At 38.8% G+C, this 54,131-nt stretch overlaps 4 protein-coding genes across 4 annotated transcripts; 2 read left to right on the top strand and 2 right to left on the bottom strand.

The window, feature by feature from the left end:
- Positions 1–13,789: 13,789 nt before the first annotated feature.
- Positions 13,790–23,109, bottom strand: LOC140239430 (large ribosomal subunit protein eL19-like). The gene is made up of 6 exons (XM_072319269.1): positions 23,058–23,109; positions 18,068–18,174; positions 17,161–17,283; positions 15,893–16,013; positions 15,157–15,267; positions 13,790–14,294 (listed from the first exon to the last, which is right to left on the bottom strand). The coding sequence occupies exons 1-6, from the start codon at positions 23,060–23,062 to the stop codon at positions 14,165–14,167; spliced, it is 597 nt and encodes a 198-aa protein (XP_072175370.1). The 5' UTR covers positions 23,063–23,109; the 3' UTR covers positions 13,790–14,164.
- Positions 23,110–23,464: 355 nt separating this feature from the next.
- Positions 23,465–30,948, top strand: LOC140239431 (coiled-coil domain-containing protein 43-like). Its single transcript, XM_072319270.1, has 5 exons — positions 23,465–23,638; positions 25,372–25,459; positions 27,482–27,635; positions 28,416–28,489; positions 30,689–30,948. The coding sequence occupies exons 1-5, from the start codon at positions 23,465–23,467 to the stop codon at positions 30,871–30,873; spliced, it is 675 nt and encodes a 224-aa protein (XP_072175371.1). The 3' UTR covers positions 30,874–30,948.
- Positions 30,949–39,239: 8,291 nt separating this feature from the next.
- LOC140239513 (centromere protein O-like) lies at positions 39,240–49,094 on the bottom strand. Its single transcript, XM_072319344.1, has 6 exons — positions 48,790–49,094; positions 47,880–48,049; positions 46,511–46,679; positions 43,872–44,140; positions 43,237–43,405; positions 39,240–42,352 (listed from the first exon to the last, which is right to left on the bottom strand). Exons 1-6 carry the CDS (start codon positions 48,818–48,820, stop codon positions 42,261–42,263), a joined length of 900 nt encoding a protein of 299 aa, XP_072175445.1. The 5' UTR covers positions 48,821–49,094; the 3' UTR covers positions 39,240–42,260.
- Positions 49,095–49,302: 208 nt separating this feature from the next.
- On the top strand, positions 49,303–53,840 carry LOC140239908 (putative peptidyl-tRNA hydrolase PTRHD1). The gene is made up of 3 exons (XM_072319724.1): positions 49,303–49,389; positions 51,235–51,336; positions 52,055–53,840. Exons 1-3 carry the CDS (start codon positions 49,303–49,305, stop codon positions 52,223–52,225), a joined length of 360 nt encoding a protein of 119 aa, XP_072175825.1. The 3' UTR covers positions 52,226–53,840.
- Positions 53,841–54,131: the final 291 nt, after the last annotated feature.

Below are 54,131 nucleotides of genomic sequence, written 5' to 3'. Positions count from 1 at the left end.
GTATGGGACTGTGCTCTGCATATATTTGCAGTGTGGGAGAAGCATATTTGTCTCTCAATTCGCTTATCTCAACTAGACTGTCATATTACTCACTACGTGGCTAACCAGCAGGTAATTCATCATAACTGTGTCAAATATGGCAATTTTTTCAGGTGACGTTAGCAGCTGACTGGTAAAGTATAGAAGGGTAGATCATTACAAATTCATTAGAAAACAAACACCAAAATGAACCTGGCTACTGCATGTTTTGTACGAGTGTTCCCCATTACTTTTAAATATGTTTCTCCTAGCTGTATGTAACAATATTCGGTGATAAAGAATGTACTGGTAGTCCCTTTTTGTCATATTGAATTTCAGATAAAATCAGAAATTACTTCCAACATCAGGATACTTCTTACATGCATTGTAAAGTCTAGGTGCTTTTTTTTTCTTTCAATAGTATCTGCTTGTTTATTTTTAGCGAGATATGTGTCAAATTAAAATTGCCAGCCCTGTTTTAAATTGTTTTTTTTTTAATGGTTCGTAGGATGCTGTTTCTGAGCATGCATATCGCTGAATAGCAGGAATATTATTTTTGCTCTGGTGTTCCAGGAAATATGGTTCCAAGGCTGTCTGATATGGTATTAAGTGTGAGCAAAGCAATTTTTGTCTAGTTTAGCTCCATTTCCCCCTTGTAACAATGTTTGCCCAATACCTGTTTACCAGACACAGTGTGTGCTAGATACAGCGTGTACAACATGACAGTTTAAACCAAGCAGAGTGTGTTTGCTGTACACAGTGTTTGCTTGGCACAGTGCGTGTTATAGTGTTTACCAGACACAATGTATGTGGCAGGTACATGGTTTCCTAGATCCATTGTGTGTCTACTAGGCAGTGCTTATAATTGCAAGGACACAGTGTGGGTACCAGACAGTGTTTGCTAGATCTACGATGTAGCGTTTGTGCCAAACACGGTGTTAATCTTCACACTTTGGGTGTCAGACACCGTGTGTGCAAGACACAGTGTTTATGCCAGATGAGGCACGTGTGAGAGACAGTGTGTGCACCAGACACACAGGTGTATATGGTAAGCATTTGTGAATACTGGGACTATGAAGTGTGGCTCTTTCCATTATAGTGATTCGCACAAAATTGACTCTCAAACTAAAACCTTCTTGGCTTTTGATCTTCCACACATATTCCAGAGTGCTTTGAATTTTTCATCTGATATAATTTCTTGTCAAGTGTATGTATGTGTGTGTGTGTGTGTGTGTGTGTGTGTGGATGCTTTTTGTTCTCCAGTGATTCATACCAAAATGATTTTGAATCGTGATTGACAATTTAACCACCCTTCTCTTTTGCAAGTTGTTTATTTTGGGACTGAGTGTATAGTGAAGAGCTGTTGGCACTAGAGGGAAATGGAAAATTGAACATCTTTTGATGAATTGTGTGATATAACTTGATTTCTTATACATTTGCAAGGCCCGTCTCTCATATGATTACATTGTATCCTGATGCATTTGTGAGCCATGTGTAGTCTCCACTCTTATGAATGGTATTTATCAACTACATGTATGTTGGAATATGCTGCAATTGCGCAAAATCTTGAAACCTGTTAAACTCCAACATTTATCTGTAGGTGCGTATGTACAGTGCATGCTGCTGTCGGAATGGATTTGCTCAAAGAAGTACCATATCTACCATCCGCGAACTAGCTTGGGTTACTACTAGCTAAACGTATAAAGTACCAAAGGGCTTGAATGTTAGCAACACAAATGGGATTTTTATATTGTCATCTTTTGGTCTTCATTCCATATATAACTTTTATCTGATTGAGTTTTTTTTCCCCCCATTGTAGATGCCATGATTATGCGCTTTTATGTGATTTGAAATGGAGCACAAACATTTATATGCTTGATGTACTATATATTTTTCATATTCCCCCCCCCCCCTCAACTTTATGATGTATTTATATATACTTTCTCCAGAAAGCAATTCTGTGTACAGAGCATGACTCATTAAAAGACTATTGGGTGTACTCTCTGAAATGTGTCACTTAGTTCAACGTGATATGCCGACCATCGCTGAATCACCAAGCTTTCTTCTCACTGTGAGATGTCTGTCTGCATTAGTTTCAATGATTTTGTTGCAAGAAGTCAAATTGTTGGAAATTTCCCTCTATCCTATTAGACATTTTATCCTCACTCACAATTCACCGCATCCTGGTACAATGTATATGCAAACACTCTGCGACTACTTCAGATCCCCGTAAGTTTAAGAGTGCTAGGCAAGTTTCAGTAATTTCAAAGAACATTTTTCCCTCTTGCAATAATTAAAAAGGCTTCATTGTAAACAATTTGTATGAAAATAGTGCAACCTCTTGTCATTCATCTACATCAACTGCTGCAAATCTGTTAACGCGATGTGTTACAGTGATTTTGTGTCAAAACATTTGCTAGAAGAAATAATGGATAAGAGCATAGTTTCTGTTCAAATCACACCTTGACTACCCGGAAGGAGGAAAAACAAAACAAGGAAAGGAGATGAGTGACTGAGCACTTGGGACTGTCGTGCAAAAAGTTACTAGCTTGTCTTATTTTGGCTGATGTTCTTCAGTGGACTATACAAAATGATTAGTCTAACACCCAGGATACTACTTGTCAGAGTGCGGGCATCACAGTGTAACAAACACACCCGTTGTGATTAAAATGTACTAGTAATTGCAACGACTGCAGCAATAACTATTAGATTTCTCAAGGATGATTGAATGTCGTCCAGGTGCCTCTGGTGGTTACAACTACGGTAAATTGCATTTGTTTTTGACAAGTCTTTAGAAAAAGGGGCACAAGTGGAACCCTCGTTTCTACGTAGACACATTTGAGTCGTTCATCTTATCTCCATTAAAGATTTTTCATTTTGTCGGGTGAGGGCATGTGCAGTGAATGATGTTTTGCTTAGTGATTCTACAACACGAAATTTGTTCGCTGTAGCAAAGTCGGAGACAAGCGGAATATGAGCACAAAAGCAGAGAGCGCCCCCGTAGTCTGCACGTGAGTCATGATTAGTAGCTGGAGTTGAGTATTGTCGGCGAAAACGCCATTAAGGGTATTTTCTTATTGTGCAAGTATTAAAGATAATGTGTGTGACATTTTGTGTATTTCCCTTGATTTCCATTGCTGTGAATGTTTAATTGTTTGCAGTGTGGTAGAGTCGACACTGCCTCTGGACAACTTTTGGTAGGTGAACCAGATGTAAAGCCATGCTGATATACATGTAAGGCGTCTTTTGTGTTATTAGTGGAGGTGTGTACTGTTAAAAAGCCCAAAGAAAAGCTATTTGAGTCGTCGTTACTTTGTCAGTATTTCAGTGTAATTTTTGTAAAGAGCACTTCATGTGTGAAAAGTGTGGTGTGCATTGAGACCTCACCGTTATGTAGGAGTTACACGAATAGTAACTTATTTGGCATCCGTTACCATGGCAATGGATGGGATTGGTACAAGATGATTAGCCATTGCTGCGGTCCCGTTCATGCGAGTACACGACATAATATATGCATTGTTATCCACCTTGTTTTTTGCTTCTTTCAGTGTTATTCAGACTGAAGTATCGGTCACGGCGCATGGCATGCAGAAAGTAGATTTGTGTATATCAAATTTAATCAGCCGACTTTCAGTAGCTAGCACAAACATGTTGCAGTATACGTATATGCCAGACCCAGAAATGCTGTCATGATGTTGTTTAGTTAGATCATGGTTGTGATCTTTGTTTGAATCATCGGTTCAATAAGTATTTATATTTTAGCTTTGTTCTTTCTTTGTTTTTTCTTTTTTGGTTGTTGGCTGCAATACCAAATCCGACAGAATTCTGAGTAGCATCACCTTTGTCAGAGAGTGGTTCCCTAGTCACCAAAGTTAGATCACAGAATTTCTAAACTGAAAATGCCACAGCTCACCTCAGAAAAAAACAAAACAAACTCACCAAAGTAGTGAAAAACTCTTGTAAATTAGCTTGTGTGAATTGATAGATTATGTGTATAGTTGTTTTTTTTTTTAATCACCTGTAAACTGCTTTGAGTGTCTGAGTGAAAAGTTTGTAGGACAGATACGGAGCACTCTTAACCTCAGTAGAGGGCGCTTTTCTTATTTGAGGAGGATGTTGTAACAATAAAGTGAGGCAAACTGAAATATTGTACATCCTAGACTGTAGGAAAGCTGCCTGGTGTGTGTGTTATACACAGTGACAATTAATACTGGTAGCCATTTCTAACTGCACAAATTGTACACATGTAATCTAACGTGTCTCTTCTTGGATGTATGTGATTCGTTTCCAGCTGCCTGGTTATGCTGTTGTATATAGTATCTTTTTTTTTCTAATGAAATAAAAACAATCAAGAGCTCTGGAATTTTTGTGAATACCATGATATGCCTACTTTTAGTCACGTGTGGCACATAAACAGAAAATGAAATCAGTGTATGACAAAAATAAGATTAAATGTAGCAGTTCTGATTGTATATTTTGATTGGTGAGCAGGAGTATCTTTCAAACGAAAACACCAAACAGCCAAAACATCTTTTACCCGTTTGTTCGTTCTTACTACTTCGTCACTGTTTTTGCTAGAGAACCCCTACTGAACACCTAATGGCCTAGTGGTTGTTGAGCTTGCAAGGTGTAGTGAAGGAGCTAGGGTTCAATTCTTGTCTCGGCAGAGTCATGTTCAGTATGAGGAGCATAATGGTCAGTACGCTTATTGGTAAAATCTTCTCAGAAATTGTGATGCTATGACAAGTGTGCTGTAGAAATGAAACTTTGGGTAGAGAGGCGTTCTACGTGTGCCGAACAAAGTGTGGAATTCACAGAGCAATCAAGACTTCCAGTGGTTCCTTCTTCATCTTCATAGAATTGCAATGAAGAAACTCATGAGCTCTTTATTGTGTCGCTGCTTACAAGAACTCGTAGCTGAGGAAAGCTTTGCCAAGTGCTGCCAAACCTCCCTCTGAATTTTCTGTGTTCTTCACAACAACAAAAAAGAAGAAGAAATGAGAACAATCTCTGAGAAATCCAGACAACATCTGAAAGAAAAAGCTGTCCTAGATCTTCCTAAATGAAAAGTATGATTCTGCCTCGGAATAAAGATACCTCATTTACCATATCAGATTGCCAACAAGTGCACTGATCGCGAGATTCGTTTCTTTTCTACTTTGCCAGTTTGTAGCTATTCGCAGGCATTTGCATTTCAAAGTTGTATTTTACTTCATTTTGTTTCACAGCGCTGCTCAACACATGGAACCCAATAATATGATATGTGAGGAAAATGACAACAAGCATGTTGGAATAAGATATTAGATTAAACGAAAAGAAAGAAGAAATCTCCAAAATTTGATGAGAGCGGAATAAATGAAGAGCAACATGATCTTCCAAGGCAGGATTAATGACACTGAAGTCACGAATCCTCTTGTTACCGTTGGCAACTTCTTTTGTATACTATGACCAGGGCATCTTGAGTTGATGGTCACTGTATGGTATTAAGAAAGATGGTATGACTTTGTCACATGTATTTTTATCCACCATGCAGCATTGACTCAAAAGAACTTAATTGTCTCTTTCTCTCATTGCAAATTATGCCAAGGTAGCGTCCTTTGTTTCACCTTGCCATCATTTATGACTAGAAGCGAGATGAAATGCGAGCTGGAATGCTGAAAAGAAGGAAGCTTATGAGGAGTGCGTTTAAAACATCACTCATCCCATAGTCTGTCTTGAGTTTCGGAGCCTTGAGTAGCTTCACCTTTTTGTCTCCATTCGCCAGAGATGGACATATCTGGGATATGAACCCAAATAAGGGAGGGATACTTCTGTACGTGCAACCATTACATAGCCCTGGTGTGTTGCATGTGCTGAAATGGTTTTGATGGGGCATTGGTCGTTGCAGTCAGAGGCCTCGAAACGACTCTGTGCGGTGCAATATCTGTGCGCTGTGGGGGGCATGGTGCACTTGTGCGCCCCTGTGCAGGAAATGGGCCGCCATGGTGCTTGAATGTGAAATTACCGAAATGAAGCGACCACTAGTGGATGCCTGTAGCAAGTCGGCCAGACAGATGCTACGCTGCAGACCGCTGATGAATTTGTTCGTTTCCGTAGGCACGAATGCTCTCCCAAAACTGCTGTTTAAACACAGTGCTTTTTCTCTTCTCTTTTGTCACTCCTGCTCACCAGGCTGTAGATAGAGGGGTAGGTAGGAGGTGCAGAGTAGTGAATATTTTGATATGTACCAAAGAGTTATGTAATCAATCACACGGTCTTTCTCACGCATAACCTTTGACCTTTGGAGGCATTCCATGAAACAGTTGAAAAATTAAGAAAAAAACGGGATATGGCTGTTTGCTTTTCATGAACAATCAAAAATGATGCCAGTATTTAAAAAATTTGCCGAGCTGTGGGTACGCTGCGTAATACTCATATTTAATGTGAAAGTGTGGTTGCCATGTTACGTAGTGCTAGTTGTAGCAACCTGGAGATATGTTGTACTCAATGTTCGCACTTTTGAAATAGATCATATTGATTGCACACAAGCATAAGAAATTGTATTTATGGTTATGTGTGTGAGAAAAAAAAAAGGAAAAACTAACACTAAAGAAAAAAAAATCCCTTGCTTTGTCATGTGAATTAAAGAAAATTCCATCACAACTATGGCATTTCTATGACATTGACCGATATCAGCACAAGGTTCATGAATGACTAAATCAAAAGGTGCTAAACAAAGAGAAATGCAATAACTAAATTATTGTAAAAAAAAAGAAGAAATATGTTCTTTGTGGACACACATTCCTTTGACGAGATAAGAAAAAAAAAAGTATAGAGAGAGAAGAAATATGTTCTAGTGTGCCTACATTTAACTGTGATGAGCTGATAAGTCAATCCGTAGACCCTAGGATTAGACATGGGCTAATTCGTTGATTGTTGATATTTTTCGTGTGATTACTTAAAGTTGTACATATTTTTATTTATCACTCATTTCCCTGACTCTTGACATTGTCTTGCTACACTATAATCTCATATATTGAAGGGAGAGGTAAAAAAAAAAACCCAAAAAAGAATGTGGAATATCAATGCTCGCTGGGGAAGCTGTATTCAAAATAGGCTGATTTGTGTTGCCAGATAAGAGTACCCCGTAACCATAGCAACTTAACTCAATTGTGCTTTAATGAACTACTGTAGATTGCGTAGTCGCAGCTTTGCTAATTGGTTGTGCATGCATCCTCCCTTTGTAAGCGATGTTTCAACCGTCGCGCATTACAGAGCATGCGACACGGGTGGACAACGTGTCCGGGTTACTTTGTGTGCTTGCGACTTTTAAAGGGATTGTCATTCAAAACTTTCATTTATATCTGCTGTGTTCGGTGAAGGGTCAAATGGGAACAGTGTGTCTGGGAGGAATGAAATTTCTGCTGTTTTTCTTACTATGTAAGACATGCACCCCCACTGTGGTTCATGAAATATTTTAGTGGACGTTGAGAACCCCCACCGTATGTTAACTCAAAGATATGATGGAATCAAAGTATTATTGAATGAGTACATGAAATAAGCTGTGGAAGTATAAACTTTCAAAAAAAGAATAATATTGTTCACAATCACATGTGCCAAGGTCGTACTACACAAAAACTATGCATAATTTACTTCCCAATAATTTCCAAAAGTTTGAGCACGTGATCACACTTCCGTCAAAACTACACATGGTTTGAGCGAAGTGGTCTCCAGTGCGCATGCTCCACACAGGCAAATGTCGTGTACCCTCCTTGAATATGGAAAATGCAAACAGGCAACAGCATGTGAAATAATGCGCAATGTGTGTCTAAAACAACATGAAGTGGATCTAATCACGAGACAAACTTCTCAAAATTTTAGCTGTGCGTGGCCATGCTGCACAAAACCATGCATAGTTCTGTATAGGGTGACTGCACGGCTAACCATGCATTGGGTAAGGTGATGATGTTATGACCCTTTAGCTCTAGTATAACCTGGAGGAATAGGTGTACACAGTGCATGGTTCAGTGCATGCACTTTCACCTCATTTATATGATGAAGACTGGACATGCATACATTTGTAATTTTTGTCCTGCAAAAAAAAAACAGAAGGAAGAAAAGGTAAACAAAACAACCCTATCCCCTCCCATGCACACACCAACACGCTTTCCTTCCAGTAATCAACAAAGAGTGTATACACTGCGTAGTTCAGTAAGCTTTCCGACAGGAAATTGATGAAATCCCTATATGAGCTGTAGTATAGCATATAATGACCTCGGTATATGTCAATTTGTGGTAGAACTCTTGCTAATGCGGTGTGTATATAAGCCTACCTTGGGGCGTACGGATGCTATGTGTATGCAATGTACTCAGAAATCACGGAGCAGCTATCAGGACCGTGCGTCAATGACTGAAATGCTGTTTGCTTCTCGTGCATACGTTCACGAGGTAGACCGAACTTTCTTCGCGAGAGTCCGGTCCCCTTTGATCTTTCACGGGGCGATGCTTTTTCGCTACAGTAGCAGGATCGAGTTTATTTCACTGCGTTGTGATTCTGTGCAGACTTCTCAGATTTCTTTTGCAAAGTCTAAATGTGTTGTGTTTGTTTTTTCTTTCTTTCTTTTTGAGCCATAGATGCAAAGGTACCGATTGTATGATAACAATGTAGCCTGCACCATTAATTTATAAGCTCACACCTGTATATATACGTTGTAGTCGTAGCACTTTGGTTTGTTTGTCTGCCAGTTGTGTAGACATCACGAGCTGCCTTAGCTATCAAATGCTTCTTTGAAATAATGTACTGGTAATGGGTGACATGGACCCCTGCATGCCCCTGTGTACTGCTTGATATGATATTCATGTATGAAATATTAAAACTACCACTTTCTTAGTCAAGGTCAGTAATCACTCTGGCATGGAGTGCCAAGTACCAAGATCTGATGTATTCTTTGTGAAATGCAGGCTGGCTTGGCAAATATGTATGTTCAAGAACGTTCTTAGCCTGGCCGTGTTTGACTGCAGATGAGATGCTGCCATCTTGCTCCTGCGGAGAAAATAAAGTGAAACAGCAATGATACCAAACAAACAAATAAACAGATGAAACAAAAAACAAAAACAGAGTAATCTTCCATGTCATCCAGAATTTGTGAGGAGTGTTTAGCAATAATGTTTGATGATTGTTCAATAAACCCCCCAAACTTAACCTGTTTCTCATTAGTGCATGGGTTTTATGCAGCATTTTTGACACAAGATTCCATTTGGTTTTCCCAGCAGGTTATTGTACACGCAGTTTTGGAGCCCATAAGGGCAGGGAGGTGAAGAAACTGGTATAGAAAAAGAAAACCAGGAGTTAAAAAGAGTTGCTACTTTTTATTCCTCCCACCTCCTCCCGATTTTCTGATCAACTTTACCAGGAGTACAGAGATAAAGAAGTTGCTCACACTAGTCTGTATATCAAAATTCAAGTGTCATCTTTCTGCAATAAACATGCTGTACTATGCATACAAATGGATGTCTACTGCCTGTTCATTGTACGAGTGTGATGCAAGTGTGAACGGTGAATGTGATGTGAGTGTGGGCGGAGAATAGTCCATTGAATTGTGAGTGATCCACCACACACAGAGCTAGCAGTAATAATCCCTTTGCATTTTTTTTTTTCCCACTCTGTGGATGGAAGACTTCATCAAAATCCTAGCATCTTACTTTGTATTCCTACAGTAGGTCCCAACGTACCAAGACAGACTGAATTTAAGCCATGGTTTTGAATTTCACTAGTGGTGGGGAATTCAGGCCTTAAAAGTGTACTAGAAATTTCCTCCCTACAGATCATTGTCTTTGGGATAAGAATGCATGTAGCTTCTTTGAAAGTGGTTAATGAGAACTACCCCCCCCCATTTCTATTTCAATTTTTATGGTGTTCATGCCAATATCTAGTTACATGTATATTGAATAATATGTTTTAATGGTAATGGAAGTGTGTCAGTAACCATGAAATTAAAACTTTTTGAACAAGGAAAAGTAGAAATTATGCGGTGCGTAATATATGTCCCCGCCGGAAGTAGCATTTTGTAGCAAAATGTGCAATATAGGTAAAAAATCAAGGTCAAAGGTCAAAGAAGTCAAAGGTCAAAATTCTGTGTAGAAGTTTTGAAGCCCTCACCTAGTGCCATCACATAAAGCAAACGGAATCGAAATCGGGTTAGAAATGGCGAAGGAGTAGCATTTTGTAGCCAATGTACAATACAGGTCAAAAATCAAGGTCAAAGGTCAAAGAAGGCAAAGGTCAAAATTCTGTGTAGAAGTTTTGAAGCCCTCACCTAGTGCCATCACATAAAGCAAACGGAATCGAAATCGGGTTAGAAATGGCGAAGGAGTAGCATTTTGTAGCAAAATGTACAATATAGGTCAAAAATCAAGGTCAAAGGTCAAAGAAGGCAAAGGTCAAAATTCTGTGTAGAAGTTTTGAAGCCCTCACCTAGTGCCATCACATAAAGCAAACAATCGAAATCGGGTTAGAAATGGCGAAGGAGTAGCATTTTGTAGCAAAATGTACAATATAGGTCAAAAATCAAGGTCAAAGGTCAAAGAAGTCAAAGGTCAAAGTTCTGTGTAGAAGTTTTGAAGCCCTCACCTAGTGCCATCACATAAAGCAAACGGAATCGAAATCAAGTTAGAAATGGCGAAGGAGTAGCATTTTGTAGCAAAATGTACAATATAGGTCAAAAATCAAGGTCAAAGGTCAAAGAAGTCATAGGTCAAAATTCTGTGTAGAAGTTTTGAAGCCCTTACCTAGTGTCATCACATAAAGCAAACGGAATCGAAATCGGGTTAGAAATGGCGAAGGAATAGCATTTTGTAGCAAAATGTACAATATAGGTCAAAGGTCAAGGTCAAAGGTCACAACTGAAATTCTGTGTTGAAGTTTCAAAGCTCCCATGTAGTGCTATCATATAAAGCAAACAGAATCAAAATTGGTTCATAAATGACAGAGAAGTAGCAAATTTAACATTTTGATCACACACGGACGGACTCACGGACGGACGGACGGACGGACGGACGGACGCACGGACGCACGGACACACGGACACACACACGTACGGAGCCTGTTTCATAGTCCCCTGCTCGAACTCGTACGGCGGGGACAATAAATATCAAATGTCATGACGGGTCCCCTTCTTGAGACTCCGTGCGGCACAAACTGCCAACCAAATCAATTCCCCAGCTCAGTGACTATTGCTATTATTTCCTCATACATGTACTGCACTAGATTCTCAATGAAACAGCCTCTTTTTGAGCTGCTTGACAGCATATTTCCTACAAATCTCTGTTCCTCATTGTATTTATACACATCTTTTACTGTCAGCCAGAGTTATTGGCTGCATGTGCACTGAGAATTAAAAAAGGGGGGAGGGCACTGGGATTATTTTTTTTTTGCGTAAAATGTCCGCTGCTACACAAACTAGTCACCTTGCTGTCAACACCAAATATTTGATACATGTGCATACAAATATTTTGAGCAACACTATTGGTAAGGAACCAAAGATACACACACACACACACACACACACGGAAACACTTGAGTGTTCAACCTTTGTTTTTTATTTTATAATTAATGGGTTATTTTGCTCTCAGTTTTTCTAATCTTGTTCAAAACAAACCAAATTTCTTCAGGTAAATCCCCATTTGCCTTGAAATGGGTAACCAGAGAAAATGAACATGCATGCCTTCGGTAGACAAACACACACTTTCATACACTTGTAGGTGACAGCATACATGGACCCCATATACTACTGATAGGTTCTCCAACACTTTCTTGTATATCCAAAATGAATGAATATGAATATAAATGGATTGTTGTGGTTCTTGCTCATAAATGGATATGTGAACACATTCACATTATGTGCCATTCTCCTTCACACCATTTAAACTTAACAAGTGTCCCATATAACACGACTGATTTGTCGGTTACCACACCTTTCAGCAACCTTCATGTGTGGTTGAAGTGTGAATTGACGAGCCATTTTCAGAGGCATTCAGACATAATCATACTGTGAAAAAAGCCTTGAAATATGAACCGGCTCATTGTGCAGGATATCTTAATGAATTCAAATGAAAACAAACTTTTTAAAGTTTCATTTGTATTCCTTGTAAGTGACTCTAGTTCAGGTGCTGGAATGGCATAACACAAGTTAATACATGAAAACAGTGTTACAACGAGCTCGTCGACGAGGTACCACTGTTAACAATGTGAATTTGGAGGTTTGATTTTGCATTACTATATTTAGCTGGTCTGTTCTTTAGTACAATTATGAGGTACATGTACAGTGCACTCCCGTTATAACGAACACGGTTATAACGAAATTCCGGTTACAACGAAATAAAATTTAGGGCCGCAACATTATCAACTCTATGTATTTTTATTGTTTATTCGTTCGGTTATAACGAAATTTCGTTATAATGAAAGAAAACTGCCGGTCCCGAGGACTTCGTTATAACGGGAGTCCACTGTACTGGTCATAGGGAGGCAAAATGGGCAGTCCCGGCGACCTTGTTCTAATGGGGTTTCTGTGTACCTCCGTTTCTCACTCATACTCTATCTTTGCATTAACCCTAATCAGGCTGGGGGGGGGGCAAAATCCCCCCCCCCTCGACGTTTCGCACAATATCTTCGCAACGCGATAAGCTCCCGCCGCGATGTTTCATGACTTTTTTCTTTCAAGTATCGCGCAACTTTTGAGACCCAAATTGTTGCGCCCGCGCGTACCGTTTTGACGCGACGCCCGTTCGAAAAAAATTTGTCAACCCCAACATTGCTCCAAAACGTGATTTTGTGTACAAATCCAATGCAAATTGTGTTTTTTCAATTAATTCGCATAAAAATTCATATCTTCACTTAGAATGGCCGAAATTAATTTATTTTAGCATAATAATGCTTCGAAAAATGTTTGTGACAAATTTTGTCCAAAAAACAAACAAAAACAAAAGGTCAAAAACAAAGAAATACATAAGAAATTCAAAAAACAATAAAATACATAAGAAATTAATTTCAATACAGATTTTTTTTTATCCTATGTCTCAGAAGAATGATACAAGAAACATTTTAAAAAAGAAATTAGCTTAATTGGAGCATTAATAAGTGATTTAGAGCCCAAAACTGATTTTATGCATAAATTACAATAATTAATTAATATAAAATATAAGAAAAATTTTTCGGAGAAAGCAACCATACATTTTGATAGAATACGTCGCGGGCGTCGCATGTGCCGATTTTCGGCGCAATCGCGCGTTCCATAGGCGAGATCTGAAGGGGGGGCGGAATCCGCCCCCCCCCCCCCCAGATATAGCATAGCCAAAAAAGCCCAGCCCAGAGATGCAACACTGGTAAATGAAAACTCTAAACGAGGTCGCCAAGACTGCTGATTTTATCTCCTTACAACTGGCATCTCCTTGTAAATGTACTAAAAATGAGAACAGCTAAATGCAGTAATTAGGGATGCCAATTTTCAGGCAAAGCCTAAATTCAGGCCCTGGTAGTATCAGAGTTCTCGCCGTTTCATGTACAAAGCATCTTTAGTAGATGTACTTAGGCCTTTCTTTCATTCTAACTGGTATCTCCGAGCAATGGAAAATCAGGACTGCCAAATTCACCTTGTTCAAGCGCTACCTCCATGTAAAAGAGCTTGTTATAATAGAGTTTCCCTGTATCTAAAGTTGCATTCACGACACATTAGCTTGCTCTTCTCGCAGACACATTCTTGGCTGTAACACATGGAATAACACACACATGACACGGTTATTTGGGTGCAAGAGGCAATGCGAGACTTTATTCCTAAATCACATCCAAAACAGAGGATAACCTGCGTCGGAATCAAATCACTCAAAAAATTTATGTACATATCACAACACAATATTGTGCCCTTGCTGATATATATTACTTGAGGTTTTGCTGTACACAGCTACATGTCTTCTTACTGGAGTCATACAAACCTAAAAGTCCTATGATGATGGTGTTACAATGAATGATTATTCAAATCAAAAGAGTACAGAGGGATCACTCTAGAGAAACATCTGGACAAAGACTAGGAATAATATGAACAGGCCTTGTCTCTCATCAGGATTTTTGTATTTTTTCCCACTATCATTGCTGATTTAAATGGCGTTTTGAGATCTACTTTGAAGGGGCATCGTCATCCTCTCTGATGTAGCTCTTGAGTAACTCCTGGCGTTTCTGGGCAAGGCGCTCCTCTCGGCGCTTGCGGGCCTCCTTGGTTCGGTTGCGCCTGGCCTCGGCTTGCTCGCTGTCGTGGGCAAGAAGATGGGACAAGGAATCAGAATAACAATCTGCTGCACATTCATCATAACTTTGATGAATGAATAGCTTTAAACCAGGCAAATGGAATAGTAAAAGTTTCATTACATTCAAAACTTTTTTTTTTTTGAAGTTTGGCAAAATTAGTTTCCCAACTCTTTATGGGAGAGTGATGGCAGTTGTGTTTGCATTATATGCATATTCACTGAGGTATTGATGGCATAGCCTCACAAGTCTTCCATACACCTGAACACATATCTTCATTTTCATTTCATTTCATTTCATTTTATTGTTTCTGTATGGTACAATATAATCAACTCTGATCACTTTCAGAAATACAGTGGACTCCCGTTATAACGAAGTCCTCGGGACCGGCAGTTTTCTTTCGTTATAACGTAATTTCGTTATAACCGAATGAATAAACAATAAAAATACATAGAGTTGATAATGTTGCGGCCCTAAATTTTATTTCGTTGTAACCAGAATTTCGTTATAACCGTGTTCGTTATAACGGGAGTGCACTGTAAACACATGATTCATAATAATTCATGGCTGATTTTGCACATGACAGGTAATCAAATCATAGTGACAGAGAATGAAGACATAATGATAATAAACAAAGAAGTCATTTCAAACAAGTCATTTTCTTGTGCACATTATCATTTTTCCCATTTGAGCTTAAAGATGTGACAGTTCTTTAATCTCCTAGAGTGCACAATATAATTTCATAAATATTATTATTGATTTTTTTTTTTTTTTTTTTTTTGGGGGGGGGGGGGGGGTAATTCTTCATGAAACTTTTGGGGCCACGAATTGTGCACCGAATAAATTTTGACAGACTGGTAACTCACGCAAGCATCTTGCCACGCTGGTTCTCGGCCTTCTTCTTGTGGATGTACTCCATGAGAACGCGCTTGTTCTTGAAGACATTACCCTTGACTTTCAGGTACAGGGAATGGTAGCTGGAGAAAGAGAGAGATGGAGAGGAGGGGAACACACCAATAAGAGATATTTCACATGGTTCCCTATGAGTGATTCCCACAATTCTAGTGCACCTATCTTTCCATGGCTGTCTGTAACCAACTTATGAAACATAAAATGCATACAACTGCACTGACTGAAATAGCCACCATATCTTTACCAATTTTGACATAGGTTCTACAGTTTTGAGATGCACTGCCAACATTTACAATTAACTGAAAATTTGCGTTGCCCTTTAGGTACAACTGAACAGCTATATCAGGTGCAGTGGCCATTTTATCCTACAAGTTCCTTAGGCAAGAGTTCACTTAGTTGTTGCTAGGTAGGGTAAGATTTGTGGTTGTAAAAGGCAACTTTTTAAAATTTTTTTTAATTCAAAATGAACAAAGCATTTATGGTTGTAAGGGGGTATTTTGTAAACAAAAGCATGCATAAAATCTTAATACATTAGAGCACCTGTCTATTGGGCTAGAGATACATTTATGATGCAAATAGATTAGCACAGTGCATCTTCTTAGCCCAACATGTACTTCTCAACCTAACATAATGTCACATATTGTATATCACTATCCCTCAAAATGACTATGGACAGAGAAGTGAACTCACAGATGCCTGTCAATCTTCTTGTTCTCCCTGTACTTCTTGAGAAGTCTCCTCAAGACCCGCATCCGCCTGATCCAGATCACCTTCTGGGGCATACGGGCGTTGGCCGTACCCTTTCGTTTACCTGGTGACAGATGAGATGGAGAAATATGTTGGAAAATACTAACACTAACCTGCTAATAACATTTAAATCACTTCCTTGCTAATGACCTGAACGATCTTGGCAGTATGCTAATAACCTGCCCCTTGGGCATAACTTTTTTAATTACATGACTCAATAATTAGACACATTCAAATGGAAAATCTGTTTGAGCTTCAAACCTGAACATAAACATGGAAATTGAGAAGCAAAATTCTTGTCTGTTATAAGGACTTCTAACAAACGCCTTTTCTGCAAAGCTATCTAAATCTGTAAACTGAACATGGAGAGTGAGAGAAATCTTTCAGTGCTACACAAACACTGGAAATAGTCACTACAGTATCAAACTGATGATGTCACAGTCTTTCATTGCTTGGGTTGGAACCAGGTGTGAGCATGAGCAACAATAGCATGCCCAGATATTCGGGCCAGGTGAGGTTGCTTACAGAGCTAGGCAATGGCAATGAATGGCTATGACATCATACTTTAGTACTCTATGCTCTTTTAGTCTCCCTTCGTTTTTATTGTTTATTCTTAGGTTTAAAGCTCAAAAGACCCGGTAGTGTTGGGGATATCATGGAGTGGGATGGCTGGCCATGCTCCGATTTATTCGAGAATCCCTGTAATGAAATATGTACAGCTTTACCACTAATGTCTATGTATACGTACAAACACAGCCAAAATCTCTAGTGGATTTGGCCATTACCGATGAGCGTACGCTTTGATGCATAAATTTCCCGACACGTGGCCGAGAGGCGTGTGGTTTTTGGAATACCCTGGTAGGCAGCAGCTGAAGATCAGTTCAATAGGACCATCCATGTTTCCCCACGCTACTGGGTCTTTATAGACCGACTACCAGCCTGCAACGTGGTTGTTAACCACTCCTGCTACACCTTCTCTCTCACTGACAGTGACACGACATTTGCTCCTGTGACAGTTGCTCTGGTCTTATTTTCTCCAAGGACTTAGGGTTAGGATTAGGGTTGTGAAATGCTTTTAGATTTACTTTGATGTGAGGATTAGGATTAAGGGAAGGCTTATGTTTGTAGGTAGAATTTATGTTTGGCTTATCATGCAGATATTTCATGGGAGCAATTGTCGCAGGAGCAAAAGTGATAGAACCCTCACTGACCTCTTCCGCTGTGCCGACCCTTCCTGCGAGCCTCTGCATTCTTGCGAACCCTGGCCCTGGAATGGACAGCGACTGGCTTGCGGATGATGAGGCCATCCTTGATCAGTTTGCGGATATTCTGCCCTGTGGACCATCAAGATAGAAAGAAGGCTGGAGGTGAGATGAGTCACCCAATGAATACCAAATGTATCAACATTCACTCTATTCTGCAGTTCACCTTACAACTCCTGCCTCACGTAAGTATCAGTAACCATTGGCTCACTACATCAGATGCATACCAGTAATTCATTATTTGTTTTAATCTCTTGCAGTTTCAAATGAGATATTCCACCTTTGAGATATATATACACACACACACACACCAGCCCTCTGGGTGCAGATACACACACACACAAAAACCAGAAAAAAGGAAATAGAATTCAGTTCATAAGAATCATTTGACTAGGGTGGTCCAAAACTTCATATTATAGCATGCTGCACGGACCAAGGGTGAAGGCCCTGGAAGCTGGTGCTATCCCAATCGTACTGCTGAATACTGGATCACATATAATGAGCTTAAATGCCAGGACAGAAGTCTTCTAGCAGCATTTCAGTATGTCTCATATTGCCATCAGCAAATCCACGATAAGATCTTACATTTCCAAAGAAATCACATGAATAAAAAGACACTATTTAAGAGTCAACTTTCGACTTTTCAGTCCTGGGTGACCACTGCAGTGCACTCCTGTTATAATGAACACGGTTATAATGAAATTCCGGTTACAACAAAGTAAAAATTCAAGCCGCAACATAATCCACTCTATGTATTTTTATTGTTTATCTGTTCGTTCATAACGAAATTTTGATATAACGAAAGAAAACTGCTGGTCCCAAGGACTTCATTATAATGGGAGTCCACTGTACTTACTTGAATTGGCATTTGCGATCTCGTTGATCTCGTTGGGGTCGAGCCAGACCTTGTTTTTGCCGCAGCTCATGACGCTTGCGGCCAAGCGCTTCTGCAGCCGAAGGTTACTAAAAAAAATAATAATAATCAGGGAAGACAAGACAAGAGCATAAGCTTATTGCTGCTAACTGGTAAGCAATGAAGAAAGTCACAGTTTAGAAGTGTATTGTTATTACATGTAGGCTACCCCACTCCCTGCTGCAGAAGTACAATGTACATGTATTTGATATCTAGATCCAACTGCAGTATACCATTACAATTCTGATATAAGAAGAAAAAAATTAATAAGTTCTGTATGAACACTAAAAGCCAGACCCCTCAGTAGGTTTTTTTCTCTCTCTCTCCCTCTTGTTGCTGAAAGAGTGAAGTACAAAGAAACTAAAAAACTAAGAACCTACTACCAAGGAGAAATTGCCATGTTCGTCACACAGCACAGTCCAAGAACATTACAATGAAGCCAGCTGACCCTGCCAACAATTCATCAAGGTGGATGGCTAATTTCAGCAGAATATGCACACATGTACAGGGATTTCGATGCAAGTACAGATCGAGCAGCTAATTGATAATTCAGTTTATAACCCAGATACACTTGACCCCATCTCATAAAAAGTAAAAACTAAAATGACTACAGCGCCACTAAATTTCCATAATTCAATGTAATTACGCGCTGAAAACCCAGTGCTGGTGCATATAGCGAGCGCTGCATTTTGTCTTGCACACAAAAAGCACCAAGCATTATCTTGATCTCTATAGGAAGAATTCTATGTATGCAGATTATAGGAAGAATCTAGACCCTACAACTGTCATACCATATTTTTAATATTTCCTCGGCAACTCTGGAACCATTACGTACGTAAATGTTCATACATGAGTAAAAGAAATATCAACTGTACAGCCCGAGAAAGCATTTTTAATTGTGAAAAGAACTGTTTTAGTCATTAAACTTAGGGAAAAGTTAGATGCGCTTTCAAATAACCCAATGCCTCGTAATAATTCCTCCTCAACAATAATTTCAGCAGTAAAAAACCAGCATTGACGATCAACCTGCCATGCCAAAACTCAACCGCGTGCAACTGCATCGATTTTACATGACGTAGGCCTAGCCAGGTTACGATTGAATTATGCACGGGCAGCTTGCTTTAATGGCCATGCTGTAAATCATGGTAAACTGTAACTTAGTGGAATGAATAGAATCAAAAGAGCTGTGAAACATGTGACAATAAAATGAATGCATTGAGCAACTATTGAAGCCACCCATAATTTAACCACAACACCATCAAAAATTCAACCGCAGATTGGATATTATCTAATTGCTGTAGTGCATGCTGCATGCTAGCCCCGGAGACCGCGCCGCTATGCGGCGGGGTCCTGGCGGCTACCTCGCAGTTTCGCTAAAGTGAGAACCACGAACAACTCCCTATTGCCACATACGGCGACTTCACGAATAAATTATGGATAAATTTCTATTATAAACACAGTGACAATAAAAAATGAAGTACACATTACCCCATTGCCTTGGTTCTTTTCACCAATTTATCTGGAAACTGCAAAATTTTCCACATTTTTTAGGAGTAAGCGGCCTGCCCTAGTGGGAGAGCCGTGCTACCATTTTGAACGTGTATATCCATTAGTAAGCATCTGCGCATGTAGCGAGTAATACGTAGCCTTTTGTCAAGGCCCTCTCGCTGCGTGGTGTAGAGAGCCCAGCCGAGTAAGGTAGCGCGACTCGCTTCGCTCGTCCGTTCGCTCGTCCGTTACAGCGAGAGGGCCTTGCCAAAGGCTAGCATGCAACGTTAGTGAGCATCGGTGAGCTGAAGATAATTCGCCTTATAAGACAACATTTTCTGCATCATAAGCAATGAAATGCATCAAAAAGTCGCCGATTTGAATCATTTAGGTTTAATCGACCCATGTAAGTATTTCTAGTAGTTTTTGTTGAAAAATTAAGGAAATATAGCGCCGCAACGGCACCCGTTTTGTACAACATTAAGATCTGAATGCGAAAACGGCGCAGCCCCAACGCTGCACGTTGGGGCTGGTCGCAGTTAGCTGCATGCATGCTGTTACATGTAAAACCTTGAAACTGTCCAACGTTATAATGCTTTTGGCTCATTTTGTGCATGGTCTAAACTCTAATTTTGGCACGTCACGGGAGGTCGAACCTTGTCCTTGGTCCAACTCGAAGGAAGCTTGCCTTGGTTAGGTGTGTGTTTTTTTGGCAGTGTATACAACCACACGCGTGTGTCTTTACCATCCAGCCACACGAGTGTGGTTGTAGCCATGGCCCGAGTCGCTGGATACAGCCACACTTGTGTGTAATGTACATGTACATAGGGATACAATGTACACACACGGTACGGAGAAGATGATCGCCGTGCGTGCATGTCAAACACGTAAACGCCACACAATCAGCTTGCTCACAAAGTGATGAAAGTAACCTTATTTTCATACCTTTTAATATTGTTATTAAAACAAATATATTTTTCGCTCCATTCTCATCTTGTTTGCTTGATATGATGGGTTTAGAATTAATAGCAAAGTTACAACTGCCGCTAAATTAGGGGACTTTGGATTGACATCGCTAAGCTGCTAGTGGTGTGCTAACGATCGCTCAGTGCAGCTGCAGCCTAGCCAGCGCAGTTGTGCCGCCGCCTGCCCCAGGAGGGACCCGGACTCGCGCGCCCTGTGTACGCTGGATCGTGGATGCGCGATTTGCGAGTACCCGAACGAACGACACGAAGGCGAAGTCTCAATAACGACACGATGTATCAAAATCAATTATAACTTTAAATTTACCTCATCAAATCAAGAAAATGAGAATAAAGTTAAAAATGAAAAAAAAAGTAAATTTGTCTAGATGGTGTGATAATATTAAATGGGATTAATCTAGGAGGCAGGTTCATGTTCATTGCTTTGCAGTGGTGCATGATCGCGTGTTGATGTGGCCGGCCACACACACATTCCCGCTACGCGTTTATGGATATGTATGGTTGAGGGGTCTAGATATCGCGCACGTAAATTTGAAATGCTCTTATAATAGAAGTTATTCTATAATCGTACCTGAATTTCTCAATGAATATCACGAAAAAGCAGAAAAATCACCTCCCAGAATCTCCTGATGATACGATGACGGAGTAGTGCGCTGTCGCCGTTTGTATGTCGGACTTTCTTTTATGCGTTCAATTTCTCGGGGTATGTAAAGATCGCGCAGCTGCCCTCTGTAGTTTCATGCGTGAAAGTGTCTGCCCCTCTGCGGCTGTAACGTGCTCCGGCTTTCGTAGAATATTTTTTCACTTGATATTAAATTTGTCCCTGTTATAAGCAACAGCAGTTTTACCTAACTTGTGTATATTATTGTTATTATTATTATTATATGTGTTATTATTATTATCATTATTATTATTATTATTATTATTATCATTATTATTATTATCATCATTATTACTATTATCACCACCACCATCATCGATCATCATAATCATCATCATCATTATCATTTTCATTATTATTATCACTTCCACCACCATCATTTTATCATTCTTATTATCATTATTTCTATCATTGATATTTTCATAATCGTTAATGATTTTCATTTATAAAGTTTTCTTACAATATTTCCAATCACTTTAACCAATAATATACACGTAATATAAAATGGAAAAAAGTAAAATATGAACATATACTTTGTGTGTGTGTGTGTGTGTGTGTTTGTGTGTGTGCTTACCCATTCGTCACCCTCTCATTTTCGTCACCCATTTGTCACACTCTCATCTAATTTGTTTTCTTCATATTATGGCCCTCCCCTGTCACAAATATATCACAAGTTAGCGCAAGAAATCACAAGCAAATTCAAATTGAAATCACACTTCAACTTCGATAGACTGAAATATTTATTCCTTTGTAATATTATAATCGTTGTGTTAAAATTTGACTTAAAACAACATTTATTAACAGTATTTCAGCGTAGCTGGCAGCATACATTGTTCTTGTGTATGATGACGTCACGTGGTAAACGATCGATCGAACAAATTACGAATTCTATCGACTACGAACGAGACAAGCGAGACGACACGTCTAGGCTACAACATCCTTAGAACAGATTTTAAGGGAAGGTAGGTTTGTACAAGGTAAAAAATTGGAAATTTAGTGGAAAATTCGTTGGAAATCAAAATTTCTTACCTGCTTCCTTCTCATGTTGAGCGGTAAGTCAGGTATGTTTATTCCATGGGCGTATCGGCAAATTTTGCGCTTAGTCCTACGCGTAATATCGCTTGCTATACGCAGTTACGCTATGCGCGATCATTAGGTCCCTGCGCGAGACCTAGTACCCTTACTATACATAGTACAGTACATTATACACACGAGTGTGGCTGTATCCAGCAACTAGGGCCATGGCTACAACCACACTCGTGTGGCTGGATGGTAAAGACACACGCGTGTGGTTGTATTTGTATAAAATTTTACACTGCCTTTCTTTTTTACTTCACTAACCTTACACTAACACTGAACAGTTCAATACGAATGATTTTAATACAAGGTCATGAATAATTTACATCATCAGATCATGTTCATTTTCATCATTAAAAAAAAGAAAAAAAAATCTAGAATAGATGGGCGTCTATTTTGGTATCTTTTCTTATGGGGCCGCACGCAGGCCCAACGTTCTAGCAACAATAGCGCCACGGACGGCCTACGGTGCACTGCATGTTATGCATACGTCAATGAATAAGCTACGGACAGGACAATCACCATACACCGCACCTGACACCGACCGTTCGCAAGTCTCACAACATCTCCACAAAATCATTTGTGGAACAAAATATGAAGAGCTAATAACTCTGAAAGTGATAACTCATTGAGCATAGGAATTACAGCTTGGGAAAAATCGCAAAACACTAATAAATGGTAATCATGTGTAACATTTGAATGACTTTCTTTAGCTTTTTCGTACCTCATGATGGCTATGCCTATGCAGTAACACGAGGAAAAGACAGATAGTGAGCAGGCAATGAGTGACTAATGTTCCTTCGCCGAACTCGATTTTTTTGTGACGACCTAAGACTGATTCTAGCTGTCCTCTGCTCATTAATGGTATACTTTAGGACGTATTTTACAGTTATATTTCAGGGTGAGGTAAAATAAGGCTATAATGATTTAGAAATAGGTATGAAAATAAATTTCTTTATATCGCGCAATACTCTTTGATGGTTTCAGCCGCGTGTTACGGTTTATCCGAGCCTTTTCGCTGAGTGCATATCACAGTATCGACGCATGTCACACATTTACCCTAGTACGAGTAAAACGCATGCAGAGCACAGCAAATTAAAAAAATTTGCACCATCCGAATGCAAGATTGAAATGGCCGAAGCTGCGCCTGGCCAGAACTTTGGAGAATGGCTCTCCACCAAACTGGAACAACTCAGTATTGATCAAGACGTATTTGGTAGTTATATTAGTAGTATTGTTGAAACTGATGACTCAAATGAAGAGGAGAAATCCGAGGCCTTGAATGGAATTCTTTGCGAAATTCTGGTATGCTCTATTGTATTATACAGTCCCATATACTCTATTTTATGTTGGAAATGCAGTGCTGTAGACAGCTGCTGCATGCTGAACATGAACTTCATCATTCATCATCATGATCATGAAGTACAATGAATATGTGCATAATATGTCGAAAGTGTGTGCATATACTCTTTTCAAGATAACCTGTATAGGTCTACTCTGCATTCCATATTTAGCATTGTAATCTATTCTTACCATACCATGCTCAACTTTATTACGTTAATACTATATTAGTGTATAAAACCACACGCGTGTGTCTTTACCATCCAGCCACACGAGTGTGGTTGTAGCCTTGCCCTTGGCCCGAGTTGCTGGATACAGCCACACACGTGTGTAATGTACATGTACATCTAGGGATACACACACGGTACGGAGAAGAGGATCGCTGTGCGTGCATGTCAAACACGTAAACGCCACACAATCAGCTTGCTCACAAAGTGATGAAAGTAACCTCATTTTCATACCTTTTTATATTGTTATTTTACAAATACATTTTTCGCTCCATTCTCATCGTGTTTGCTTGATATGATGGGTTAAGAATTAATAGCAAAGTTACAACTGCCGCTAAATTGGGGGACTTTGGATTGACATCGCTAAACTGCTGGTGGTGTGCTAGCGATCGCTCAGCGCAGCTGCAGCCTAGCCAGCGCAGTTGTGCCGCCCGCCGCTCCCGCCCCGGCCCAGCAGGGACCTGGACCCGCGCGCCGGCTGCCTGTGTATGCTGGATCGTGGATGTGGGATTTGCGAGTACCCGAACGAACGAAGGCGAAGTCTCAATAACGACACGATGTATCAAAATCAATTGTAACATTAATTCACCTCATCAAATCAAGAAAATGAGAATAAAGTCAGAAATGGTCTTGGTACTTTTTGAATTGTACTAAAAATGTAAATATTAGGAATTGAGTAGGTTCTAAACGTAAATTCAACATTTATCATGCACAATTGATCTCGGCAAAAATAAACCAAAATGCTAAAAAAAATTTAATTTAAATTTAGTAATGCACAAGGATGATCTCAAAATGCTATCAATTTACCACACTTCACACGAGTGTGTGACTTACCATCCAGCCACACGTACTCGTGTGGTTGTGGCTGTGCCATGCATTTATTGCATGGCCCGAGTAGCAGAGCAGAAAACAGTCACGTTGATACAGTCGTAGTAATACTTGTGTGTATAAACGTGTAAATTTACTACTGCTTGGATACTGTACATTATTGTAAACTTACATAACCATAAATACACACTCCGAAGCTGGATATCGCGTGTAATGTGTCGACATGCAATGTTATGCACTTGTCAATGTAATGACTCGCGCCACGTCCGTCATTAGATACATTATCAGACAGGGTATGGTGGCCCTCAATGCTCTTGAACAGTGTATGAATGCAAGAACTTCCTCACCGCTTGTTCTTTTTTATCACTGATGGAAAGACATTGAAATTATCTATTTCTGTAGTTCATCATCTTGAGAACATTGAAAAAAACAAATGAACAGACAAATGTGAACACAAGCTAGTATTACCAGCAATCGAGTGCCATTTTTGATTTACTGACGTGAGATGAGTATTGGAATTTAGTTTCTGTTGCTGTATGATTACCAACCATGCAGTGTAAACTATCATTTAGCAGGCCTTGCTAATGATGAAAAACACAGTGACATGATATATTTCTTCTTGCTTTGTCCTCTCATACATAGGACAATTCAGTGGATGAAACTTGCCAAGAAATTCTACAGAAATGGAAAGAGCTGAGCTCTGCAGATGAAGCGAAGCAAGTGAATGGAGGTAGAGTGCTTGTCTGTAATATTCTTTCTCATTATTCTTTTAAAAAGCTGTGATATCTTAGTTACAGGAATCTGCGTGATGCAGAGAGTCCTTGGTTCATTTTTATGCCTCCGCCACGAAGTGGTGCCGGAGGCAATATGTTTTCGGGTTGTCCGTCCGTCCGTCCGTCCGTCCTTCCGTCCGTCCGTCCGTAATGAATTTTGTGGACAGGGTAACTACCAAAATCTTTTGAGGTATCCTAATGAAACTTGGCATGTATGTGTATTAGGGGGTGAAGTTGTGCCTATCAACTTTTGGGTGCACATGCTCAAGGTCAAAGGTCAAAAGGTCAAGGTCAAATGCTTAATATTTTACTATTTCCCCCATATCTATGCCATGCCTGAAGATATTTTCTTGAAACTTAGTGTATACATGTATTACTCAATCAAGATTCTCTAGTGAAAGTTTGGGATCATGCGGTCAAAGGTCAAAGGTCAAAAGGTCAAGTAGAAAATGTGAAATTTAACTTTTTTCTCCGTATCTTGGAAATAGTTCAAGGTATCTTCATGGAACATAGTATATATGCATGTACTGACTGGCAGTGATTAGCTGGGGAATTTGGGGTTCATGGGGTCAAAGGTCAGGGGTCAAAGGTCAAGGGCAACACTTCAGAATTTTAGTATTTCCCTCATATTTCGTCGGTTGAGAATGATAAGGGCGTTAAGTTCTCACAAAACCCATAGTGTTCGAGACCACTTAACGCCCTTCTCATTCTCAACAGACGATTTGTGCAATGCCAGCAGGATTTTTTTTTTTTAAACTTGGTGTATGCATTTTTAACCTGATAGTGATTCTGTAGAAAGTTTTGTTTTTGTTTTTGTTGTTTGTTTTTTGCCAAAAAGGTCAAAAGGTCAAAGATCAAGTGAAAGTGCTGAACTTCAACTTCTTCCTCCATATCTTGGAAGTGGCTCAAGTTATGAAACTTAGTACATATTTATGCATGTTCTGCCTGACAGTAATTCTCTTATGAGTTTTAGGGTCAATGGCCAGATGAAATATACAGAAATTGCATTTTTTCTCCATACCTTGAAACTTACTCAAGGCATAAACTTATGAAAGGGTCAAAGTCAAGTTAAAGTCCTTCAATCCCCAAATACGTGCTCTCCTATTCGTCCAATTAAACCTATGTCAAGGAAGGTAAACATTCAACACTTTTGTAAAAAACATGTCATTTTGATATTTTGCCAGTTTTGTGAAAATGTAATCACACATTGTCCACATGTACTATAGACCTAGTAGGAGAATCATGCATTATGGCGGAGGCATACCAGTCGCCATAGCGACATTTCTAGTTTCTTTTAGATTTCAGTGTCAATAGTCATCATTGAATTAATTTTAAAAAGTGTTTGGAATTTCCATGATATGCTTGCCAAAAGTATTGCTTGGAGACATGAATCGTGATTTGATATAATTGAGACCAGGGCGGCATTTCATGAAGGAACTTGTCGGATAAAATATCTGACAAGTCAATTATATCCGACAAGTTCAGAGAAATCAGCCAATCAGACTAAAGAATTTCTCAAAACTTGTCGGATATAATTGACTTGTCGGACATATTATCCGACAAGTTCCTTCATGAAATGCCCCCCTGGGATTGTTTTTAGATTTTTTATCACTTGTTTTGTTTAGATCAGTTATTTGTATCCTAGAATTATTCCTGGTATTCAAAATAAATTCAGAAGAGGTTGCATGAGTAGTCACATGGAAATCATGTTCATTGGCCTTGCTTCCATTTTGCTGCACCTGCTATAAGTGTTTATTTATTTATTTAATTTTTTTTTTGCACAAGTTTTCACTCCTATATTTTTGACACAAGCATGTTAAGATCTCACATCTATCTGAAGTGTACTGTCTGAAGTAGATTGAACTTGTGTGAACAGATTGCTTGCACTCTTACACAGTTTCATTTTAAGTCTTTGTGTTTATGATGAAGATGTTGAAATCATGTCGTGGTTCTTTCAAAAAGATGTTGATTCTTCTCAGATGCCTCTGTGGCTGGTAATGCTGATGTGAAGATGGCTGCAATTATGGAACGACACGCTGCAACTCAGGTTCCCAAAGTGACCAGAACCCCGACAGAGAGCAAAGAGAAGGCAGCCCTCCTTGCAAGGTTCGCTGAGGTCTCAGAAGGAGAAGAATATCCTTTCTATTTATCTACCTGAATGTTAGAAATAATGATAATAATAATGATAATGGTGATCATGAATATGTTAATGAAAATGATAATGGTAATAACACTATTTTTATCAATAATAAAGTGCAAAGTTACATTAAAGTCTCTTCAGCATATATGAATAAAATCTTGATTAGTATTGATATTTTGAATGATCAAACTTTATTGTTGTTGTCGTATTCCCAAACCTATGGGGTAGTTGGAGTCTCTTCAATATTGATGAGGTAAATCCTTGCGGTATAGTTGAAAGTGCGCTGTAATTTGACATGGTGTTTAACTTGTAAAGTTCGACTTGATACTGGTGTAGCTCATGATGCTTTGGCTAAGATGGGATAAATCCTGTAGTAGAGCTATCATAAAGAGCAGTGATAATACTGCAGAGGTCTCCCTGGTTGAATGAGACACTACATTATCATTTTAAGCTGTTTAGAAATGCAAGAACACAGAAAGATGTAACAAAAAGGGATTTTAATGCATCACAAATTTAGCAATGTTAGTGAAATAATCGGTATTTTAAGATATTTCAGATAACTACTAGCTTGTAGGGATATTAGATATTGCATGAGAGGTTCATGTAAGCAGGATTTGACTGAAGGAGAATATGCCAACACTCTGTGTTTGCGTCTTGCTGTCTTGTGGTGCTCTTTGTACATTCCAAGAGATACAAGGTTCTTTCATTTCATGTGTTAGTGTGGGGTGTCAGATTTCTCACTCATGCCATTTTCTTTGACTGCAATGTCTCACTGATGAAGATTATGAAGAGGAGGACTACGGAGGGGGAGGAGGAGGAGGCGGCGGAGGAGGACTGGATGATTTTTGTATCCTTTTTAACAAATGAAAATCGGTGTCTTCAGGTTTTAACATCTCGGTTCAGATGATTTATGGTCTTAATTATTGTTTCGTTTTCCTGTACCTGAGCATGTCTGAGCTGTTCCTTCTCAGCTTACCATCCCAGTTAGTTCAGAATGTAGAGAGGTTTAAAGGAAAAGAACTTCTCTGTCTACTTTCACATGATGGAGACATTACCCAGACGAGTTTAGTTTTTAACTTAAAGGGATGGTGGAGATGAGAATTGGACTTTAAACTTTTTGTGAGATATTGGTACCAAGAAAACACTTATGAAATAATACAGAGCATACCATTCAAAGAGCAATTTAAAGTTTTATAATATTTGATGAAAATCGGTCTTGGAATGGCTGAAACATCCAAAACCAAAGTAAAACAAAGCGATTGTAATTAAAGGTGGGTCCCACCTTTTATTAGAATCGCTCTGTTTTGGATAACTTAGCCATTTCAAAACCAAGTTTCTTCAAATAAATTTTGAATTCCTCGTGGAATTACATGCTCTTTTATATTTCATAAGAAGTTTCTCATTATCTCACCGAAAAATGTTAGAAACCTGAAGTTACAACGATGTAGGTCTCAACCAAAACTATACAATTCCCTTTAAAGTGGGATATGATACTGTGTATCTATTACATAATTTATCTGGTTTGTGTATATGGAGCAGTCATCTTTGTGTCATTTGACGTTGCATCTGTTGAATAATCGGCTAAGTCAGCGAATATAAGAAAAAATTCCGATTTATGTTATCCTTGCATATTCCTCTGTATACACAGTAGTTGAATATAGCCTAAGTGGATATGTTTTCTCCAGTCCTGTCAAAATAGACCTACACGGAATTGACTGTATTAATCAATTTACCAGTTTGATTGTAAATTGATCGCTGAAAGATTGCCAAATGTTAATTACATGTAAGTGGTTCATTAATTTGTCAGACTTTCTTCTCACTTTGTATAAAATTGGTTTCTTTGGCTTTCTTATCATAGAAATTCATATCACATGTGCATGTATTCAAGTAAGTTCAATCAATATGTGTTTATGTTTAATGCTGCATCTTGTATGTTATCCAAAACTGATTGGTCTCTTCAATTTCTTTTTATTTTTAAGCTGAATGATAAATTTCAATGTTCTTTAATCTTTATGTGCTGTTTGATGCAGTTCTTCGCCTCATGAGTTCAACTAAGATGCTATAACATGACATATAAAAGTCCATGGAGCCAGCACCCTCCATGTTTTTAATAAATGCTATTCATATTCAGCATGATCCACTTTGTATGTATTCAATATCTTGTAATGTCCGAGGTACTTACTTCAATAGGCCTATCGCACATTCCTGGGACATAAGTGCATGAACTAGCTTCCACCAACCAGTCTGTTCTTGAGCCAGGGTCTTTTAACTGTCCCCAAGGACAACCCATCCTCTCTATGTCTGTTTCCAAATCCTGCTGCCAGCGAGTCCATGGCTCATCTCTCTACCGTAGAGCCAAGTCTCTGATATTCTTATGATGTTTGGATTGGGTTTCTAGAGGGTGTGCCCTATGTATTTCCTGCACCTATGAAGTACATCTTGTATTTCAACAGCAGTTGCTGTCTAGTTTGCTCCAATGTGCTGACATCACAGACTACATCTGGGTAACAGGTCTGAAGAATGTTAGATTAATTCCAGTCTGAGCAAGATTTTTGCTAAAGACAATATACATGTAGTTGTATGATGTGGAAATCCCCACCCCTCAAAAAACAAACACCAAAAACATGACAAATGAAAATGAACAAAAAAGTAATTCAAATTGTTTTCTCATACACTGTTAAAGTGAAAATCTTTGTACAAGTAAGTTTTCTTGCTTGACCAGGTAAGATCAATGCAGACGTGTGCAGATTCAAACATCAAATAGTGTTACATAAAACAAACGAAATATTAATTTGCATTTATTTTCATGCTAGTTTCTGGTTATATGAAATGTGCAAAAATGTCCGCACAATGAAAATGTTCACTTTTACATTACGGTACTTTCTTAGTTTGAAATATGCTCAATGAATGCTCAATGGCATTAGTTTGCCCGAGATGAGATACTCCCATCCCATATAATTTTGCCGAAAAGATACCGCCAGTGGTGCATGCCAAGAAACGGTCTATTTTCCTTGACCAGTGCCCCCCTCCCTCCCCCTGCCCGCAGTCATGAGGAACACCAATAAGGAGGACGTGGACAAGCAGGAGAGAGAAAAGCGGGAGAAGGCGAAAGCGGAGACCGCCAAGAAGAAGGCGCAGGACAAGCTCCAGCGGGAGCAGCAGAAGCAGAAGGCCCAGGACCGCAAGGACAAGGAGAAGAAGCGAACACAGAAGCAGGAGCGCCGGAGGTAGCACCCCTCCGCCCCCACATCAAGGCAGCAACTAGGCATTATCTATTTATGACAAGTATTATATTAGTCGGCCTTTGCATGTGTCTGAAAATATATACAAAAACAAGAACAGTTGACTTCAGCAAATGCATCACTTTTGCCTAAGTCCATCCATCTATCTCCCACAGATTGGAGAAAGATGATATCTAGTCTTGTTAGTAAAAATGAATTTATCAAAGAAGAAATCGGAGCAAAGATGTAACATGCATTTGCAGCAGCTGTCGACTTCTCAGCATCCCTTTTTGCCTGAAAGCTTACCAGTATTTGTTTTGTTTTGTTTTGTTTTTTCTACACAGGATAAGGTGCACAGATTGTCTTGTTTTCTATGATCTGACCAATCATTTAGTACAAGAGGAAGTTGGAAGCTCAGATGCAACATTCTTTGCATCCAGTTTTGCTTCCCTTTTCCTCTTCTATGCAAATCTGTGAAGCTATTCTTTAAATCATAAGAGAAAAGAAAAGAAAGAAAGCAAAAACATTGCAGCTGCATTGTTCATCTGACTGGACTCATATTATCCTATACAGTGCACTCCCGTTATAACGAAATGCTCGGGACCGGCAGTTTTCTTTCGTTATAACGAAATTTCGTTATAACCGAACAAATACAATATATAACGAAAACAAGGAACCACGTATATATATATCATATTATGTTTGCTGAATACTCATCATACACTGGAAAGCTATGTGAAATGTGAAGGGATAACTGTATTACAATAATAAACGCAAGTTCCCCTCAGAAACTGTGCGTGACACAAGGAGCGAACACACAGTGGTGTGAAGCGTTCACCCATGCAGAGACGGATAAGTGCTTGTTCCGCTACGTATTTTCGAAAGCAATTCGCATTTCGTTATAACGGAGCTCATTTCTTTTGTTTTTCTTTGTCTGTGGCGCTCGGAAAAGACTTCGTTGTAACGGAAATTTCGCTATAACCGTGTTCGTTATAAGCGAATTTTGTACCATAGACTTTAATGGTGTTAATTTTGGGACCAGAAGATTTACTTCGTTATAGCGAAATTTCGTTATAACCGTGTTCGTTGTAACGGGAGTGCACTGTAGTTAGTTTCAAGCAAGGTGAAAATTAAAGCATGCACATGTCTTTCTTTATCTGTCTTGAGCTAACAATGTAGTGAGTGCACTTAGGTATATCCTTTATTACAGATGAGGGTAAAGAAATCAAAAGGTGAGAGTTTTTGATTATGGGAAGTGGGATTTCTCCTTCCTCTCGCCAGTACATTAAACCAGATCTAATGAACGATTGATAAATACAATGTACCTTATTATGCAAAAATGAGGACTGACATTTTGAAAGAAGTACAAAGAGCAAACATGTTACACCAGGCCTAAATTTTTTGGTAATATTTTTACCAAATTGTAAAAAAGTGCAGCTCTGGTATTCAGGGTTTGAAGATAATATGCCCCATTCTGGAGCACACGATTTTTACCTGCCTTTCATGGTGGCCCAAGAAGTTTTTTAATGCCTTTTCCTTAGTTTTTACTGGTAGCTGTGGAAGATACTAAATCACTTCTGGTGATGGTTACTGATCTAATGTTTTATTCTAGATCTCATGTTACAGTGTATTGTACACACCAAATATTTCACGAGGCCCTTATTTTTGCAAATTCACAGGTCAGTTGCTTTTCACAAATTTATGAACACGCAAAATTATTACCTGGTAGCTCTGGCCGTGATATGAATGCAACATGCATGAGTACATGTTTCTCATCTTTACTTTACTCCAAATTGTCGTGATCGTGAAATTGTCGGGAAGTCCCGTTTCGTGAAAAATTAGACTTGCTAAATATATGGCGTATACACAGTATGTGACTGGTATTGTAAAGATGTACAGGTCAAGCCACCAGCCGCCTTGAGAAGTGTCTCAAACAGATTATCAGTGCCATATTCTCAATTCTGATGAATTTATTTTGATACTTAAAAAAATCTATTTCAGAGTGTCTAAGGAGGCCTATATTATATGTATAATCATTTGCAGCCTTGCGGGCAAACATTCTGGACACCGAGAATTGTATCTTCATGTATTACTCAATGTATCAAACAAGTCCATGTATGGTATAATGTGCAACTGTAGAAGCAGAAAATGGTAAATATTGTGTCCTATTTTTGCATGAGGCAGAAAGGAAGCAAGTCTAAACATTGTCCACTGCAGCTAGCCACTGTGGAGAATGAGCCATCGGGTCTAAATGGTGAGCTGTCTGCAAAGTCCCACATGGGTAATGTGGTGCAGTGGGTAACATAGCCAGTGCATGCCCTGAGTTCATTATATCTGTGCTCCACTTGACCACTCAGAAATTGTTGGGAAGTCCCAATAATTTGCAAAAACTTAAGACTCGCTATAAAATATATGATGTATACAGTATTTCACAGCAATATACTTACATCCATCCATTTGTGTTTGCTTTAGTTTACAGTAGTACATGTAGTTTTATTGCATGTTGTAGACTCTCCATGTTTTCTTGGCTTCGTTGCCTGCTACAATGAATGTTGGATGATTATTATCTAAACTGAGAAAAGTTTGGCTGACAACTTTTTTTTTTTTTCCCCCGAGACAAACTGGGCAAAATGTGGCCATTGTAGCAGTAATTATTTAATCAAATTTTTGTATCATGTTTCTATGTGGCTGGTGAGCAAAATTAGAAAGATGAAAGAAACAGAAATGATAGAGAAGATTGTGTGCACTGAAAAGTACTTACACAGATGTAGAAACATTAGAATTGAAATTTATTGGGGTTCATAAAAGAGTGGAAAGCCAGATACTCAGTTGTCTGTATTATGGTATTGAAGCAATTTACATTTTGTGAGAATGAATCACACACACTTCATAACATTGTGATACGTGTGTGAGTATTTCTGCATGTGGTTTTGAAAATGAATTAAAAATGTCACTAGATCTATAGGACCGTTCTGAGGCTTTACCTAGTGAATAGTTTGGCATTTTTAACCCATTGAAGACGAGTCCCGAGAATATTCGCGTAGGTTTCTATGAGAAATATGTGTAACGGCAAAATCAGTCCATCCTCGACGGGTTGATGTTGGTTGCATTTAGATGACTTGGCGTTTTGCATCAGATCCCAGTTCTGTGGTGAAATTGTTGATGTCTGAAATTTCACATGTATCCTTTTAAACTCTGTTCTTAAGCTTAAAGGTATTGCATCCTGACTCTTCTGGCCATATATTCAACATTACGTTGCAATGAATTTTCGTTGACAATAGAATTGTGTCTTCCATTTTGTTGAAATAATGGTATGTTGAGGAAAAAAAAGTATATATTTTTATCATTTGTGGGTGATCACTTAGTCAATGCATCAATAATGATTTAAATTGTCACCGACATTGTGTGTTGTATGTGGCAGTACTCGTCATTGCACAAATACTCTAACTACATGTAGTGCATGAAACTAAATGATTCTGAACTTAAGTAAGTTTTGACTTATCTTTTGTAAGTAAAAAATATTGATAAAAACTATCACAACTTGTCAAAATTACAGCATAATAGTACATGTATTAAGATTTATTGATCTGGATGAATATAGAAACAACCGCAAAAACTAAATAAGCCTAGCCTTTATGAAGTATTCTGACATGATATTCCAAAGCACAGCGTTATTTTCATAGGGAAGCATTTCCTTATTTGTTTATCTTTTTTCTTTTCAGTTTTACTTATATTTGGGATATAGTATGAGCCACCTCGGCTGACATGAACGGGACATGAATTGGTCTAAAATTGACCACATTTTTAATTTTTTGGTCTTTCTTCATCTTTTTTTTTTTTTGGTCTGTCATGAACTGTTTTATTATAGCGGACTTTTCCGAGCCTGCTTTTTATATCTTTGAGACTTTATCTGACATACATTTAGTAGCAATTGTTGTTAAACAGATGTATTATATTGTACCTACATGAGATTGTTTTATTTCCATATAACAATTTGGGAAGAAACATCCTCATTTTCAACTTCGGTTTGAATGTGGCCTATGGGCAATCTACAATTCATTGTAAGTACCTATGAGTTGCTCTTATAATAGTGGCAATGTTTTGAAAGAGACTTCAGCATGTATTGATCCACCCCCCCCCCTTTGTTTCAGTAATGTTTTGAAGTGCTGCAGATGTAGTGTCTGAAACTGGAGTTATTACTTACCAACATGTGGACTGTAAGATCTAAAATGTATTAAGCAGTTTATACATCTCATGGATTTCCAAATGCCAAAGAACAAGATCTGTTCCATGTGTTGTTACAGTTTAGTGTTGATGAATTTGATGTATGTACATGTATTGTAAGCACATTTTTGTTTTTCCTTGAGAATTCTGTCCATAACGTCCAGGACGCATCAAACATGATTGTGTAGCTTTATCTGTCAATCTTATTTGGAAGCCAGTAACTCATTGTACTGCTGAGGCAAGCCAAAATTCAGGTCAAGTTTTGTGGTGCATTTAGGGATTTTTGCCGCCTGTTACGTGTCCTGTGACAGACAAGCAGACTGGTTAAAAATCTCCCATTTTTCTTGGATGGTAAACATAGATTTGTAGCTTTGTGGAAGTCTGTTACCAATTGTGATTGATTTGCCATTCTTTTAAAATCAGGGAAAATCCTACCATCCAAAAATCATGTAAAAGTCCCCTAGCTGCTGCAGTTATGGCCCTGGGCAAGGCACTTTATCTCCACTGCCTAGTCATCCAGAGAGGTAGTCTTTTGTCAAGGCCTCATGGCTGAGGCTTGGAAAAGAGACTACAGCTCTAACTGCGAGCTAACGAGTGAACGCGAGACTGAGTGGCGTAGCCAGGAGGCCTTTTGGAACTTGACGTGAATTTCTTATCTTGAACCTTGTTTCTCATCGATTCTGCTACCAAAAAGGTAGTGGCCAATCGGCGACTGATTTGCTCGCAATGATGTCACATCAAATGAATATTCATAAGTATGCATGATGTTGATGGCTTGCTCATAGACACTTCGTAATCTAGCCTGTGTTGCCTGCAGTAGCTGCCTGCATTGCCTGCTTTGACATGTGATTCATTAGCGTACCAACTGCAGATTGACTCATGACTTTACATAAATAATTTATACTCTCGCGTATGCACAAAGTGGTAGAAAAAAAAAACCCACACAAACAAACCCAGGTTTCAAAAGGCCTCGTGGCTACACCACTTGGTCTTGCATTCACCCATTTCTTGCAGTGCTTGGTGTGGCGAGTTAGTCTTATTCCTCAGGCACAAGGCCTTGTCACAAGGCTGTCAGAGAGGCCAGGGACTCTCAGCCATTGGACCTGTGGTTGCTTGCTCATTATGAAGCACTCATTGCTTTCATAGCAGTCACATGAAACCAAGTCAAATCAAAATCAAATCAAGTGATACCCTCTGTGAGTGAAATTTCATTATTACTCTTTGTGATTTTTACAAGTCTTGTCTCAATGAACTGTCATTTTCACAAATATTGTGAGGTGAGAAGTCAAGACTGAAAACAGTAATAGCCTGCTAGTTTACTCTGCATGACTTCAAAATTGCTGTAGCTCGTACACGTACAACTATATCACATGTGCATTATTCGAGTCAGTTGGATTATGTTAGAATTGTATTTATTTGCTTATCGTTGTATTTGCTTGCTACATTTGGCACTAGGATTATACAGGATGATTATCACCATGTTACAGACACAGCTCTACATTAATGCACCACTTAAAAGTAAAAATCATGCAATCTTAAAGATGTAGAATTTGGATACTTCCAGGATTGGACCTGTAAGGAAACCCACACACTCATTTTGAGTTATTTTCATTGAAATGTTTTCCAAAGTCTGAATGGCTCTGTGAAAAATAAAAAGACACCGCAGGGAATAAGGAAGTACAGTGTATCAGCTTGCTGTTACAATAGACATGACTAAAAGGCAGTAATCAGGTTGACAACATTTTTTGATAAGTCTTTGATGAATTTTAAAAACAAAAGTTCCATCAACTCTTCATTTTCTTCTGATCCACTTGTTTTCATTTTCAGCTTTGTAATATGTACAGAAGTACATTTCTGCACACTTTGCTGACTTTGTCTTCATTGCATGCAGAGAAAAGATAAGTGCTGTCATGAGAAAAGGGGGAAATGAAGAAGTCTGTAAAGTACACAACATATGGAAATCAACATTAATTAAGTACTTGTTGACAATGTGATTACCATCTTTTATTGTTTTCAACACTTGAAAGAAGCTCTTGCTTATTCCATGATAAATTTTGTTTGAACATTTGTTGAATTGTTTAGGTGTTTCAATCTACGTGACTCGATATGAGGGTGTTGGTTTTCTTAGAAAAACAGTAAGCAGTTTGAGGCTTTATTTTATTGCATCTGCACTGCCAGCCGACATCACCAAGCACGCATATCATTTATACAGTTTGTGTGGTATTTTCACTGAATATTTAGAGAACACCAATAATTTAGAAAATCAAAGTTCTTGCTGATGGGGACTGTGGTAGAAATACTTGCTTCAGCCGAGCAAAGTTTTAATCTGACAGAGGTGATTCAATACCTTTTTAGTCAGTCTGATATCAATTTTGCTCTTTTGCCAGGGATTATGGTAATGAGATTACTTGTATCTCTGTTGGCGTAGTGTTGAATATGAGGCTTTCATTACTTTGAAGTGTGAATGTACTATTAATACATGCTAAAAGTAAAGTGATCACAATGTGACATCTGCCATTTTTGAATGTATCCAATATACAGCTGTATTGTGAATTACATGAAACACATTTATGTGACGAGATGTGTTAATACATGTATATGTGATTTTTGTGTCGTGCATGCTTTGTTTGAAATAACAATTCAATGACTTCATCTGGGTTGTGCCTGTTTTGTGTGAATGCATCATGACTGCCTACATTGCATATCACAGTATAGTTTGTTAGCTGGAGATAATTTTTTTTTCCCTCTTCAGACCTAATTTTCATTAAATTTTTCGAGACATGAATGAAATGAACAATGAAATATAAATTCCCAATACACACACACATACACACATACACACACACACACAAATGCAATCTTTATGTGTGAATACAGTGCAGATAAATGTGCTGGACTTGTTTTTCAGTACAATTCGTTTTCCATGTACACTGTATACTATGTATCTGAAAATGAGATAATAATTATACTACAAATGCAAGAAACTTGTGTGCTTTGATGGCATCTGATTGAGAAGAATATTCCATCATTCTTACACACAAATTGCCTGTGTATTCCGGTATGCATTTAAACACTATACATGCCATTCGTCAACTTGGTAGATTCCTATGACAAGTTCAGAGGCTTGTCCATGAAATCATAGCTAGGTTGCACAAACAAATGTGTGTTATTTGTTTTCTTTTAAAGGACAAGTTTACCTTCATAAACATGTGGATTGAGAGAATGCAGCAATAAGTAATAGTCGAACACATATAGTGAAAATTTTAAGAAAGTTGTACAATCCATCCAAAAGTAAAGCTTCAGTTCCGCGAGCACTGGATGTGAAGACAACGGCTTTTGATGTCGTATGTGTAGAACTACAACTGTATATAAAGAAGATTTTAAGAAGATTCAACTTATTTTTACTTTTCTCTCATGAGAAAAGAGCACATGACTTGCCTCTTTTGGAAGGCGGGGAGGAGTATTTAAAAAGTTGAGAGAATGTGTACTTTTTAAAAAAAAATGAAATTTTGTGGAATTCTCTTTATATCTTCCTTAAATTGTTCTATGCATGTGACATCATCAACTGTAGTACTGGTAGTCTTCCTATCCAGAACAAAATAAACAAAACTGTGCAGAAACCTAACTTTTTGAGTGGATTGTCTGATTTTCCTCAAACTTTCATTGGCATGTTCTAGTTTTATATTGCTGCTTTATCTCACTTCACATGTATGTATCATGGAAGTGAACTTTTCCTTTAAAGATGATGTGTCTTAGGTTCCACACAGACTGGTTTATTGTAAGGTTGCTGCCAGAGTTTTCTGCACTGAGTAAGAATGTGTATAAGAAAGTGCTGCATGTTAGACTGTGTGTTTGTAGAGACTGGTTCCATGTAATGCATTGAATCATGGGACAGGTAGATCACTTGCATAGTGTTGAAAGCAACATACAGTATTTCTTCCAATAAAAGAAAAATGCAAAGAAACTGTCAGCTGAATTGTTTATTCCATTTTTTAGTTTGTGTGCAGATTGCATTCCATATGGTATGTTTAACCTAGAGCTGCTATCATAATGAGTACCCATTTGTTTTCATTTATATATTTTCATTAATGTTATGATAACTGTTAGTATTATATCATTATCATCATTATATACAGGAAAGCAAAAGGAAAACCCTTTTATTAAAAACATTGCCCGAGACCGGTGCAATGTTTGCTTTATTCCAGACAACTAAATCAGTTCGAAGTCTTTAATAGTCACTCCACACTCCATGTAATCACTGAAGAAATAAATTGTACAATATAGTAGGTTACTCTTTTTAAAAATCACATTACAAACGTGGAGAGAGGGTGTCACATACATACTGTACACCTATAATACAGGAAACTTTCATCCCTTGACTTGAAAAAGTCCACAGGAGTGGATGAAAGCTAAAATGTTACAGGTTGGCAGAAGCCATCACTTTGGCTGTACACTGTACATGTACATCTTGAAAATGCATGAAATGCATAACTTTCCACTTCTCTGTAAATGCATGGCGCATAAATGCAAGGGGAAATGCCATTATAATGAGGTTGTTGGGGTCACTTTTACTGGGGGATTTTACCTTCATAATCACCAGTACCTCCTCGTAAACATACAAGCACGCACAAACACACACACAAAAAAACAGCAACAGTGAGAACAGCTAAAAAAAAAAAAGTGATTGAAAAGGGGACAGCCCAATTCATCTTGTTAACTCTTGGTATCTGTGCACACCCGACTCAGTTGATAGCTTACCAAGTTTGCATATTTTGCTCAAATGCACAACTCCATCAAAACCAATCAATATGTTGCCAAATACCACAGTACAATGACAGCTTCACTTGTGATATCATTCCTCACACCACGTTGCATGGTAATTGAATAGCATCATTCCTTTATACGGGTTTTCCGAATGAATTATAATTTTCTGTTGCGGTTCTGCCTGCAAAAGTTATGCCTCCCAGACATGGACAATAACATAGCTACTGGCCATTTGCAAGATATTATATACATGTATATCATACAGCTTTCTCATAAAATTTACATCACAGTAAAGCTTGGAACTTTCTCTACAGCACTGCTCATTACATGTCTAGCATAAATGTTTCTATCAAAGAAGTAAATGGCTTTGAAAGCAAAATAGTTTCAAAAGCGCTCATGTGTTGCTGTCTCAGAATAATGTAACACACATGGGGTTTACATTGTGGCACATGCACAGTTACTGTATACGCCATATATTTCACGAGTCTAAATTTTCGCGAATCTGGAATTCCTGACGATTTTGCGAGTGGCGAAATTCGCGATTGCGGAGTCCTGAACTGAACGGAGAAGTGTACACGTGTACGTCACATTCACATTGGGATCAGAGTCGATATTTTCGCTTGTCTTGAATTTCACGAATAGCACCTGACTCGCGAAATTCGCGAAAATAAAAACCTCGCGAAGTATTTGCCGTATACAGTAAAAGCGATACCTCCTTTTCAGCGATCTCTTTACAACAGGTTTTCCCTGTATGTATACCTTCTTTGTGGCTGTGTAATTGAAATATTAGATAATTCACAAAGTATAATACATTGTAAGGAACAAAAGTATAATATGCTTTTTTATTTTAACCCACTGATGAAAACAATCTTGGGATATACAGTGTATGTAGTAAAAGGCATGAAATAGGATTGAAGTAAGCGTACTGTGTAATTATTTCATTTCTCTTCCTTCTTCAATGAATATGGCTTCATCATATGGTATAAGCTGTTATTTTCGTGAGGGTTTAATTTTTGCAAAATTTGCAAATCACAATTGGATTGTGAATTTAACACACAAAAATGTTGCCATGCACTATGGTAATATGGCATTTACGATAGCGTTGGTGTCAATTCGCAAAAATAACATCTTGCGAAAATGTCTGTGACCTCAAGTGCGAAAATATCTGCATTTGAAAATAACAGCTTACACTGTAATTTATTTCTCTGGAATTATGTTAAAAGGTACAGGGCATGGTTGGTTTGTTCAATTAGATCCAGTCCCATTTACAATAGCCCTGTCAAGCAATTAAAACCTCACAGGATGTAGTGAAATATATAAAAATGTGATTATATACATTAAAACAGTAAAGCTTAAAAGTAAAATATACACATAATACAATGACAAGTTGAGAACCATTGCAAAAATGTAGCTGCCTGAAAGGTGACAAGCTTACAGATTCATAAATTGAAAACATATTTCTCATCTGCTGCTCTCAAATATACACAAATACAAAAGAAATATGTGCAATCACGTAGAGCAACGACGAAAATGTACAATACAATGTATTAACTAGGAAGCTTTGCCGAAAGTGCCATAGTCTCGGAGCTTACCCAATCATGGTTGCGATGTGATATCTCATATTTGATTACACCGATGACAATATATAATGCCACAACTGCTGTGGACACTGCATCCACTGCATGCTAGACAAGCTTGTTTTGCATGGATTCAAGACTACAGTTTGGACACGATTCAGTCATCACATACTAACAGAATTCTGCGTAACCACTACTGAACTGGGAGGGTGCTTCAGGAATAAAAGTTGGTATACCGACTTTAATCACTTCACACCTTTTCATCTAAAAATACTACAGAACAATTTGTTATCCCAGCAAATCGTGTCAGCTAGATAAGTTTCTCAGCAAAGCTTTCTGATCCGTTGCAAGCAAATTTTGATTGGTAGAACATGAATTTAGAGCCCTTATGAGTCACATACTAGTTTTGCTTTTAATTCTTTAACTCTTTTTGCTTTAAACTCTTTCATCACCAATCTGCACAACCATTTGGTGCTGTCCTCTACAATTGGCACTTGAATTTTTTTTTTTTTAAATCATACATAGTAAACCATGCACAAGTTGACATAGGTTGACACTAAGATAAAACTTCTAATTTTTTTCCCCCCTTTCGTGATTTGTTGACTTCTGCGAGAGTCAACAGATCTTCTTGGATCCTGTTCATGTTGACTGATGGAAGGGTTACCGTATCAGCAAAGTTACGGGGAATGCAATAGATTAGCAAGGTGTTGGACTATATTTCAGCACACAGGCACATCAAGGGCTAAAGATACAAATGTCACTTCATTCACATTTATGACACAAGATGCCAAAACTTGGCTCGGTGGACACGGAGAGCACACATCAGGAGTCATCACTGTTCAAACACGGTTGCAATAGCATCTGCTAGTCTCTCACCAAGGAACATATCACGTATGGCTCCGAACTCCTGCCTGATGTCTGCATCTGCAAGTTTATAAACAGACCAACAAATCACTTCGTACAAAAACTGCCTCCTGATTGGCTGATGAAAAACAATAATAATAATCATAAAAAACAATAATAATAATCATAATGATTGAACATGCATGTCACCTTTATATGATCTCTGTGTAAGCAGCATCTCTAATAAATGTTTTGGGGATAACAGATTTTCATTTTGCTCCAACTTAATGGAATACTCTCAAGGAAGATTCATCATTTAAAAGTGACGATGAGCCTGCTTCTGTTCAACACTGGCCCTCTTAGCTCTGTTGATGGAACCTTTATTACTTATTGATCTCAGGACCTTTACCACATTTTCTGGAATGTTTTGTTATTCTGAGAACATTTAATACCCATATCCTGGTTCTGAGAATGAAGAACTACACCTATGATTGCAGAAGAATACTTGAAGGCACTTTCACAGAAACACACATTATACATATTTTTACAAATTAATCTTATTTCATTAAAAAGGAATGTGGAATTGAATCCACATAGAAAAGAAAAATTACTGTTGCAGTTCATTCAAACAACATATTGAAACAAGACACGATTTAGATTTCCACTAAAAGTACCATCCAAATTGAGTATAGCACATTGTTTTGCCAATACAGGCGACTCTCATTATAACAAAGTACTTAGGATCAGCAGTTTACTTTCCTCACATCAAAATTTGTTATAGCTGAACAGTACAGTATGAACAGATATAGAGATGATAATTTTGGGACCTGAATTTTGATTTCGCTGTATAAGGAATTTTGTAATAACCATATTTGCTGTGAGGGGAGAGCACTGTATTGAGAAGATGAATCTTCAAATTTGCATTCGAGATGAGACAAACTGAATGATGTGATTAATTAACTTACTTGGCGACTCCATCAATACCCTGGTTGGTCTGTCTTTCCACAGGTCATCATAGATCAATTTGATGTCCAACATGCTGGCTGCCAACCTCCTGCTGGACAGGGTCAGGCCGATGGTATCGAAGGCATTGCTGGACACAATTTTACCCCGTATGTTCCTTGTCCTCCTTTCCTGCAAAAATTACATTGGTTAAATAATATGTAATGTAATAAAATAGTAACCATGGATAACATGTGTATTATCAAATACACTGTCATAGCTGCCAACCAGGCTGTGTACAATATACTTATCACTCTTGAGAAAACACTAAAATATGCACAGAAAAGCTCTCCTCAGCAATTCTGTAAATTGCAAATGAATTATCACTAAAATTGGGCTGGTGTGAACGATTAATTACGTAAAGTTTCCACTCTTACACTATGCAAAATATTTAGTCTTTCACAATAGGGGCAGCAGGGTAACACACATCACTACTCAGCTGAACTCACTGGGCCTTGAACCCCAGTCCTTGAATACCAGGCACAAGCACCCTACCCACTGGGCCAACTTGCCACTCTTTCGTACTACACTGCCTACAAAAGTTGCAATCTAACACACAACAGCATGGAAGAGAAGACTTCGCCTCATTTTCCCTCACCTGCGCTTCACTGACTTGCTGCTTTCTAGACACGAGAGCATTGAGAAAGTCGCCCACTTCCTGCACAAAGCGTTGGAGGTCGGTGTTGAGATGCTCCGAGACAATCTTCTTCAGGGGCATGAAGTAAGGGAGGTTGTGCTTGGTGAGATGCAGGCTCTCATCCTTGTTCATCGCCACGATGGCATAGTATGGCTGGAAGTACTCCCCACTATCAAAGGTGTCCCACCGCACACGGATGCAGTCATTGTCAGTTTTGTGAACAGTGCAACCTTGAGACGCAGCCAAAAAAAAACAAAAAAACACCAAATAAATAAAACAAGTTTTTACAATTATCACCATGAATACATAAAAAAGGACTTAAACAAGAAACACAAAATGGAGTGTCTGTTGTCACTACAGGAAGTTACATGCACACACCTGTAAAGTATGAAGTCATAAGGTGCAAACAGAATCAGATTCAAATTTGAAATTACTCATGATGGAGTCATTGGGATCATTAAAACTTAAAGTCTAAATAGGTCTTTCTTCAATCTTTATTTTTTTATTTTTTTGTTGTTGTGTTCATTATCTCATCAACACACTGAACATATTTCTGATACAGGGCACTACAATCTAATTCAGTTTATTTGAAATGCCACAAACTTAATAGAATATCAGTACCCATGACAGCTTTGTTTGAATTGTGTTGTTTACAACGCATAGTAGTACATAGACCTAAAAATAAACAACGAATATGCCTTGGAGCGCACAAACATGCAATGCACTTTAAAGGGACTGTACAGTACTGGGTGAGGTGGGAATTCATGTTTTGAACATTCCTACGTGAGATAATGAAAAACCTCTTATGAAATATGAAAGAGCATGTAATTTTAAGAAGGATTCAACATTTGATGAAAATTGGTTTTCAAATGGCTGAGATATCCAAAAAAGTGATAATAATAAAAGGCGACAGGCCACACCTTTTATTAGGATCTCATTGTTTCACCTTGTTTTCGGATATCTCAGCCATTTCAAAACCGATTTTCATCAAATAAACTTTTGATACCCCTTAGAATTGCATGCTCTTTAACATCTCATAGAGTGGTTTCTGAATATCTTGCAAAACATTAAAAGCTAAATCCTCACCTTGACCAGAACTGTACACACCCTTTAATATCTAACAGATAGAGACATAATAGATATATAGATAGACAGTCAGAAAGACGGACAGATAGATAGAGAGGAAGAGATTTGATTTGATGTAAAAAAGTGACAGAAAATAACAATCATTATTTGGATTTATTTCACACAACCAATGAGAAACAAGGAAAAGTAGAAATTACGCGGTGCGTAACATATGTCCCCGCCGGAAGTAGCATTTTGTAACAAAATGTGCAATATAGGTCAAAAAATCAAGGTCAAAGGTCAAAGAAGTCAAAGGTCAAAATTCTGTGTAGAAGTTTTGAAGCCCTCACCTAGTGCCATCACATAAAGTAAACGGAATCGAAATCGGGTTAGAAATGGCGAAGGAGTAGCATTTTGTAGCCAATGTACAATATGGGTCAAAAATCAAGGTCAAAGGTCAAAGAAGACAAAGGTCAAAATTCTGTGTAGAAGTTTTGAAGCCCTCACCTAGTGCTATCACATAAAGCAAACGGAATCGAAATCGGGTTAGAAATGGCGAAGGAGTAGCATTCTGTAGCAAAATGCACAATATAGGTCAAAAATCAAGGTCAAAGGTCATAGAAGTCAAAGGTCAAAATTCTGTGTAGAAGTTTTGAAGCCCTCAACTAGTGCCATCATATAAAGCAAACAGAATTGAAATCGGGTTAAAAATGGCGAAGGAGTAGCATTTCTAGCAAAATGTGCAATATAGGTCAAAAATCAAGGTCAAAGGTCAAAGAAGTCAAAGGTCAAAATTCTGTGTAGAAGTTTTGAAGCCCTCACCTAGTGCCATCACATAAAGCAAACGGAATCGAAATCGGGTTAGAAATGGCGAAGGAGTAGCATTTTGTAGCAAAAATGTACAATATAGGTCAAAAAATCAAGGTCAAAGGTCAAAGAAGTCAAAGGTCAAAATTCTGTGTAGAAGTTTTGAAGCCCTCACCTAGTGCCATCACATAAAGCAAACGGAATCGAAATCGGGTTAGAAATGGCGAAGGAGTAGCATTTTGTAGCAAAATGTACAATATAGGTCAAAGGTCAAGGTCAAAGGTCACGACTGAAATTCTGTGTAGAAGTTTCAAAGCTCCCAGGTAGTGCTATCATATAAAGCAAACAGAATCAAAATTGGCTCATAAATGACAGAGAAGTAGCAAATTGAAGATTTTGATCACACACGGACGCACACACGGACGGACGGACGGACGGACACACGGACGGACGGACGGACGGACGGACGGACGGACACACGGACACACACACGTACGGAGCCCGTTTCATAGTCCCCTGCTCGAACTCGTTCGGCGGGGACAAAAAGAAGACTCGTCCACAGTATACTCGGGCAGGTCTCTATGGGAAATGCATGTTGTAGCAAAATCAGCCCGTCCTCAATGGGTAAAGAATCAGCTGCCACTTGACCAACAGCCTTAAATCCCCTGCCAAGGACTATAGGCAATGAGGACAAATTTGCCTTCTGCCTTGCAATGTCCCCATCTTACCAGTGAGTCGATAAGAAGCAGAAAGTTCTCTCTCTTTCAGCTGCAAGGCCTCCGTGACGGCCTGATGGAGGACTTTCCGGTCAGCTGGACCTTGGATTGATTCCTGGACAGCAGCGGACAGGGAGTCCTTGTCTTTGGACTGGACATTCTGTAGGATTGGCCCCAATACCTGTGGAGATGTCACTGGAAAGGTTCATATCTCTGGCATTGATAACAGATTTGATGCATCCTCAACAGCTAGAATCAACATTGGCATGTATTTACAAGATGATGTAATTTCTTTCTTTCATTTGGATGTGCTACTCTGTGAAAATGAAGTCACATGTATGATACACAAAATGCGTTAACTTCAACATAACTTCACAAAGGATCAAACAAAAGTGACAGAGATACATATTACATTACTGTAGAAGACTGGCTTAGCACAGAAGATTTCTCTTTTTTTTTTCTAAATCTATTTTCCTTCCTTAAAAACAAAACAAAAACAAACAAAAATCATATCTTTGTATTAATGATGTAAGTCCAGATGCTCATTGTATTCCTGTTCATCAAGTGAAAGAGTATGTAAAGTTAATAAAAATCCTGCATTTTGAGAAATTTATGTAAGTACGACCTTGAAATTAAAAGCATACTAAGTTTGCAACTGATTGACAAATTGCCCTGCATCGACGTAAATAATTTGTCAATCAGTTGCAATGAAAGCATCTCGACGGAAGAATTTCATAAATTTGCATACTGAGTTTATACTAACAAACCGAATCATTCGCTATTGAATGAAAATCATGAATTGATTTGTTAAAGTCGGACGATCGTCACCCCTAATGGTACGTTATTGCGTAACTAACTCCTCCGAACGAACGAAATTTGTGCACGCAATTGCGCAATGCCAGACTGCAGTGCTATCCATAAATGTGTGGGACTGTGTGTGTGTGTGTGTATGCTTCATACACAAACATTGTGACCGTGAGCAGCGGTGATTGGAGGAGAGAGGCCAGAAGACGCTTGGCTCTTTTGGCCTCTCTTCATGTGCATGCGCACTGTGAGTGTGCGTCCATTCGGATCCCTTCGGAAGCTTCGCGTGGCTCGGACAGCCATTTTGGGTAAGACCTGTGTGTGTTCGCTGACCCATTGTGCCAGCGCTATTCTCATTCGGTGTCACGACATTTGATACAGAATGGGGGGAGGCAGCGTGTTGCGTTCGTCTCTGTGCCACACAAACCACTCAGCTTTAAAAGAAAAGACAGTCCTACACCTGCTAAAACACACACGAACAAACAAATGGACAAATAAACAAAAAAGATCAATCCCATGTGAGCGAATAAAAGCAATGAGAGCAATTCTCTCCGCAAGATATATCAAAAGAGTGTACCTTATTGGGAGAATTCGCAATCTGAACCTTGAGCAAGTCCCGCCTCTCTTGAAGCTGGTGGACAGCTTTCTGTAGCGCCCTCAGTGTGCGTTCCTGTTTAACCCTGCTCTCCCCCTCCTGACTTAGCTCATCAGCTTGCTCCTCCAACCTCTGCAGATGCTGGAGGGTGCCTGATATAGATCACATATACATAAGTGGATTTAAAACAAGAAAAATGAAAGGTATAGGCCCAATAGTAGATCCATAGCAGGGCTGACCTCCAAAATAGGGTAAAATCCTTGATGGTGTGGTAATTTTGAAAAAATTACCCTATCTCACTCTCTGCTAAGTGAGAATGCTTAGTAATACTATAATACATGTACTACCTTCCGTTATAGTGTAAATTCCCTGCAGGCACACACTACAATATAGTTTTTTTAGACATACTGTCAGTAGCAGTATTTCAAAATTCACAGTTTTTTGATGAATGGAGACTGAAGGTAAATAGAACCCAGAAATTTTATGCAACATAATGATATTACGCAGATGAAGGTGCAAATATTCATACAAGTAGTAGGATCTAGGCCCCTATGTGAATGATGCGTGTGTACGTGCGCCTCAATTACCAAAACACAACAACAACCGGTCTGGGCCTATATCGTGTAGATCTATACCTATATCATAATTCATATGATTATGAACAGAAAGAACACGTCATTGCCATGCCCATGGGCATGGCCATAGCCTTTTGAAGCCGGGCACTTAACGTTAGCACTTACATTTATATTAATTTACGGTCTATGTTGTTGTATGGGTGTGACAATTATGGGTCTGCTTCCTTTTGTTGATGTAAATTTAGCCTAGCCTAGACCCTATGGCTATATCAAATAAAACAGACTCATCGAGTTTGAGCATTTTCTCGAAAACCTACCTTTAGTCAGTCTCTCCGTAAGAACTTCCATCTTTCATTTCCAAGCAAAAGGCAGATCAGATGGCACCATGCGCGAGCAAGTGTATTATCATGTATACTCTGTCTCATCTGCCATGCAGCAGTCACACCGGACACCACTTCACTTGTGCTCATAGTCACCACACTCATCGAAGCATCATGGAGCTTTGGAGCGGGATCAGTGTTCGTTGCCAGCGAGCGTTCCCACTTGCTTGCCCGGCGCCTAGCCGTACCTTTTATACAGCCGTGCTGCTAGAAGCTGAGCAGCATGTTCGCAGCGATCTGTTCAACTTGTGCGCCCTTTAGAAACTTAACTTTGAGTAATGCTCACAAATTAAGAATGTAATCAAAGTAATTTTTTAATAGTTAAATCAATAAAAATATCCATAAAATATACATATTTTAAAATACCTTTAATGGGAAAAAATGATAAAAACAGATTTGTTTTTAGGAAAATAACAAAAAAATTACTGAGAAGGCCTCATAATTTTCAAGATGTCAGCGTCCATGGTGCAATACATCGTCGTACGTGGAGATCTTCTTACTGCTCTAAAATGGCCTACCGGGGCGGTGATTGCACAAGTAAGTGAACTCTAAAGAGTCTTGATAAATTTGAATATAATTATGTAGCCAAAATATCAATCAGGATCATTTAAAGATCGAAACAGTGCATGACATGGCCCCTAAACCCTTGCCTTGGAGTGCCGCGCGAGGCCCTTATAGTACACAACCGCACCGACGCGGCAACCGGCCCCGCCCTAGCCTTTAAACAAGGCGACTCGCTCTGCGTGCCCCCTATAGCGCGTTTACCCCACAAACCTGTTGGCCGGCGAGTGGAGCGAGCCGCCTTTATCCACTCGTTCAGGGATGTGTACTTTTGTTGTTGTTGCTTTATATTCTTTGACAAATTTGCGTACAAATTTGACGCAGAAAATACACATGGCACCAAGGCAAGCCGCGCGCGCTTGCTAACAAATTTGTACGCAAATTTGTCAAAGAATATAAATTTGTTAGCAAGCAAGCGCGGGTTGCCTTGGTGCCGTGTGTATTTTCTGCGTCAAATTTGTACGCAAATTTGTCAAAGAATATAAAGCAACAACAACGACAAAAGTACACATCCCTGATGAACGAGTGGATAAAGGCGGCTCCCTCCACTCGCCGGCCAACAGGTTTGTGGGGTAAACGCGCTATACGGGGGCACGCAGAGCGAGTCGCCTTGTTTAAAGGCTAGCCCCGCCCCGGCCGGCCGGCCCTTTAGTTTTCTTTGTTCCATGTCCATAGCCCTTCCCTGACGGTGCTTGTTGCATGTTATGTGATTGCTTTCCATGCTTGTTTGTTATTTTGCCTCTGATGGAGATTCTGCTAGGATTAAAAGCTCAGGCCCCCTTTTGACTCCTTTACTCCATTGTGATTGGCTCGCCACTATTGCCATATTGGATAACTAAGCAGTTTTTCAACAGTTTTTTTTTCTTTCTTTTTTTTTTTTTTGCTACTGGTGTGCTCAAATAATTAGATTTCTGCATTCACTCAATCCATATTATCAGGTTTAATTCTCTTTTAAGAGCCTGGGCATGTGTGTATTTTAATCATCATAAGAAACTCTTGTAAGTCCTGGGCTGTGATTAGGGTTAAAGGGATCGTATAGTTTTGGTTGAGACCCAATTTCGGATTTCTAACATTTTTTGGTGAGATAATGAGAAACCTCTTATGAAATATGAAAGAGCACGTAATTCTATGAGCAATTCAACATTTATTTGATGAAAATTGGTTTTGAAATGGCCGAGATAGCCACAACAGAGCGATTCTAATAAGTGTGGGACCCACACTTTTTTACGATCGCTTTGTTTTACTTTGTTTTTGGATGTTTCAGTAATGCCAAACCCAATTTTCATCAAACAAACTCTGAATTCCTCTTAAAATAGTATGCTCTGTACTATTTCATAAGTGTTTCCTTGTTATCTCGCACAAAGTTAAAAGCCAAATTCTCATCCCCACCAATACTGTACTATCCCTTTAAGGTAACTATACACAGCCCTGTCGCTGTACACAAGTGTATTAGTCGCGACATCTGGTCGGGCTAGGGTTAAGGTTGAAAATGTCGCCCTTTTAAGATTGGTAAAGCTTGTACAGTGTGTAACTGCAACTTGGTGTGACTGTCGCAAAAGGAGGTTCCCCCCCCCCCCCCGAAAAAACAACAAAAACAAACACACAAATAGAAAAACAAATATCTTTCATTTAGCTTGAAATCATGTTTTTTTTTTTTCTTCATGGTATTCCACATACCTCCACTACTTTATACCAGTTGTCCATCATTTTCGGGCAAAAATGGTGTGGTAATGTCGCAGTGTAGAACAAGTACATGTATGTACTTGTCTTCACATTTTACTTTCTTCAAATCTGTGCTCTTGTTTATCTATGTTTTACAAGGCTTGCCATGCATGTACTGCAGTGATGCATCTATTCAGGGATGATGACAACGTCCTCAAGTACACTGCTGACCTGGACAATATGCATAAAGTCATCTTGGAGGTATGTTAATCATCTACGAGTCAAAGTTACTAATAATAATACTGTATATGCCCTCTCTTTCCTCAGATTGAACAACATTTTTATTTAAATAATCTCCGAGGTCATTACCATTTCGAAATGCAATGTAAATGAGATATTGCAGAAACATGGAATTTTTCAAATCTACTTGTAAGTGAAATTACCAGTTAGGTACAAGTGTAGCAACACTGTTGCTTTAAGATAGGGCATTAGTGCCTAATAGCATTGCTGTATGTCTTGCAGTAGTACAACACTGTGTGATTTTACTGTAGTATCAATTGAATATGACAGTGTATGGGATTTGTTCTGATATGGAAATACAATGTACATATTCATGTATGTATTACCAGATGAAGGCAGATTCTGTAACTTTTCAAGGATGAAAGAATGACAATTACGAACAGTATACCAGTCAGTAAATGATACTGAGCTGTAATCATAAGTAGTGTAGCTGATTTGATTTGATGTTTGTTGTACATTGTATTGATTAGCATTTTTTTTTTAAATTTTTTTTTTTGGTGGGGGGGGGGGGGTGGGTAATGACTGCTGCATATGACTGAACCCTATCATGGTTGACCTACAATGTACACTGAATAAACGTACCTTCATTAATTGGTGTGGCAGACTTGATTTTTGCTGGGGTATCGTTGCTTGTCATGGCTCCTGATTGTGTACATGTATCTCCTTTCCTATTGATTAGGCTAAAAGTGAAGAGGATGTGAAGAACTTGTCTGAGAAGCTGACAGAGCACAGCGTTGATCACAAACTGTGGATCGAGCAGCCAGAGAACTTTGCCACTTGTCTCGCAGTGAAACCTTACCCCAAAGAGGAGGTGCAAAAGTATTTCAAGAAGTTCAAACTGTACAAATGATGGCCCAGAGTATTGGAACATTCATGTGGATGGAGTCCAGTGTGCTGAGATAGCAACTCTGTGAACAATTGTGCGGATGACTCTTGAAAAGGACTTCAGAGTTATGATCTCATTTATTCCCAGAGAGTATAAACACTGTCAAAGATGACCTGGAAGCTACTCCAGCAGTATGTATATCTTTACCTTCATCACACTTCCTTGTCATAGGTGACCTGCTATGCTTCGAGCTATGTACCATTAGAGTCATTTGAATACACATATGTACAATGTACATGTACCAGGCATTGCTGATAAAAGTTTGAAATGCTGTTATTTTTGCCCTTTCACTGAAGGTGCAAGTGTGACGAATTATGGGTTTAGGGCCCAGCCCTACTGGACATGCTCTGCATGACATGGCTGGTACACTTGGAAGGGTGCAGAGGACCTTCCGTGGTATCAGCATTTTCTTACATTCACATTGGAGAAATTTATTTAGTGCAATCCTGCTATGAAGGGTGTGGTGGCCCTTCCCATGGTACAGACGTATTGATACAATTTAATGTATGTCCTTATTTTCACTTTGGGGAAATCTGTTTAGTGCAATCCTGCTAGGGACCACCTTTGGTGTGAATTGGGTCTTGATTTGATTTCTCAAGACACACTATTTGATGAATCTATTAGATTATTGAAGTTATTCGAAACATTATAGACACTTCTGTGATTACGAAGATGCAGCTTTGTCTTTTTGTAATGTCATGAATACATGTTGTACCTGTACATGTAGTTTGAATCATGTCCACTCTGATATGTATACTTGTACATGGATACTGTATTCTGCATGTCAGACATGAGTCCAAGTGCCTACTTATAGGGACCTTATAAATTTCTATAAGAAGCCATACCATTAATACTTTGAACTTGTTGGATGTTTTTCCACAACTGAACATTTTTCTTTTTGAAATTTGGGAACTGGCTGTGATAAAAGCTTTTTGTAATGTCATGACTGACGATACAGCTCATTTGTTGGGAGGGGGAGGAGGGAGAAAGGACCGGTCAGTTCTGCAGAGCTGCCAAGTCTCCCTGATTCTGAGGGAGTCTCCCTGAAAATGTCATAATTTATTCATGTCTGAATAAGAGAATATCAAAATCTTCCTGATTTGGGAATTATTTTCGCCCACTGAAATGCATGTAACACACATATATCTCCCTGATTACTGTGTGGAATCTCCCTGATTTGGATGTGGGAATGTTGGCAGACCTGGTTTTGAGACCGATAGTCAATGAATTGAGCTGCATGCAAGTCTACCTGTATTCAGCATTTGTATGACTTTTTTTGTCCAAGGCTCGGCAATTTGGTGCACATATCTTTGTGCTAAATCATGCTCAACCTACTCATGCTCAACCTACTCATGCTCACAAAATAATCTAGAACCTCAAGAAACTGTACATGCAAAATTTAATTTGCCTCTATGGTGACTTGGCATGAGGACACTCCTGCACCAATTCCTCGTTCCATAAAGTGTAGACAAGTTGAATTTGACATCTCTCCAATATCCATTCTTTTCACATCAACCCAATGTGTGTATCAAAAGGCAGGAAAGAAAGAATTGTGAAATACATGAACATATATTCTGAAGATGATGTCTTTGACTTATTTGTACAATGACGGTCTCAAGAATACTCATACACTTGCTAATATGGTTTTAAAACAATATATTTTCTTTGTCCATTCATCACATTTCATCAGTCTATCTTCTAATATGGCTTTACAAGAAAAGAAAAAGTAAAAATGCAGATCGTACAAAATCAAACTCTTACATTTGGAGGACACACACGCATACTGTAATACACAATGTGTGCACAGTTGTTGCTGGTGGACAGCCATTGCAAAGTGGAGTCGATGTTGAAATTGAAAATAATAGAGACT

This window comes from Diadema setosum, chromosome 16, assembly GCF_964275005.1.
Source record: "Diadema setosum chromosome 16, eeDiaSeto1, whole genome shotgun sequence".
In the NCBI taxonomy this organism is placed as follows: Eukaryota; Metazoa; Echinodermata; class Echinoidea; order Diadematoida; family Diadematidae; genus Diadema; species Diadema setosum.
The sequence above is the reverse complement of the archived record's forward strand: the minus strand, read 5'-3'. Positions and strand labels throughout refer to the sequence as shown.

Coding starts and splice junctions, on each gene's coding strand:
- LOC140239430 (XM_072319269.1), bottom strand. Junction 16,014..17,160: donor GGGTCGGCACAGCGGAAGAG/GTCAGTGAGGGT, acceptor ATCTGTCACCAG/GTAAACGAAAGGGTACGGCC. Junction 15,268..15,892: donor AAGAAGATTGACAGGCATCT/GTGAGTTCACTT, acceptor CTCTTTCTCCAG/CTACCATTCCCTGTACCTGA.
- LOC140239431 (XM_072319270.1), top strand. CDS start 23,465: ATGGCCGAAGCTGCGCCTGGCCAGAACTTTGGAGAATGGCTCTCCACC. Junction 23,639..25,371: donor GAATTCTTTGCGAAATTCTG/GTATGCTCTATT, acceptor TCTCATACATAG/GACAATTCAGTGGATGAAAC. Junction 28,490..30,688: donor AGGAGGACTGGATGATTTTT/GTATCCTTTTTA, acceptor CCCTGCCCGCAG/TCATGAGGAACACCAATAAG.
- LOC140239513 (XM_072319344.1), bottom strand. CDS start 48,820: ATGGAAGTTCTTACGGAGAGACTGACTAAAG. Junction 48,050..48,789: donor TACGGAGAGACTGACTAAAG/GTAGGTTTTCGA, acceptor GATCTATATCAG/GCACCCTCCAGCATCTGCAG. Junction 44,141..46,510: donor TGCTTCTTATCGACTCACTG/GTAAGATGGGGA, acceptor CTGCGTCTCAAG/GTTGCACTGTTCACAAAACT.
- LOC140239908 (XM_072319724.1), top strand. CDS start 49,303: ATGTCAGCGTCCATGGTGCAATACATCGTCGTACGTGGAGATCTTCTT. Junction 49,390..51,234: donor CCGGGGCGGTGATTGCACAA/GTAAGTGAACTC, acceptor ATGTTTTACAAG/GCTTGCCATGCATGTACTGC. Junction 51,337..52,054: donor TGCATAAAGTCATCTTGGAG/GTATGTTAATCA, acceptor CCTATTGATTAG/GCTAAAAGTGAAGAGGATGT.